This window comes from Magnolia sinica, chromosome 14, assembly GCF_029962835.1.
Source record: "Magnolia sinica isolate HGM2019 chromosome 14, MsV1, whole genome shotgun sequence".
Classification (NCBI taxonomy): Eukaryota; Viridiplantae; Streptophyta; class Magnoliopsida; order Magnoliales; family Magnoliaceae; genus Magnolia; species Magnolia sinica.
Genome location: NC_080586.1, coordinates 77,561,731 through 77,633,819, shown reverse-complemented (window position 1 = coordinate 77,633,819; position 72,089 = coordinate 77,561,731). Strand labels below are relative to the sequence as shown.

At 39.5% G+C, this 72,089-nt stretch overlaps 3 protein-coding genes, 1 long non-coding RNA gene and 1 pseudogene across 7 annotated transcripts in view; 2 read left to right on the top strand and 3 right to left on the bottom strand.

Moving 5' to 3' along the window:
* LOC131226306 (acyl-CoA-binding domain-containing protein 1-like) overlaps window positions 1-10,103 on the top strand; it is a 12,692-nt gene extending 2,589 nt beyond the window's left edge. Inside the window, exons 2-6 of one of the 4 annotated variants that reach the window (XM_058222114.1) lie at window positions 2,135-2,240; window positions 2,361-2,453; window positions 2,496-2,503; window positions 8,746-8,843; window positions 9,636-10,103. In XM_058222114.1, the coding sequence (XP_058078097.1) occupies window positions 2,135-2,240; window positions 2,361-2,453; window positions 2,496-2,503; window positions 8,746-8,818 (280 nt within the window). In that variant the 3' untranslated portion in view covers window positions 8,819-8,843; window positions 9,636-10,103. Of the gene's footprint in view, window positions 1-2,134; window positions 2,241-2,357; window positions 2,504-8,745; window positions 8,844-9,635 lie in introns of all 4 variants that reach the window. The other 3 variants (XM_058222113.1, XM_058222112.1, XM_058222111.1) reach the window with 3 other exon arrangements.
* A 5,725-nt stretch (window positions 10,104-15,828) lies between these two features.
* Window positions 15,829-16,660, top strand: LOC131225033 (G2/mitotic-specific cyclin S13-7-like; annotated as a pseudogene).
* A 6,333-nt stretch (window positions 16,661-22,993) lies between these two features.
* On the bottom strand, window positions 22,994-29,264 carry LOC131226304 (luminal-binding protein 5). Its single transcript, XM_058222110.1, has 8 exons — window positions 29,068-29,264; window positions 27,335-27,602; window positions 27,012-27,226; window positions 26,685-26,927; window positions 25,601-26,080; window positions 24,653-24,807; window positions 24,158-24,240; window positions 22,994-23,738 (listed from the first exon to the last, which is right to left on the bottom strand). Exons 1-8 carry the CDS (start codon window positions 29,123-29,125, stop codon window positions 23,237-23,239), a joined length of 2,004 nt encoding a protein of 667 aa, XP_058078093.1. The 5' UTR covers window positions 29,126-29,264; the 3' UTR covers window positions 22,994-23,236.
* A 12,782-nt stretch (window positions 29,265-42,046) lies between these two features.
* Window positions 42,047-42,577, bottom strand: LOC131226305 (uncharacterized). The gene is made up of 2 exons (XR_009161712.1): window positions 42,434-42,577; window positions 42,047-42,326 (listed from the first exon to the last, which is right to left on the bottom strand). It is a non-coding gene; the product is annotated as an uncharacterized LOC131226305 (long non-coding RNA).
* A 322-nt stretch (window positions 42,578-42,899) lies between these two features.
* On the bottom strand, window positions 42,900-48,355 carry LOC131226303 (luminal-binding protein 5-like). Its single transcript, XM_058222109.1, has 8 exons — window positions 48,197-48,355; window positions 46,628-46,895; window positions 46,305-46,519; window positions 45,952-46,194; window positions 45,008-45,487; window positions 44,611-44,765; window positions 44,114-44,196; window positions 42,900-43,708 (listed from the first exon to the last, which is right to left on the bottom strand). Exons 1-8 carry the CDS (start codon window positions 48,252-48,254, stop codon window positions 43,204-43,206), a joined length of 2,007 nt encoding a protein of 668 aa, XP_058078092.1. The 5' UTR covers window positions 48,255-48,355; the 3' UTR covers window positions 42,900-43,203.
* Between the last annotated feature and the right edge of the window lie 23,734 nt (window positions 48,356-72,089).

The window sequence follows — 72,089 nt, the reverse complement described above, 5'->3', positions numbered from 1 at the left end:
GCAGGGTCCTTGGTTTGGTGATCCTAATCATTGTGCCTTTTGTCTTACCTCTCCATTTGCATTCCACAATCAAAGGGGATGCAATCGTCCAGTTGGAGATATTCTCAGGCATGGCCTATCCTCATCTTGTATCACCAAAACATGGGCTCCGCTCATACAAAGAGAAGCCAAGGATGCTTTGCATATCATATCCTCTTGTCAAGGATGTGATTATCCAGTTTGAGAATTCTCGGGGCATGGTCCATCCTCATCTTGTATAACCAAACCATGGGCTCCACCCATAGTAGCTGAGAATCCAAGGATGCTGCATATCATACCCTCTGGTCAAGGATCCTATCATTCCTCCTCTATGGATGTATCAGCAATATTCGATACCTGGCTGCATCTTGGGCAGCCCCAACCTCATCTCAACTCAGATTGGGTCAGGACGATTTAGTTCAGGTTGGATGTCTGTGGCCCGATCTAAATTTGGTCTGATTTCAGCTTGGTCTTACTCATAAATCTGAGACCCTACCTGATATGCATACTCAACAAGATCCGACCTGACCCGTCTCCAATCCAGAGCAGTTTTCACTTTTCAGTGATCTGCTTTTGGGGTCTTCTTATCAATCATTTGGATGAATATTCATTATCCAAATCTGAAATTTGTGTCAGGTTGACTATGGATTGGGTAAGATGAAAATGCGTCAGGCTCAGTTTGATGAGATGGGTTGGTTTGGGTTTGGGTTCGGATCAACATCATGGTTTGAAGATTTTTCTGAGTAAACTTGGGCTCCATCAGACTTGAGTCCAGCCAATACCTTGCAGGGCGGAGTAGTATTGGTCTGACTGAAGTCGCTTGATACTTGGGCAAATGCAAATCAGCCCAAGTCAGTCCTGTGCAACTCGGCCTGATCAAACCTTTCTTTTTTTTTTTTTCCCCCGATTTTCACCCATTTTTGCCTCCCAAACCTTAAGATGATCTAGGGTGTTGAATGAAGTCTTTAGAGATGATTCAGAGTCTCCCATGATTTCATTAATTTCGTAAGAATGCTTTGTTAAACAATGTTATTTTCTGAAAAAAATCAATCGGACACTTATTCTTATTCTTCATTTCAGTATGATGAATTGACATTTATTGCATTTTTAGGTCACACAGTAACTAGATTTTACCTAAATATTATATGAGCCTAGGTTTCATTTTTTTATTTTATAAATTTTCTATATATAGAATTATTTTTTCACCATCTTTTTGGGAAAAGGGGGCGACTTGGCCCAACTCAGTTGAGTCTCCTGCGAATCGCCCAGTATGATTGGACTCATGACCAAATGAGTTGGTCTGAGTCTCCCAGTCTCAAGAACCATGGTCGGCATGTGACTTTTCAGACTGGGCTTGGGTTGAGCCTAGCTCGAGCCAACCCAGCCTGAGTTGTAGCCCTTATTTTCTTTTTGTATAAGGAATGCATTTTGTTGAATAAGAGATAGAATGGATGCTATCAACATTAAGATGATAGGTACGTGTAAAACATACCAGGATTCGTGCTCTACCCTTTCTTTAGCTAACACATCAGCCCAGGAGTCAGCCTCTCTTGGCAAAAAGGTTAAAGAATACTAAAGGAAAAAAAAGCTTAGACCTTTAATTTGACTTACAAGCAATGCTGCTTCCATGGAGTTGGCTGTGACCCAAATGTTCTTGAGATTGCACTTTTAGAATCTCATTGAACAATGTTCCTATGTAGAGAGCAGACCAACTCCACTTTAAGATACAATCTTGTGTTCATGTCCTATCATTCTGACCTGACTCCTGTGAAGGCAATCTTGGTCATACGTTGGTGCTCTGGAACAATATCCCCACATGGGACTGCCTTGGCTTATCCATCGTGCTCCCATCAACATTGAGCTTTATCCAGCCCCTAGTAGGAGGGGCCCAAGTTGCACCCCCATTGGATACTGTATTGGGAAAGAGTACTGGATGCTTGTACTTACCTTCAAATTTTCCTTTATTAGATCTTTGGTGCTCTTCATTAGTTATTTATAACACTGTTTATTCTTTGTTTAGTAGGATAAAGATAAGAAGACTATAATCACTATGTTAGTCATTGTTGCTGGCCTGGTTGAAGTGATAAAAATTTCATTTTTTGGTGACATGTGCAAGGAATGCATGGCAGAGATTGGGTGTTATGTCTCCTGAGGAAGCCATGCAGAAGTACATCATGATCGTGAGTGAGCTGTATCCTTCCTGGGCAAGTGGCTGTACTATTGTGAGTTTCATACCATATATTTTATGCTTGCAGTTCTTTTGTGATCCTTGTTTTATTGGTACTCCGAAATTTCATCATTGGCCACATGCTGATCACTCTAAACATGCTGGTCATCAGAAGAAAACAGATGGAGAAGCTGATGAACATAGTACTTCTGCTAAAGGAATGCCGGGACCAGTATTCAACACTTCTGTAAATGAGGAAGGATCTGACGGACCAGTATTGAATACTTCTGTAAATGAGGAAGGATCTGACAATGAAATGTAAGGTTCTCCACGAGGGGCATTATATAGGGCTGAGGCCAAGGGATTGTACAGACTGAGGTACCATTCAGTTATCAGTTTGCACAGGTAGGCCCTGTGGTTTGATGATCCGACCCCTCAATGATGCGGGATCCTCTATGGGTGGTCCATGCACCAAATGTCTCCTGGTTGGAAAAGCATAATCTCAAGAAAGTGGATCTTCCAACCTCAGGGCTTTTTTTTATTTTTATTTTTATTTTTATTTTTTATTAAAAGTTTCACAGGCTGTCCATGGTGATCCCATCACATCAATGTTTTGGTTCAGTGAATAATGGGCCCAACTTGTACAAACTGAAAGCTGAAATGACCATTCATTTCCTCAGCCTGAGCACTGTATAATACCTCTGCCACAAAACCTATGTTAATAATGGTTTTGCTTAATTGTCTTGGATTTTGATTTAATCATTGCACATCAAAGGTGATTGTAGTGCATCTTGTTGCAGCTTTATTGGTACATGTAAAAATGGATTTTGTGCATCCTTGTTGGTATCTTTTTGTGTTGGGCATGACTTCAATGAACACAGGGTTCACTGGGAATTGTGCAACCATTGTCTCTTACAATCTATCAACATTTTAATTTCAGAATTTCAGAATTCCATTTGAAATGCATGTTAAGATCCCCTTATGGATGGTTTAGGAGATATGAGTGCACGGACTCTTGTTGAACACTTGGTGCATTCAACCTCTTCCCTATTAGTTATTATTGTTACTAATGTTTTTCGTATCGTGGGATACAGAAACATATTGGTTATCGCATGGGATATTTCGTGTAATGTATTGCTGTTGTTTGGAAGCATTGTGAAATTGGTTGAATTTTCCAATGAAACTTCATGTATTGTTAAAAAAGACATCAATACACACTTAGAAATCAAAACATCATAAAAACAAGTGCACATAATAGGTTTATTTTGTATGGGGTCCTAATCTATGCGTTGCTTGACTGAACTTATGCAAGTATATTTGAAGTCTATTCATATAATTTATAAATGTAGGAAGACATGTATGCAAACACCGTCAATACATTCAAAAACAAAAGAAGTAGAAAGCTATAAATATACATGTGAATAATGTGTGGCTGTGGCTTAGGCCCACATAGAGTGGCGTGATGGATCAAAATCATCATCTTCATCTCGTTGGGGCTGGGCATAGTAGTGCTGCTCAACAAACCGACAATACTATGCCCAGGTTATAGTTATATGATACCAGTGAAGATACTTTCTAACATAACGTTGGTACTCATCGTCTTTAATTTAAGAAAATTTTCAAATTTATTTGCAAATTGGCCCATCTCGCCCACCCTGCCCCCCCCCCCCCCCCTCTCAAAAAAGAAGAAGAAGAAGTAGAAGGAACTGTGGTTTTTTGAGTAATTCGTGGTGGATATTTGGAGAGGGAACGTAATCTTTCCAAAGAAACATCTATATTGGAAAGTATGGCTTGTCTGAAGGACTCTGGTTCATGGGCACATGTGAAGGATTCAAGGGTTTTGCGGTATTGAGAGAGAGATTAAAGGTGGGTACATTTTGAAGGAAATAATGCTATAATGGAGATATCTCAATAGAAGTGGGAAAAGAATTTGACAAAGGAATTAGATTTTTGGTAGGCAAAGGTGAAAGAATTCGATCAGGGAGAGATGTTTGGTTGGTTGAGGTGGCTTTTGAACCATGCCATTGTGTTTTGTTCGAGCTTCTGATTGACAAGGAAGAGAAAATTGAACCTTGTTATGGGATAGTCACAGAGAGCATATTCTGGTCAATTAAATTGAGAAGGAATTTATCTGATTAGGAGGCCAATATGTTTGTTTGCCTTCTAGGTCATCTCAACAAGATGCATGTTGACAACTGAAGATAGGAAAGGTGTGGAAATGGGTGAGCAATGTCGAGATTTTGGCAAACTCTCTTTTCAACCTCCTTTCAGCAGCAGGAGGAAACTCTCCCCCTTGTGGTAAAGTGTGGAAAGCTCCTTTTCCCCCTAGAATGAAAGCTTTTGCCTAAGTATCATTGACCACGAAGATTCTTGCACTAGATAACTTGAAGAACTGGATGATGGCATTCCTTAATATGTGGGTCACATATAGGAAAGATGAAGAAAATGGTTGTCATCTCTTCCTGCATTGTTTGGTGGCAGCTGAGATGTGGACCTTCTTCCTTTCTCGCTTTGGGGTTGCATCGATTGTCAATAATTATTGACGTAGAGAGTTCATGCTTGAATGGCGGGGAGGCCCTTTACTGGTCACAAAGGGATTCTTTGGGAGACTCTTTTTTTTTTTTTTTTTTGGATTCTTTGAGGGTTGTGGAAAGAAAGGAACAGAAGAATGTTTGAAGGAAAATCATACTCTCTAAACGTCATCAGGAAAAAAATTAAAATCTGACGATTATCAGTTGTGCTCTAGCTTGTCAGGAGTTCAAAGGCACGACCATGGAAGATATTTTGGAAAACTGGGATTCTTTGTACTCAAAGCTGGGATGGATTTTGGGGGTTGTTGCTGTCTTCTTTCTAAGTTTTGTCAGTGGTAGAGCTACCTTCCTAATTTCATCAATTAAGGAAAACAAGTCTCCATGGTTCTGCATGGTCACTCCCAATAAAATCGATGCTTCCAACACTCACAATATGAGTATGATCATATTTACTGGGATCCAATTGGATTGGGCCACAAATCCAATATTAATGTCCTTAGTCTCCACTGGTTGCCTCACATGGAGGAAGTATAGCAAGTGTAGAACTTGGATAGGATATGGTTGGTGTACAAAGGTTCCCTAGATTATCAGGTGATGTATAAAGCAGTTTACTTGAAGCTGGGATTTTTGTAGTGGTATTAAATTACTTTGAATGCATGTCAATTGGATGGGAGTTCAGCTCTTGATATCAGCCGATTGCTGTGATTAACACTATTACACAACCGCACAGCACAAAATAAACCCATGCTGTTGTATACAAGAGGTTATAGATATGGTAGACAAGGACTTCTACTGAAAAATGAACTCTTTATACAAACTGCAAGTATTAAAAAGGATTTTTACCCAATCATGCAGCCACAATACCTTACGGTTGTCCATGAAGAGTCCATACGCAGGGTATTTTGAGAGTTCTGATCAATTTGAACCTTAGTTGCTTGTAGGTTCTACACTGTGCTCCTGCTTCTGCTTCCAAGATGTTTATACTTGCTAACATTTTGAAACAGATGCTTCCTGGCTCCTGCATCCAAATCTGTTACCGTTTCGCTTCTTGCTTTGTGCAACTATCGTTAGGACTCTTTGTTAGCTTTTCCTATAGAACCTTTAGGATAGGGGTCTCTTTTCTTGGACCATTTGGATTTTATTTTGGTTTTCTCATTAAGCATGCAACCATTAGGCTTTCATTCTAGGCCTTTTTGGTATTAACTATTAAATTTCAATTTACATAGTCACTTCTATATAAAAGCAGGTATGAATAATCACTTCTATATAAAAGCAGGTATGAACATTTGTGGATGGGTTATGGTGATGTTTGAATGAGTTTTGGAGTTCTCTAGCATGTGTTGCTTTATCCTTCAAGCATGTGTTGCTTCTTCATATGGTTCGCATATGATTACTAGTTTCAACTAGTAGGTTGACCGATTTACATCAGTGGTCCCTTATTTGCTGTTTATTTTGAGCTTTCACTGAGAGTAATTAGATCTCCAGATTGGTATGTATTTACAATATATGCAGATTTAAGTTCTAGTTTCTGTTCTGGTTTCCTCCAAAAAACATATTTTAAAACTTCCTTCTAAAATAATACACTTTCAGGCTAGCAACTTGCTTCGCCATTCTGCTTTGCTTTTGCAGTTTTTAGTTTTCTTAGATGATATTTGTGGAAAATAACTGATGAGATTAAGTTAAGCTGAATGTGAATATGCAGCTCACAGGGCTCTAAGCGCAATATTACTGCAATTGGACAAATCTGATCATCTAGCTGTTGTTGGTTGTCCCTCTTTGGATGTGCACCATTGCTTTATTTTTTTAGTTGTTCCTCTTTCAGTTCACAAATCGGATGGTTTCCATAATCCATAGTCCCATCCCATTGCTTTTGAGATACCACCTATCAACATTGTGGAAGATCAGATCAAAAGTCCAGATTACCACACATGTCAAACATTTACAGTTATCTGGACAGTTGATCAGATGGGTCAACTTGTGGATGGGCTACGTGAGCTGATGAAAAAGTCCCGCGCATCTCACAAGCTGCGGCTACATTTGACATTGCCCATATCTTTCCGAGCACGATAATAACTGTCTTTTTGGCCATAGATTGTGGGTGAAGCTCCCTTGTACGGAAGCTGGAACCCCAACCACCTTAGTGATAGCTATATGGCGCAAGCTGCATATTATCAAACCTCATAAAGTTTTACACTTTTAGCATATGTAGGTTGAATAAAGAGTCATACTGGAGCAGAAATTGACATAGGTGCACACATCATTATTCCTTATTCCTTGCTGAGAAGGCCTTGATATTTTTTCATCCATCCAATATAAATTAGATGTGGGGAAGTGTGTTCGTGTTTGATATAGATATGGATGTTGGGCATTGGCCTTTATAAGTCAGAATCGCTGACATAATCATCATCATGATAGCCTTGTCCCAGCTATTTACGGTCAGCTTTATGATCCTGTTTGGCCAATCAATCTATTACAAGCCTTTGTATCCTTTTTCACCACCCTAATCCAATTCCTTTTTCACCACCTCAATCCAACCCGTCATGGTTTGGGCGAACGTCTTCGGTCGTGGGTTTGCTCCCCACAGACATGAGTTTGAGTCCCCTCCCCGTGGATTACCCAATGCACGTGTTTGGAGGGTGATTTGGGGCGGGGACACCCTGTCGTCATTAAAAAAAAAAATCATTTCAGTCTCTCTCTCTCTTTATTTATTTATTTAAGGACACAGGGTGTCCCCACCTCATTTTTGAAGTGAGACTAATCCCTGCGGATACACGTAATCACCCACAACCACGTGTATCGGGTAAAGCCAAGGAGGGGAATCGAACCCTCACCTATAGGGAGCAAACCTACGGTGAAGACCATTCGCCCAAAGGAGGGGAATCGAACCCTCATTTCAGTCTCTTCAAACCTTATAAATGCTCCCTAGCTGTCTCTGGTGACCAGTGATCATTGCACATGACCATCCCATCTCAATTTGCTCTTAGGTTGCTATGAATGACCTCATTCTTGATTCTATCCTTCCTAGTTTTCCCATAGATCCATCTTAACATCCTCATCTCTAATTGTGCTGATTTCCAACTGCCCGATACTCTTCACTATGTAGCATAGCCAAATGAATAGCTGTCTTACAGAATTTTCCTCAAGTTACATAGGCACATGGCAATCACGCAATACCCCAGAGGCGCATTTGCATTTCATCTACCTAGCTCTAGTTCTGTTGGAAACATCTGTATGTAATAAACTAATGTAATTATCAGTATTTTTATCTACCTTGCACTTGTATTTTAATAAGCTAATGTAATTATCAATATTTAAGGCTGCATTTGGTTGCACCAAATTTCATGATATATCAGGGGACTTTTCAAAAAAAAAAAAAAAAAGATATATCAGGAGTAATAAGTCTAATTTGGTGCAAATTTTCATGACATATCATGAAACTGGGTCAACCAAATGCAGCCTAAAAGAAAATCCCCAATACACAAATAATATTAACAATAAACCTAAAAAAATGTATTATTTATATGTAAACAATAAACCTAAAAAATCTATTATTTATATATAAACAATAAACCTAAAAAATCTAGTATTTATATGTAACGGAATATCTATAGAATTAAAGAAATTAATAATTAAACTTAAAAAGTTTTTTAAATCTATGAATCCCTGTAACTCAATGGTAGACAGGCTGGGTTTCAACATTAAGGTCTTGGGCTTGAGCCCAGCTTACCTATCAAAAGAAAAGAAAAGCTTCTAGGAGTGTCAGATTTATATGAATTGTGTCTAGAGTGAATGGACATGGACAGGTGTGACATTGCACAATTTCAGTAAGGTGGTGTCTCCAGGTTACATGCTATCCATCAATACATGTTGTTAATCTGAAACTCCTGGGTTTGTTTAGATGAGCATGATCATGCACATTCCTGCATATGCAGTTGCATGTGATTACCTTGTCCACTAAATGGATTTAATTCTTTGCTAACAATCTGGACATCCTTCAGTTTCTAACACGGGCTGTCTATAAAAATGTAGATCACGAGGGAATGAAAACATTACATTGGCCTATAGATCATGGCCGCCTCAATGTTGTGGAGCTGCTCAATAGCCGGAAAGCAGATGTGAATGCTCAGGTAAATGTAAACTTCCCCCCTGCATAGCAATAATAGAGGGGAAACTGCAAACATGTTGCGAGATGGGCTGGAAACCACAAACAGTGTAATTGATGGCACTATCTCGTACCAGCAGTTGAAATATGAGAGACTTTGATACTCTGGCAGTGTGATGGATGATATGCTGGCACTTGGAAATTACTTAAAACTTGCATACGTGGCATACAACTAGTCAAGTTAAAACTGTCAAAGACTGGTACCAGATGAGCTGAAAATTAAGCTTATTCGATTATATGACCATTGGATTGGTGGACAATTATTGGATGGTTAAAAATGAAATGTACTACCAATTGTATTTCCACAACAAGTCTCCATGAAGCAGAAGTTATGATTCTTCAACAAATCTGATCTTGGGACTATGACTTGGCAACAGTGGTCTGCATAATCTAGTTGGTTTTATGTGAATTAATATATGCCACATGTACAATTTCTGAGTGCCTACATATCCAGCGTCACTGCCTGAGTATCATATAACTCTTGAAATATTTCTCTAGAACTGTACCCAAATATGGATTAGAGCTTTTCGAATCCTTACATGCATCTCAACTTGTGGTCACATATGCTAACCTGGCACACATTTATAGGACACCTTAGTTGTGCATCAGCTGGGTTCACCCGTGTGGATGACCTGGCCCAGATATTAGGCTGGTCAAATAGATCAGATGGCCCACACTTGTATGGGGACCATGGAAAGCTTAAAAGCAATTGTGAAGGATCCATATAATTCAGAATATGTTCCTGCTTGATTTTCAGGTGTCATCATTTCCATGATGGGCCTGTCAGCACCCTGAAATCAGGTCAAAGTGGGACAAACGTGAGAGAAGACGATGCTCAATTCACTGCGAATTGAAATGCTGACCTGAACATAAAGCATAACAATGGACCCATGTGATCTGTGCAGACGACCTGGGCGTGGATGTTTCCAGTAATTGATGATTGCCACCCTTTTATCTCTTATCTCTTGATGAATTTTTACTAGTTCCATTATATGTATATATCTTAATTTCTCACTGATACATAGATGTGGTCTCAAATTCATAGCTGTGTTTTTAATGGAGTCATTTTGGAATCCTAGGGTTGGTTATATGGAGGAATTCTATAATCCTGGTGCATATTTTGCCTGTTGGGTTATGAAACTGGTATCATGCTTGCTACTTGTATTGGATATCCAATCTTGGAAAACCATAGTAGTAAATCATCCACCAGAGGATTGTAAATACAGTTAACAGGTGTACAATGAGTTTTAACATTTTGATTTCTAAAGATGAGAGTTATTGAATTGAATTGACATGTAACATTGTACGGGTTGAACTGCATCAGGGTTGAAGCTGATGTTTCAAAACCTGGGCTGGATCCGAGTAGGTGTTGTTGACGTTTGGTCTTAACCATAGATCTAAAACTCTCTGAATGAGACTCAAAACGTGTCCAAGTAGACTCATCTCGGCAATTGAAGTAAGTCCTTTAGTTTTGAAAGTGACTTGGCCCTGATTTGGGAAGACTCTTTTAATAAAATTTAAAAAGAGCAGCAGAAGAAATCAGACTTGTAACCTCTATTTTCTTGCACATGAACTCCACCAGCAATATAAATTTTCTATTGCTTATGCAATATATGATATTTGAAATGAGGTCTCAAGTCCAACTGGTTGTACTACATGTTACGATCCACCCAGTGAATGATGCTCAACCTATTAAGTGCATGCAACATCCAACCCATTCAATAGCTTGGCCCAAACCACAAGGATCACATGGTGCAAAAATCATCCATATACATTCATTGAGTAAGCCACAGTTGTAAAAAAAAATTTATTTTTAAAAAATTTATGAATGGTTAGATTTTATTTTTTTTTCTATGGTGTGGCCCACTTCACGAGTTAATAGGGCTGATTTTTGCATAAGATGATCCTCATGGTGGGGCTAAGCTATTGGATTTGTTGGATTAAGCATGCATTTAATAGGTCGGACTTGACACCAGAACTGAGTCGAGCTGACGACCTGACCTGGATGAACATTGAGTCTTATTTACAGAATCTTGAACTATGGTCTAAACCAATCCAACTGCTGGGACAAATCTTTAGATCTATGATTTTTATGTATGGTCTAAAGGAATATAATGTTTGGGGTCCACAAAAGCTATTCATTGCCCCAAAGCTAATGAACCATACATCAAATTCTACCAGATGGGTCAGGAACTAGGACAGCTGATCATGACCCCGAAGCTAATAATCCGAATAGTTGATATCATAGTCCTACAGCTAATGATCCTAAGGGTGGCAATAGAGCAGGTAGCTTTCCTGACGCAACCATCTGATCCTAGCCCATGGGTGGGCTTGCTCATGGCCCAATCATTTGTCTAGCTGGGCTTGGGCTCAAGTCATTTTAGCTTTTCCCGACCCGACTCCAGCCAGACCCAACCAAACCCGGCTCTGCCAAACTATATAAATACAATGCATTATGTTCTACATATATGCCATTTTGATCCTCGGGCAACCATCTAACTTGTATGCGGATTGTAGGTTTCATTCCACTAAAATGTTTGTTTCTTTGAGAATGTGTGGCCCACTTAATAAATGGATAGATTAGGAAAATTCAAGGGGGGAAGTACAGATTTTATATATCCACTGTCGAACTGGGCCACATCATATCGGGTCATGATTGGGCCCAACTAAATCTTTCAGGGTTGGGCTTCAGCCTACTATGCTAGGCCAACACTGTCGTCGGGCCAAGCTTAAGCCTCGGATTTTCAGTATCTTGTTTGGGTCCAGCCCGGTTGTCGTCGGGCCAAGCTTAAGCCTTGGATTTTCAGTATCTTGTTTGGGTCCAGCCCGGCCCAAACCTTGCCCATGGCCACTCAATTATCGAAACAGCTGATATCATGGTCCCACGGCTAATATGTTTGTTCCATGTGTGTTGAAATATTGATGTGCACTTGATACGTTTGGATAGTGGGATTTAAGACTTGTAATGTAAAAGTGCCATGATTATAATTTTCTAGTGTTTATTTAAACACATAATTCAACACATTAATTCAGTAGTTAAATGCAGATGGAATAGGAGCCGGGTAAAAGAATTTTCATTCATTACAAATTTACAGTACATACATTGCAATGGAAATCTCATTTCTAAATACATGAATCATTATATTTAATTTTTGATATTTTGGTACTATCTAAGTATTATTATTATTATACTTTTACCATGTCTATCAAAATGTGAGAATTCTCAGTCAAATTAACAGTTAATCAAGAGGTAAATATTGAAATTTGTAATTATTATTCTTTTACACTTCACTACAGTGCAATACGTCTATCGAAGCACACACACTTAGGGTGATCAAGCCAAAATGCTTCACATATGGAATATCTAAGTTTGAATGGTTTAGGAGGTTCTGTCTCTAATAAGATTTCTATAGTTATTCGACCTAATCCATGGGAGATGAATCAAATGAATGTTAGGCTATGCCGATTTCAAGTAGGAAGGAGGGGTAAAACATGCAGGATTTAGAAGGTTTTAATAAAATTGGAGACTTCATATATGCAATACTCGGTAAAAGCCAAAGCCAGATGCATCGCTTAAACAAAAAAATAAAATTTGAAAATTAAGTAGTGATTTGTAGTCTTGAAACAATTTCAGAAATATTTTAGTCAAATGTAAAAAGAAATTTTAATGCACCAACAACTATAGCACTCAACTTTTAGTATTAAGTGAAGGGACTAAGCTAAAAAAAAAAAAAAAAGATTCTTATTTTCAGTGAAGCACTTAATAATTTAGATTGGCCAAATGATATGAATAGTACTAAATTAGCAAAAAATATCAAATTTCAATGATAAGTGATGAAAATAGGTTTTATCTAATGACCCCTACTTAGTATCCCTTTCGTAAAGGTTGCCCGAAGAGAAAGGTGGTCTATTCAGTAGGTGGGCCACGATATTAGATGTAACTATGTTACATTTTGTTCAATTAATTGTGGCTTACTTGACTAGTGCACGGACCCAATTCTTGGGAGGAATTGCGCCCAACGGATGAAGAGTTATAATCAAACTAAAACTTACTATGTATAGTAAAAACGGAATTAAAATAGGGAAATGATCGTCGATCTAATGATATTTCAAAAATCCGGCTTGCCCAACCCCGCTATGCTGGGTTGGGTGGCTAAAGTAGTTCGTCCTACTCCAAAATCATATATTTTATGTCCGATAGTTCATTCCAAATTGCGAGATACACCCGATTTAAGGTATGATGATCTGGATCACTTCTGTCATCGACCGGGCCTTTTCTGATCCATCTTGGCATGAAATTGTCATGACCCACTCTACATCAATCCTCCATCATGATGTCGAATAAACTATCTATAGAATCGTACGCCATGTGAAATGTAGATCATCGCAGTTCTTAACCAAGACTCATATATATGTGTGATATATATATATATATATATATATATATATATATATATATATATATGGAAAAGGTTCTATACAGTCAAGCTCATGGGAACTTCCCATGAGGTTGAGCTGTGTGGGCCCCACTGTGATGTATGTCGAACATCAATACCGTGCATTTGATGGGTCCCCTTTAAATTAGGTCCTAACCCATAGGATGCAGGGCCAGGGTTATGAGATAAAAGGATTGATTCATCATGGCCTATCAATTCGAGCTTTTAAAGCAAGCGGTTAATTATCCTGCATCAGGGACCCTCTGTGGGTGGTTCATGCACCAAACATCCCTTGGTTGGAAAAGCATAAAACTCTCAAACTGATCTTTTAGAGATCATTTTTTTAAAAGGTGCATGGGCTATCCATGGTGATCCCATGGTATCAAGGTAGCCCTACTTCTACAAACTGAAGGCCTGAATGATTGTTTATTCCCTCAGCCTAAGCATTGTGTAATACCTTTGCCACAAGCCTATATCAATAATGGTTTTGATTAATTGTTTGGATTTTGAGTTAATCATTGCATGTCAAAGGTGATTGTGGTGCATACATGTAAAAATGGATTTTGTGCATCCTTGCTGGTCTTTTTGTGATGGTTTCAAGGATGGTTACATAAATGTTTGAGATGTTTCTTACATCCCTAAAACATAATTATAGTTTAATTAGATATAATTCCTAAGATGCCACTACTATGAAATGGTGGGAATAAAAAAATCTAAAGGGATTTTTCAAGTAATTTTAAGCCATTTTGGGATTAATATGATTGGGCGATAGTAATTAAAGTGATGTAATTGTATGACAATTTTAAGGGAACTAAAAAATTGCTAAAGCTACCCAGTACAAAGGAAGTATTTAACATGGGATTAGGCGGGATGGAATTGAATTTGGTCTGATGCACATTCCATCCAACATTTGTAAATCACAGGAAGGATTGGATTAATTCAGTTCTCATATCATGCTTTTGGATTTCAAAATCCATTACATCTATAGGCCCCACATTGATGCATGTGTTTTATCCACACCATCCATCCATATGCACCCTTTACAAGTGACATTCGAGTTGCATGTGCATAGAGGGGATTGGCATTGCTTGCGAAGTCTGGTCCGTTGATTACAATTTCATAGTCCACCCAAGGTGGGTTTCACTTAATACAATGCTTTTCCCAGGGATAGAATTTGATATCAAACGTGGGATTGGACAGTCAAAATCCAGACATGCAATCATTGTGCAATAATAGTGTTAATTCCATCTAATACAATTCCATGCCATTTAATCCTGTGTCCCAAAGAGGCAAATGTGAAGCGTGTCTCATTAATGTGTACTTTAAAATCATTTTTGACTTTTGTGGGGTAGGATAGGACTCTCTCTTTAAAACAAAAAAACAAAACTGGTGGGAGCTTTTGGTGATCCAAGGACATGAATTGGGGAGCTTTAGTTTTATGTTCATCAACTTTATGTTAGTGGTTGGAGATCTTTGAATCCTCGAAAACCACATGATTTTTCACTCCGGAATCATCAAAGCATCATGAAGATGAATTCTTCACCCTGACTGTGGGTGAAAAACATCAAACTAACCATCTAATTTATGATTAGTGGTTCAACATATATACTTCTTTTGACCTTTTGAGTTGGCTAGTCCACATACAACTTCACATGCAGCACCCAACAAGCGTGCAGAACATCTAAGGAGTGCATAAGGTGGGCCCTGCTGTGAAGATGACCATACAGAAACATTTCAATACTTGCTAACATTTTGAAACAGACACTTCCTGGCTCCTGCTCCCAAATCTGTTACCTCTTCTCTTCATGCTTTGTGCCACTGTAGTTAGAACTCTTTGTTGGCTTTTCCTATAGAACATTTAGTAAAGGGGTCTTTTTTCTAGGACCAGTAGTTTTTTTTTTTTTTTCTTCGGGTTTTCTCATTAAGCATGCAACCCTTTCATTCTAGGCCTTTTTGGTATTAAATTTCAATTTACATAGTCACTTCTATTTAAAGCACATTTGAACCTTTGTGGATGGGTTATAATGATGTTTGAATGACTTTTGTACTTCTCTAGCATCAGTTGCTTATCATGTTTTGCTTTATCCTTTGGCTTTGAACATGTGTTGCTTCTTCATATCATTTGCATATGATTACTAGTTTCGACTAGTAGGTTAACTGATTCACACCGGTGGTTCCTTATTTGCCATTTTTTTGAGTTTTCAATGAGAGTAGTCAGATCTCCAGATTGATATGTATGTACAATCTTTGCAGATTTAAGTTCTAGTTTCTCTTTTGGGTCCTTACCCTTGCTCGGGTGGTATACTCTCAGGAGTTTCAATTCCCGGTCAAGGGTTCGAGTACCCGTCGGCGGTGAAATTCCACTAGCGTGAGTGTGTGGGCGTGTATGTGCGTGTGTAAATTTTATTTTATTTTTTTTTAATTTTTTTAAATTTTTTAAAGTTCTAGTTTCTCTTCCGGTTTTCCTCCAGAAAACATATTTTAGAACTTTTAAAATAATATACTTTCAGTTGCATGTTGGATGCGGAGAATGCTGGATGCGACTACATTGAAGACATTTACAAATTTTACAGGCTTGTTGAGACTAACAACTGGGTTCATGACTACATGGACTCACAGGTCCACATCAACAAAAAGAAGTGGTCGAATCTCATCGACTGGCTGATTGATGTTCACTGTGGATTTGAATTAATGCCAGAAACACTCTACCTTGCTATCCACATCGTCAATCGATACCTTTTGATAGAAACGGTGCTGCGGACGGAATTACAGTTGTTGGGTGTGACTGCAATGTTCATTGCCCACAAATATAAGGAGGATTGGTTCCTGGTGGAGGATTTCATTTTGATAACAAACAAGGGATACAACAGAGAAAATATTTTAAGTATGGAGAAAAGCATTCTGGACTAGCTGGACTGGAATTTAAGTTTCCCAACACAATATGTATTCCTCGTGTGGTTTCTCAAGGTTGCTGCAGCATTAGATAAAGAGATGGAGAATATGGTTTTCTTCTTTGCAGAATTGGGTTTGATGGAGTATTCCATGATAATGTATTACCCATCAATGGTTGCGGCTTCCGCGATCTATGGGCCCACTGCACGCTGAAAAAGAGTCCTACTTGGAGCAAAAGGCTTGAGCATCACACAGGGTTCTCTGAGAACTCATGGATTGTGGGAAGATGTTGGTGAAGTTCCATTCGTTGGTGGGAGAGGGTAAACTGAAGGTGGTTTACAGGAAGTATTCGTGCCCTCGACGAGGGGCTGTTGCTTTGCATCCTCCTGCAGAAAAGCTCCTCTTAGAGGAATCGAAGGTGGGCCATTGCACTGATCAATATAAAATGCCATAGTGAGCTTGATCCTTTGATTTATTGGTTGAGTAGTTTTATGTAGTGGAGTTGTGTGAAGATTGTTGATGAAAAAACTGTTGAATTAATGCACTTTAAGTGCATACATGTTTGTGATCCAATACAAGTACATCTACTTTATGAGATACATGTGTTTGTTGACATAATGGAATATAAGTATTTATTCCAATACATGGATGATAAGAATGCTAAGGGTTTTGAACATGCATGTATTCATGCTTAGAAATCTGCAAAAAGGTGCATGTCTCTTAGTTGAAAAGGCATATGATTCTTAGTTTCTTGATGTCCCTATTAAGTAGCTTTTATTTATTGAATGCACGTAAAAGTCTATAAATATATGTATGTAATTCATTTTCAAGCATGAAGAAGCAATACAACAATTCTCCTATTCTCTTCAAAGATCTTCTTTCTAAATAGAACGTTATATTAGCCTACAAAGTGGTATCAGAGCAAAGTTTCCAGTTTTCACTAGAGGATAATTTTGATTGTTGGAGAGCATTAAAATGAAGACTTTATTCCAATCCCAAGGGCTATGGGAGATTGTCAAAAATGGTTATCCAACTACAACCGATCTCACATCTCTCTCGACCACACAATAAGAACAATTGAAGGAGAATAAAAAGAAAGATGCGAAGACCCTCTTCTTCATCCAGAAAAGTGTCTTCGGTTCTATCTTCTCTAGAATCATTCCATCTCAAACTGCAAAGCAAGCTTGAGACACTTTACAGCAGGAGTTCAAAGGTGCATTTAAAGTGATTGCCATTAAGTTACAAACTCTATGGAGGGAGTATGAAAATCTGGAAATGAAAGACTCAGAAAAGATGAAAGATTATCTTTCTTGAGTTATTCAAGTGTTAATAACTTGAAAAGGTGATTCAGAAGCTTTTAATAAGCTTTCTTGCAAAATATAATGTTGTCGTTGCTGCAATAGAAGAATCTAAGGACCTTTCAACCTTATCCTTAGTCGAGTTGATGGGCTGTTTAGAATCTTATGAGCAAAGATTGTTGACGCACGCGTGAAGAAAAATCAGTTGAAAGTGCATTTCAAACAAAAACTCAAAAAAAATCAAGGCAATCAGAAAAAAGGCAAAAAATCGATTCAAAGGAAATGGCAAAATCAAAACAAAGGTAAAAATTCAAATGTTATCTGCGATTTTTGCAAAAAAGTCTAGCCATATTGAAAGTGAGCATTGGAATCGAGGCAAACCTCAGTGTTTTAACTGTAAAAAGTTTGGACACGTGAAGAAGGATTGTCGATTCAAAGACAATCAACATGCTACAAATTTCTCTGAAGAAAAAGTTAAAGAAAATATGTGTTTTTTGCGTGTCAGTACTCACTCACTCAAAATGAAGACACATAGTACTTGGATAGTAGATGCAACAATCATATGATAGGTGATGATTAGATATTCACAAATTAATATCGACTCATCCATAAAATCGCAAGTCTATATGGGAAATGGTGTCATTGTAGAAGCCAATGGAAAGGGGACAATTGCTTTTGAAACAATGAAAGGGGTCAAGTATATAAAAGATGTCTTACCTGTTCCTGATTTGAATCAAAATTTCCTAAGTGTTGGACAACTTTTTCAAAATGGGCACTTGATTTATGTTCTTTCAAAATGATTCTTGCATTATCTATGACAAGAATGGCACAAATCAAGGGGTCACTAAGGTGAATATGGAGAAAAAACACAATTTTCTTATTAAATTGTGATATTCGATTGATTGTGCATGAAAAGCCGAGACACTTGATGAATCTTGGCTTTGGCATAAAAAATTGGGCCATTTGAGCTTTCATGGCTTGAAGTTGATGAATTAAAAGAATTTGGTAGATGGTTTACTGTCTATCAAAATTAAAACTAACATTTGCTCAAGTTGTGCGTTGGGAAAGTATTGCCATGCACCTTTCTCAAGAAGCACGTGGAGAGAAAAGACGCCGTTGGAGTTGATCCACATTGAAATTTGTAGAAAAATGCAAATTCCATCACTTAGTGTAATTTTGTATTTTATCATCTCTATTGATGATTATACAAGAAGGATCTGGGTGTACTTCATGAAGCAAAAGTCAGAAGTTCTTTCGATCTTCAAGGGATTCAAATAAAAAATTAAGAGACAAAGTGGTCTCAAAATCAAGATTCTAAGAAGTGATCGAGGCGGTGAGTATGTCTCCAAGGAATTTGAAACATATTGTGAAGAAGCAGGAATTGAGAGGCAACTGATTGTTGCTTACACACCTCATCAAAATGATATTGCAGAATGGAAGAATAGAACGATTGTAAAAATGGCTCATTCTATGTTGAAGGAGAACAACATCCCAAATATTTTTTGGGCTGAAGCTATGTCTACAGTTGTTTACTTGCTTAATAAGAGTCCTACATAAGCGGTGGATTAAAAAATGCCTATTGAAGCATGGTTAGGTCACAAGCCTTCTTTAAAACATCTACAAGATTTTAGTTGCATTTGTTATGTTCATATTCCATCTTAAAAGCGTAAAAAACTTGATGAAAAATTCGAAATTTGTATTTTCAATGGTTATAATACTTTGTCAAAAAGTTATCGAGTATATAACCTTGAGACAAGAAAACTAATAATTAATCGAGATGTTTTGTTCAGTGAGAATACAGGTTGAGATTGGAAAATGAAAAATATATAAGAACAAGAGATTCTTACACCAGAAGATGAGCCCAAAAGCACTCAAGATGTGGGAAGAAGAAACGGAAGTAGAAAATGATGATGAAGACTATGGACCTACAATTCCATTTTCTTTACTAGAAGCTACTCCATCCACATCATCAAGTTTTCCATCAACAACCCCAAGTATTTTATTAGAATAGCCTTTGAGAAAAATGAAGAGTTAGATAGACATGTATGAACATTGCAATTTTTTGGTTGTAGAATTAAAAAGCTTTGAAGGTGCAATTTAAAAAGATAATTGGTTGAAAGTTATGAAAGAATAAATCTACATGATCGAGAAGAACTTCACTTGGGAGTTAATTGATTATCTATGCGACAAAGATGTTATTGGAGTAAAATGGATTTACGAGTCTAAACTCAACCTAGATGGTTCAATTCAAATATATAAGGCATGACTCCTTACAAAAGGTTTTACAGAACAAGCAAGTGTTAATTACAATGAAACATTCGTACTAGTTGCTCAATTGGAGACTATGAGGACTTTTCTCTTGGACAATTGAATCAAGACATGTAATAAATTGGTAAGTTAGACATTGCCACCTTGATTAAGGTTAGCCTCTCTCAAAGACAAGTGCTTTCTCTTCCAACTTGATACTTGCATTGAGGTATTTAGTGGGAAAAGAACCCTCCTTACCAAAAAAGCCTAACAAAGATCTGTGGCCTGCCATGGACATGTGTCTTATCCACGCCGTCCATCCATTTTTTCAGCTAATTTTAGGATATGAGCCCAAAATTGAATCATATTCAAAAGCCCAAGTGGACCACACCATATGAAACAATGGGGATAATGATGTCCACTGTTGAAACCTTCTTACGGCCCATAGTGATGTTTATTTATCATCCAACCTGTTCATAAGGTCACACTGTTTTTATATAATCTGTAGTTCATTTGGAGCAATATATATTCTATCATAAGAGAGAGCTACCATTGTATTGGGAGCTACTTCTTCACGTTTTTTTTTTTTTTTGGGCCTGTAAGCATAGTGGATTAGTATGAATCCGTAGACGTACCGAAAGTTAATCACATAAATCTATGTTGTGATTCACATCTTTTCTCAGTTTTCTTTTGATTTCGATATTGTTGTGTTTGGTCGATAAGGGAACTCTTCTCCCAACATAACTACGTTAGGATCTTGCAGATGTTGTTGAGTTGGGTCCCGATGCTCCATGAAGGTTGCACCTACCCATTACTTTTGATGATCACCTTAGACGAAGAGACAGAGCTTCAACCTGAGGAACAATGCATTTATTGAGTTTTGCGGAGAAAACCACAGTGCATTAATCCTTACTCATTTCTAATGAGTCCACTTGCACTCCAATGATTGATGGTCCTCGTTACCGATCCGTCAAAATCAAGATTAACTAACCCATGGGTCGATGGTTCCCACCAGACTACAGTAACAAATCGTCTTGCGATGCTAATATGGGATTGATTCAATGGTTGGAGGATTATGTTTTGGATGCACTTGTATTCAAGGGTTTATATAGAAGTCAGTAAAGATTCAAGAGTTACACTCTTTCCAAATCATTCAAATTGTGTAATCAGATATTGATTTTTATAAAGTCTAATCCATTGATCGATATAGGTTGAATATGATTTATATGGTATTAGAGATCCATTAATTTATTTTCAAGTCTACCAAAGTAAATTTCATTCCAATTTAAATCAGCTCTTACCTTCTTTAGTTTTTGTAATCCTTGAATATGTTTGTTCCATGTGTTTTGAGTCATTGATATGAACTTTAGGTTGATCAAATCTGGAGGATCTAAGTTTGAATGGTTTAGCAGGTTCTGTAGCTGATAACATTGGAAAATGATCTGATGCTTGGTAGATGAATCAAATGAACATTAGGCTATAAAGTGATTTGGAAGCTTTCAATAGTCTATCTCGCCTAGCATCCATTGGTGTCACAGCTTCCCTTCCGGTTACCAATTTAGGAAGCAGAGATAAGAGGAAGATGGAAGGAGTGGAACCATGTACCTCTGATAGTAGGAAAAGGGTAACAGAGGCTATTGATGAAAGTGGTTTAGATAGTGCATTCTTTGCAAAGGTTCCTTTGACATTAGCTATACCATAATACTAACGGTGTGAGCATTTTCACAGAGGTTGGCCAAAGAAAAATGTGGGTCTATTCAGTAGGTGGGCCACCATACTTAGATGTTACTGCATTAAATTTATTTTGGTTAATTGGGGTGATTTGACTAGTGCACTAACATAATTATTGAATTGTGGGGTGACGCAGCCGCCACAGACATTAATGGTGACCCCACATGGCGGGATTTGATCGGCCTGACCTGCTGCTGTCAGCTTCAACAGGCTGGAAAGTTCAATAGCTTCAAATTTTTTAGAGTTGCAGTTCGCACATCTATGGTCTTTGGTGTGGACCACATGCTTTTGACTAGAAAATCTATTTCACGTCAAAATCATCAAAGATATAATGTAGTGTCAAATATCTACTTGAGTCAGTTGACTGGGTTGAAGGTGACTAAGGGTCCGTTTGGACGCAGCTCCAGCAAAATGGGGTTTTCCTGCTATATTTTATCAGGATTGGTTTTTGATTTTTTTTAGCGGTTCTTTTGTACAGTACGGTGGGGAATTGCCATATCCAAACACGCAAACAAATGCCCTTTTCCGAGGGTGTGCCCAAAAAGGCCTTCAGACTGCTATCATTTACTTGGAAATTCAACACTCTTTAACCACTCAATAAATTATAGATAGTAGTTAAATCTCTACTTTCTATGATTTCTCAAGGACAGAGCCAACGGACGCTGACAAACAGGTCCAGCTCCATCCCATGTTTTAAAATGTCCGACTCCAAAATCCATGCCATCCTAAGGGCCCGTTTGGCCGGGCAGATTGGAAGGGATTGGATGGTATTGGAAGGGATTGGAAGTTAAATCCCTGGATTGGCCGGGCGTGCCAAACAGACTGGGTGACCTGATCCCGGGATATAGCAATCCCATGGATCTTAAGACAATCCACTGACAACACCATCATTACCTTTAAATCCCATCCAATCCACCCTAATCCGTTCAAATTTGCCTGAGATCATGTTTGGTTTGAGGGATTGGAAGGGATGGGAAGGTTTGATCCCAGGATTGGCCGGGCATGCCAAACAGACTCAATATAGCAATCCCATGGATCTTAAGACAATCCACTGACAACACCATCATCACCTTGAAATCCATGCCATCCACCCTAATACCATTCAATCCCTTCCAATCCACCCGGCCAAACGGGCCCTAATTGGATGGCAAGTGAGTGCTTCAGAAGAGGCAATGGATCCTTTATATTACATACAAGGTGAATGTAGGAGCATTGAACATTGGGAAAGGGCCTATCAGAGCAACGGTCTGAATGGCCATACCCATTGGCTCTACTTTCAAAACCCAAGGAAGAAAAATTCCAGTAGCAAATGATGAAATGAATGGATATGATCAAGCGGCTGATATTTGGCCATCACTACAAATCGCAGCCATCCTGGCAGACACTCCACAATCACATCCCCAACAGAAAAAAAGAGTTACCCAAAAAAAAAAACAAAAAAAGAAGCTTTTATGTGTTAATCAGTTCATATTAAAAACATATCCCTCTAAAATAGCAGTAAGAAACCCAAAAAAGAAAAAAACAAAAACATTAAAATTTGCTGTCGGATGGCCAGAATATCATGCTTGATACTCTAGCTCACCTGGGCAACATAAAATCTACCTCTACATCTGTACCTTCCAAAATTCAGTTATAGGGGAAGCAAAAAACATCTAAATACAAAGCGGTGCCGTTCCTCCTCCCGGTAAGGAAATACAAGAAACCTGGACTCTCATTTCTCCTCTCTAGTAGTAAGAAGCCAAAGAAGGGGGTGCCTACAGCTCTTCATGGGAATCATCATCATCACCTCCGTCTGATCCACCACCAGGGGCCCCACCAGACCTCTGATAAACAGCGCTGATGATTGGGTTACAGACAGCCTCCACCTCCTTAAGCTTCTCATCATAGTCTTCCTTCTCTGCGCTCTGGTTGTCATCCAGCCACTCGAGGGTCTCCTTGACAGCAGTTTCAATCTTCTCCTTCTCCTCGGACTCGAGCTTGTCGGCGAGCTTGTCCTTGTCGTTGATCTGGTTCTTCATGTTGTAGACGTACGTCTCCAAGCTGTTCCGGGCATCAATCTTCTCCTTCACCTTCTTGTCCTCTTCAGCAAACTCCTCAGCCTCACGGACCATGCGGTCAATCTCCTCCTGGCTCAACCGGCCCTTGTCGTTGGTGATGGTGATCTTCTCCGACTTGCCCGTGCCTTTGTCTTCGGCCTTCACATTTAGGATGCCGTTGGCGTCAACCTCAAACGTCACTTCAATCTGAGGTGTTCCCCTGTCAGACATCACAGATACGTCATATTCTGTCCGTCCATAAATACAAGTGATTCATATTCTCAAGTCCCCTAAATGTGGTGCCAGGTTTTGACAGGACCTGCATCATATGATGCTCAACAGAATGGAACTACTTCGTTTCCGGCCCAGTAACTATACAGGTAAACCATCCAGACCATTAACCTGTACACCCGATAATAGATGGTCCATGCCCCAAAAAATGCCATCAGGCAATTTGAACCATAACATATGTACTGTTCATCTGTTAAACATGAAATACAAGCCCGTTAAATACATGAGATTTTTGAGGCATGATCCATTCAGGCTCACAGGAAAGTGGACCCACCTGGACAGTTTTCTAGCCAATGGTTATTTCAGTGAGGGTCAGTGGACAATGTGTAATTATGTATAAGAAGATACCTTGGAGCTGGAGGTATCCCAGAGAGATCAAATTTCCCGAGATTCCTGCAGTCCTTAGTGAGACTCCGCTCACCCTCAAAAACCTGCAACAAACATCGAATTCCACTTCGACATGAGATTACTTAGACAATGCTTGGATGAGCTAGTGGATCAAACTGCAAACATTCAGTTACGACATGAGGATAAGAGAAAAGTCAAATCACACTATTTCTTCGAGCCCCACTTGAAAGGGAAATGATTGCAATTTGGAGCACATCCCTTCAATATGAATGCGAAGGAAATTATAATTCAGTTGTTCCAACGTTAATATTGGAAAACTGCAGATCAATTCAATATTTGATGCAAACACAATGTTAGATGTGCTGAAATTACATAATTAAGAGTTGATTTCTAAGCTACCGTCTAATAATGACTGCCCAACGGATTTCATTTGTATCCAAAAGACCGATTTGGAGTCCCAACACGTCGAAAAGCTAGAAATACTATGACCATTACCTGGATGGAGACAGTTGTCTGCTGATCCTGGTAAGTAGTGAATACTTGTGATTTCTTAGTGGGGATGACAGTGTTCCTTGGAATCAACTTCGTCATCACTCCACCAACCGTCTCAATACCAAGAGTGAGAGGGGCAACGTCCAAGAGAAGAATATCTGCATCCAAAATAATCAATTAGATCACACATAGTAAGTTGATAGCAAGTTGATGAAATTCAAGACCCCTCGAATAGAAAATGACCGCAAAAGACCATCAAAGGGTTTTGATCGACTGGGACAACAACCTTGGATTGATATCAAGAAGCAATAAATGAAGAGCTAAAACACAAACGCAAAGACACGTGCACGCTTTTACAAGGTTCATCACAATGTGAGACAGCATCCACAGAGAAGACAATTGAGAGTTTCTCACCATTTGAAGTACATGAGTAAATAGAAAATAACCCATTAAAGATGTTTAATCTTCTCTTAGGATGTTTTTGGTTGCACCATTTATCATGATATTTCATAATATTTTGGTGCTACCAAACGTGCCCTTAACCTAATCCCAATTGAAGAGGGAAACTTATGATATTTTCTATAGTGAGAAATACGAGGTCACAGCAATAAGGGTTGAATGGACAGTCGGTGCAAGGATAAGCAAAAACTGAGTACAGCAAACCGAGAAACAGCAATGAACAGTAGTGATAGAGTCATAACTCATTACCAGATCTCTGATGGTGATGACTCATCCATCAGTCACCTGACATACATTTACCTTAATCAGGACTGTCCATATTGTGCAGCCCATGGTGGATGGAGAATAGCTCACATATCAAACTGATCAAACAATCCTAAAAATCAGGACTGTTTACATGGTCAGCAAGCTTCTTATTACTTGGCTGATTCAAATATCAAAAACATAAGGGCAACATCTAAGTTTTGAGCGTAAGAACTTTCAAAATATTACCTTTTGTTTCTTCGCCACCTTCCCCGCTCAAGATGCTTCCTTGTACTGCTGCACCATAAGCGACGGCCTCATCTGGGTTCACTCCCTTGTTTGGTTCCTTCCCATCAAAGTAATCCTTAAGAAGTTGTTGAACCTTTGGAATCCTAGTGCTTCCACCCACAAGAACAATCTCATCAATCTGGTTCTTCTGCAATCCAGCATCATCCATAGCCTTCTTCACAGGCCCCATAGTCTTCCTGAACAGATCGTTATTCAGTTCTTCAAACCGGGCACGGGTCAGAGGTTCGGAGAAATCCAAGCCATCGTATAGAGACTCAATTTCCACACGGACTTGGTGCTGATTGCTCAATGCTCTCTTGGCACGCTCACACTCCCTCCTCAACTTCCCAAGTGCCCTGTTGTCTTTGCTGATGTCCTTTCCGTGTTTCTTCTTGATCAGCTTGATGAAGTACTCCATGATCCTCTGGTCGAAGTCCTCACCTGCAGGAGAGGAGACGTTTTTGCGTTATAGTCAGAAATCTTAAACAAGCTAATTAGCTCTCTTGCATTATTGCATCTTTTTGGAATTTTCATGCAAAACTAAAAGTTGAATTAGAACTTTAGCTCAAAAGTTTAGGTACTGCCATTATCTCTAAGTTCAAATTCTTTTTTTTGGAAGATAACTGAAGATTCATTGAAGAAAAAAGAGAAACAGAAAAGCGAGGGAGCTGGTCCGCTGAGATAGCGAAACAGCTACACTCGAATGAAAAGCCAAAAAAAAAACTACCCTAAAACTATATTCGGAGGCTGCCCACACAACAAACTGCCACCTGACGACCCCAAAAAAAGAAGATTGCATCCCCTCAGGGAGTCAACGTTGGTAACCCATTCTGACATTATCTGTAAGTTCAATTAGAACTTTTAACTTACCCTAAGTTTAGATAATGCCATTATCTGTAAGGATTTCAAGTACCACATCAAGTTTTCAACAAGTTTAGATAATGCCATTATCTGTAAGGATTTCAAGTACCACATCAAGTTTTCAAACACAGCTATAAGTAGGAAAGAACACTAGGAAGTCAGTGGTAAATATTAAGGATCATACCTCCCAAATGGGTGTCTCCATTTGTGGCCAGAACTTCAAAAACACCGTTATCAATAGTCAAGATACTGACATCGAACGTCCCACCCCCAAGGTCAAACACAAGGATGTTTTTCTCCCCTCCCTTCTTATCCAAACCATAGGCAATGGCTGCAGCTGTCGGTTCGTTGATTATCCTTGCTACATTCAATCCAGCAATTACACCAGCATCCTTGGTAGCCTGTCTTTGAGCGTCGTTGAAATATGCTGCAGAGTACAAAGACGATCACATGAGTAATCACAGAGGAAATTTGCATAAACACATAACAACAACTGAAGAGCTTTCTTTACCAGGGACTGTAACAACAGCATCCTTAATCTTCTTTCCAAGGAATGCTTCAGCTGTATCTTTCATTTTGGTTAGAATCATAGCACTGATCTCCTCAGGGCTGAAAACCTTGGTCTCGCCATCCTTAATCTGGACTTGTATGTATGGCTTTCCATCTTTGTTTACAATCTTGTATGGAACAAGTTTCATATCCTTTTGCACCTCTTTGTCATCAAACCTGCCAAGCAAACGCATTGATGCTTTAATAAGGCACATTTCTTCCTACATCGCAAAGAAAAGGGAGAGAAGTTCAGGGTGGTAACAATGTAATGGACTGAAATCTTACTTTCTTCCAATCAGTCTTTTGACATCAAAGATGGTTCTTTCAGGATTGACAGCCGCCTGATTCTTTGCGGCCTCTCCAATCAGTCTCTCATTATCCGTGAATCCCACCCAGGATGGGGTAATGCGGTTTCCTTGGTCATTGGCTATGATTTCCACATGACCATTCTTGTAAACACCAACACACGAATAGGTTGTGCCAAGATCTATCCCAATAACTGTTCCCAACTTGGTCGCTTCCTCTTTCGCAGTGGCGAATGCAAATAGAGATCCTGAGACAAAATTTACAGAAGGTCAATCCATTTTATCCAGACGAATCGCCAGAACTCCAAGATGAGCCAAGCAGGTAAGATTAATACGACCATGATTTGCTAACATACAATCAAAACAAAACACTCACATGTACATGCAATTACATTATATAAGATTGAAACATATTTTTGTTTGGAAAAAAAAAACATTAAAACTAAACTAGTTTATAAACCTAACAGCAGTTGTCCAAAAAGCATGTCCAAGACAATGATGCAGTATTAGTGATGCCTGGTCAAGCATGCATTCACCACCATTAAGTAAACGGCTTCAACCAAATACTAGTAAGCTCAGTGAGATTGTTGACCAATATGAACCAACTGATGGAGATTGTTGATCAATCTGAACCAACCAACTGATTGACCACAGTATGGCTGGGGTACCCGAAAAAGAAATATAACAATTGGGAATTTCTAACCATGTGTTCTTTGAACGTCTTAGTTTCTACAGACCATGTGCCAAAAACTTCTGGCCCATCAAAAAATTAGCAGTAAATTGGATATGTGAACATCAAATCGAAAATTGGACTCTAGGGCCAACACATCCAAAAGGACTGCACTATTACTGGTTCGACTAACCTGTGGGGGCCACAGATCCAACCGGTCCATTCGCTAACCATGGCGCACACCAGTCCCCTTCGATGACACTCTTTTGTACTATCAGTCCTAATGACCAGATCAGCCTGATTTTCAAGGCAAGTAATCTTCATAATGTGAGTATGTAAACCCAACTTTTGAACAGGCCATTGTCTGACAAGTCATACCTTGGTAAGAAGGACAGGGCAGTATGTAAAAGTTCACATACAGCAGTTGTTCATGAACATGTCTCTTTAGAATTGTAAGTGCTGATGTGCATCAGCTCCACCCAGTAAGTCAACCAACAGTTTAGATTTACATCAATTCTCTGGCCCACCAGAAGAATAGATGGGTCTGATCGTTTTAGCAAGGGTTTGGTCATGTGATGGCCCACCTAATGGATTTTTCGAATCATGAACGCGTTGACGGTAAAAGAGATGAGAGCTATTATCCCAACAGAAATCATCCCTTTAATTCAAGGGCGTCATCCGAACATTCCCTAAAGAGGAATGCAATTCAAACTCACACAACAATAACAGCCGTTATAGTTCAACCGAACGCAAGACTTCGAAGCTGTTGCCGTTATAACGCGAACTCGAAGCCGCTTTCACAAAATTAGAGCAAAAAACCAGGAAAAAACAACCAGATCTACAATCAGCAATCAAAACCCTAACTTTCGACCAGATCAGGGCTACGATAGCAGAAGAAAACGAGAATCGAACCAGATCTACTTCATTTCGCAGAGAATTTAAATAATAATTATTATTATTAAAAAAAAAAAAAAAACAGCAGAAGCGCCGATCAAAAACCAGGAAAACGGAACGAATAAGAGAAAAACCGCATCAGAAAGTACCTGATAATAAAATCCCTAGCAAGATCAATGAACAACGATCACTCCACGATCGATCCATGGAATTAGGGTTTCTCGTTCTCTCTAGATCAGTTCAAAGGTTTTGTAACTCTTTTCTTATATTTTCTGTGAGGGAGAGAGAGAAAGCTCTGGCAATAATTTATAGAGCGTTTCCGGTCCGATTTCGACGCAGAAGAAACTAGAAAGATGGAGAGAGATGGAGTGAGAGGAAGGAGGAAAGACATGTCATTGAGATGACGTGGACCAATAGAATTTAAACATGACAGGCGTTTTAGCCAATAGGAAGCGGTTTTGCGCTGGTCCGATCTGGGTCGTTCACGTGTCTATAAGGTCTCAAACGGCAGAGGAAGAGGCGTATGTTAGTTTATCACTACATCCAAACGTAAAACTACGGGAATCCACACCGTCCAAACTACAGAACGAATTACGGATGGACTATTGACCTAAAAATAAATTGATAGGAACTTGAAATTATCTGGTTTTCCATTGGAATATAGATTACTCACTGTTTACTTCTAACCATCCATATGACGGCCATCAGTTGCATGGTTAGGATTTCTTTTTCAGTGAGGTTTTGTATAGATGATCTATCCACAATATATCTCGCGATTTGGACGGTCCGGATGTCCGTACATCTGTGTCCCATGTGAGATCGTATGGCTACGAGTAGGAGATGAGCCCAGCCCGATACGCGCTTCAGCCCCTTGTTGTCGGGCACCAAATGGCACCCGGCGGGGAAACGGATTGGCTACTCCCCCTGCCACAGCCCCGTGGCAGGTGGTCGGTGCTCTGTGGGCCCCACCATTATGTATGTATTTCATCCATTCCGTTCATCAAATTTTAAATATCATTTTAGTGATTTATCCCAAAAATTATAGGGATACAAATATCAGGTGGACCACACCACAGGAAAACAATAGTGATTGGATATCCGCCATTTAAATCCTCCTAAGGCCCACTGTACTTTTTATTTGACATCCAATCTGTTGATTAGATCATACAGACCCAGATGAAGGAAAAAAAACAAATATCAGCTTGATCCAAAACTTTTATGGCCCCCAAAAAGTTTTTAATGGTCGACGTTCAACACTGTTTCCTGTAATGTGATCCATTGGACGTTGCTATATATGTAATTTTTGGTCTCATAACATAAAATGATTTATTAAAATAGATGGACGGCATGGATGAAACAAACGTCATGTAGGGCCATGGAGCACCGACCACCAGCCATTGGCCGGTCTCAGGGGCAATAACCAATGCATTTTCCCTGGCGGGACGGCAGGCGCAGGCGCAGGGGACGCGGATTTCCGGCGAAAGCCTTTCGCAGGAAGTTCCTGCACTGGAAACTTGGGTGGGGCCCAACGTGATGTTTTTTAAAAAATCACCCCGGCCAACTATTTTAAAAGATATTTTTAGTATGATAGGCCAAAAATGAACCGTATCCAATACTCAAGTAGGCCTAAAATGTGAGTATTGAATGTATATAGTTGAAATATCCGTGGGGCCATAGAAGTGTTTAATCAGACTAATATTTGTGTTTTCAGTTCGTCCCAGTCGGAACGGCGTTATTAATGGTATGGATGTTATGTAAACATCGCTTTCTATACCAGAGAGTTTTCAACTGTAGGAATTTTCCTACCTACCTTTTACCCTAGCGCGGCCCACTTGAATCTTGGATCCTTCTCAATTTTAGCCTCAGGTCCTAAAATGATCTCAGAAAACGGATGTACGGAGTGAATTTCTCGAAAACATCACGTTGGGCCCCAGCGAGGTTTCCAGTGCAGGAAATTCCTAAGAAAGGCTTTCACAGGAAATCCGCGTCCCAGTCCCAGGGCGCAATCCGCGGACGCGGCGTCGATGGATCTTTGAGGGTGGGGCACACATACATGTATGTTTCTTAAATCTACGCCGTACATCCACTTTTATAGCTTATTTTATGGCATGATCCAGACCATTAAAGGCCTGTTTGGCGCAGGGAATTAGAGTGTACTAGATGTTATGAAATTTGAAAAAAAAAAAAATTAGTATATGTCGCGTTGGATTGTATGATAACAACCTGGTTTTTATTAAATTATACCCACGTTTGGACTATAAGAAGATCATGTGATAGGTGATACACGACGTATAGTGTTTGGAAGGACTGTAGCAAGGAATTATCGTTCTATCCAACACTGTCAGTAAGTTGTGGGCCCTACTATGATGTATGTGTTATATCAACCCTGTCTATCCACTTTGTGGGAGCATTTTAGGGCTTGGGCCCAAAATGAGGCAGATACCAAGCTCAAGTGGACCACACCATAGAAAGCAGTGGAGATTGAATGCCTACCATTGAAAACTTCTAGAGGGCCATAGAAGTTTTGGATACAATTGATATTTGTGATATCTGTGTGACTTTATGAACAGGTTGGATGGCAAATAAACATCATGGCGGGCCCTAGGAAGGCTTCAATGACGAGCATTATTGTCACCACTTCTATATATGGTGTGGTCCACTTGAGTTTTGTATTTGCCTCATTTTTGTACCCATGCCATAAAATAATGTTGAAAAAATGGATGGACAGTGTGGATATAACACATACATCATGGTGGGGCCCACAGAACCTAGTGATGTGAGTTAGGTTGGTGGTGTGCACCCCACCACTGGATTTAGCTGGATACGAAGAGGAACTGTTGAAATCCCTCTTAGTACCGGCACATTTTCCAATGAAAAATTAAAGCAAGTGGTAGAGAAAGCTAAACACACACCTGACTTCAAAATATGGTATTTGAAATACAATGCCATTTAATATTGCCTAATCCCCTGTGCCAAACAGGCCCTAAGTAGATCCAAGGTGCAACCTAATGCAATATATGTGCCCAACGCAAAGAGTCCTGTCATCGGTAGGGCAAACACTAGAGAGTTGGGTTGTCCTCATCTCATCATGTATAGCTGCAAACAGTCTTGTCATCAGTAGGGCAAACACTAGAGAGTTGAACTGTCCTCATCTAATCATGCATAGCCAATGGCATTGTTGGACAGATTACGTTGAGTGAGGAGCATCACTCACATGTGGCCTGGACGTGAATCAAACAAGCACGAAGAAAGAAAATTCAAATGTGCACAGATAACATAGCAATTTGTGTGAAAAAATCCTTACGGAAAAAGCCATTGCATAAAGCGACAAACAATCTAATATGAAAACGAAATTACAAGAGATAAATAACTTACAAATCCAAAACCCTTGTTTCTATGAGTGAATTTCCCCTCTCTCAAAACCCTAGCTCTCTCTAAAACAACTGTGTGTTAACCTTAATCCCGCAATAACCTAGTTTATATAATACAATTTTGGAATTAAAAACAAAACTGCACACTTACGCAGAAGTTGCGCGCACCGTTCATCAAACCTTCGATTGATCGACTTCGATCAACGCCACATGTTCGATACGATTGAACAAGCTCAAAAGCATCCAAAGAGCTAACTTGATATTTCGAATTTATCTCGATCAATTGAACCTGTCTAAAACTGTCCAAAGACCAAATTAGCAAAGTTGAAATTTTTTCGATCCAATCGAAGCTGGTATCGATTGATCACAATTTCTTATTTTAACATATATTGAAAGCACCAATTTCACAAGACTACACTTACATACACCAAGACTAACATGAGTTCATCTCCAGCACAATCAGAGATACAAACACTTTATAGATGATGGGCCATGGATTAGGCTAATTATTGTATTTTATACCATGTAACAGGATAGTTCATTATGGTTTTATCTTTTAATTGAGGATTTTTCTCAATGACTGCCTATACGAAAAGCTTGTAAGATATTTTGTTCCCAAATGTCAATGAAAGAAACTTAACACGGCATACTTTTGGGTGCATATTGTGCTATCATGCACATATCCTTACAATTAGAGTTATAATCACCTCAATAAGAGCTAATTGTTTTATGCTTCACAAAAGACCTATAGACATTGGTTATCTTATGTCTTGCTGATTACACAATTATCTGACATATAAGAATATGACGCCTTTTTGGGAGGGATGCGCAGAAGCAACCCTGATTTAGAATTAAATAATAAGAGATCAAACAAACCAAGCATATAGAGAACACATGGTTTTATGTGAAAAAACCCTCGCAGAAAAAACACGACACAAAGTGACATTAAATCCACTATGATAAACAATGTTACAAGAGATGGAAAAGCTATTGATCCAAGAATATACTCCGAATACCACAAAATCTTAGCTTCAAACTCTCTTTGCCCACCAAAAGCCCTAAATATGTTTTTAATTTCCTAATCTTCAATTACAAACCCTTAAAGAGGATTAAAAATTAATTAGGAAACAAAACCCGCAATTTCATAAAACTACGCAAGTAGGTTGATCGGAGCTTCGATCATATAGAGTGTCATTGACGATCTATCGATGGGATCAAAGCCACATTCAATTAAATTGATTTGGACCAAAAAACTGTCTAATGAGCAAAAGTTACAAAAAAAAAAAAATTTCTTTTCTCAATGGGATCGAGTGAGCTATTGATGAGATCGACAGTTGCTCGATGGGATCGAGGAGCCTGTTAATGTCATCGATAGACCCAATTATATTAAAATTCAAGACATTTGATAACAATCTCTACCATGTCTTCGATTATCATGAACCGTAGCTCAAAGATCCGTCTCTAATTGCCTCAATTGTAGCTCCATCATCATCAATTCTAGTGCACACTCCGCCTTTATCAAGCCTTTGTCAAGCCCAAAGAAGTTGCATAAAACTTAAACTCTTTGTATGAACCATCTTCATAAGCATGTCCACTAGATTCACGCTTGTGTGGATCTTTCGAGAGTCACTTGGCCTTCATCAAGCACTTGTCGGATAAAATGATGATGGACATCAATATGTTTAGTACAAGAATGGTAAACCGAGTTCTTCGTCAAATTGATCGCACTTTCATGGTCACAATTTACTAACACAACTTCCTACTGAAGCCAAGCGATTTTTCATCCCTCTCAACTAAACACTTTTTTTGAATGCTTTCGCTACTACCATATACTTTACTTCAGTTATGAAATAAGCCACTATAAACTGAAGCTTTGATATCTAATTGATCACTCCACCCTCTAGCATAAACATGTAACACCCTGAAAATCGGGGGTCGTGCATACGCTCGACTCCCGGGTTCCCGGGGTTACTTATATCCAGTTTTTATTAATATGCGATTAATCCAGTCTAAATGCGCATTCTGGAACTTCCTGAAACATGAAACACAAATGCACCTGCCGACTGAAATGAAAGAGAACTAGCATACATATATATATATACACACACATATACATGACCAAGAAAAATATAAAGAGTCACACATGGTGTCACCCAACAAAATCACAAAGAATAATATGTCAAAAGGAATAAAGCTGAGCCCTCTGCGCAGCGATCCAACGACCCATCTACTGATCCGACGGGGCCCTGCTCATCAACTGGAAGTAAGGGAACTCGTCCTCCTCCTCGAGGTTCGCATCGCCAGGCTCCATGAAGTTTGTATCACCTGTATCTATGAATGGGTCTGGTTGGTGTTTTAAAACACCGTCCCAGAGTGGGAGTGAACGATCAACTCAGTGGGTACTATTAGCCTTAAGTTGCAACAAGCATCAATTATAATAAGAATTCAATGAAAAGCAATCAATCATAAACACTTATCTAGTCTTGTTAATGTGCATGCATGCAGGATGATATGATATATGCCCTCACACAACGCTCCCTCGTGCGACAACATCTAACGATCGCTAATGCTAACACTCCCTCAATGCGACCTCGACTGCCGAGTCGCCAACCTAGCTAATGTCATGCAATGATAATGTTAACCGGGTTCTTAGTTAAGTCCATTCATCCAGCAAATTTGCGAATCTGATACACCCCACGTATCAAATGCCCCGAACTAGTTGCAAGGCCAAGATCCCCTAATGTGTGAGGCCGAGACCCCGCGATCCTTGACCCCGTCGGGTTTCCCCCATCCCCGACTTCAAGCACATGGGGGTGTTGAATGTGGGGTCGCTCGCGGTCACTACGGGGAGGACCCTAGCGTAGGCTGACAGCTCGGACACAGTGTCCCATTCCACCATGCCCGGCTCATGAGACTGTGGATCAATATTCCATCCGGTATCGATTGGGCTACAACGGTGGTAGGGTGTTTTAGTTTCCATACATATGTGAGCAAACATGGTTAACAAACTAGGTGGGTCAGCCAGTGGACTAAACCGCACAAGCCCAGGCAAGTATGTGGCGGAACGACATCGGGTACAAGCGACCCATGTAGTCTAACTACTACCGCCCACCCGTACTCGCCCAAACCCATGGGTTTAGCCTCAAGATGGTCCTACCAACGGAACCACCTTCGCTCTCCTCATATTCCTGACCAACCCAAGGGTAGGAATAGTGACTCATATCATGCCAACTACTAATGTAACATCAAACATATTCATCATCATGTTCTCATGTTACTCAACATACAATCCAAACTTCTCTAGCAAGTAAACTATTAATATCATGAATAAAGTGTAGGTGTGTGGTGTGGGTTGGTGAGGAAGTTAAGCACTTCCTACACCTCAAGGAATCAATTACACAAGAGCAATAAATCAACATACTAAGAAGCAACACATATAAGAGAAATCAACCAAACATGAGCATGTAATCATCCATACACTAATCATGAGAGAGGCAAGATTAACATCAAAGAGGAATAAACATGTCATTCATACAATTCCAACAATATGTCATCCCTGCATTCCTCTAGATTCTTCCATACAACATACCAAGCAAACAAATCATTAAACTCCAACTATAATTGATGTTAGGCCACCTAAGGATAATAGTCCGCACCTTAAGAGGAGATTTCCATTCTTTGAGATCTTAGGGTTTGGAGATTTGGGTAAAACCACCATTTCCTAAATCAAAATCAAGAAGACAACATTAATGCCTATAAATCTACACTAAGTTGCTCTATTGAAGGGAAATATACCATTCTTACCTCCTCTTCTTGGCATGGGTGGGTTTGGTGGAGGTTTCCTTGGAGAATGGGTAGAGAGTTTGCAAGTTTGAGCTTCCTTGGGCCCCACCTCCTACCACCTACTCTTTTCCTTTCTTCTTCCTCTCTCTTTCTCCTCCTTTCTCCTCTTCCTCTTCTCCCTTTCTCTCTTTTCTCTCTTCTCTCTTTCCTTTCTCTAGGGTAAATTCGTATGGGGAGAGGGGTGCCCCAAATGAGGCCTTTATATAGTCTCAGGTTTGGTGTAATTGGCACTAAGGGATGGGTTTTCACTATACTAGACCTATGAGAGGGTCTTTCTAGCCTCTAGGGCCCACTATGGGGTGTACAAGTCAATATACACCATAGGATAGCTAGCCATAATGATGATCTACGTATGAATATGATCGGCCCGCCATTTGGATGCGCCGATCGACAGATATGATAAGAAGTTTGTTCAACGGTCACCGATAGTCGATCAGGGCCGCGGCTATATGGATATGAGAAGGGAAATATCCTTACTCCATGGGTAAATTTTGGTCGCAAACCGACGGTCCGAAATCCTCAACTTTGCATAAGAATGGACGACTCAATTCACTTAAGTTCCAACTCCTTCCTTTAGGGTATTTGCACTTCTCATGCACTCGTCCTTTGGCTCAAGTTGACCGGTTCTGAGTAGTACCTAGGTTCGATTCCCGCGATGGACGTCAAGCCCAATGAGACGGACATTATTCTATAGTTTTGGAACTAGTGGTCCACCAACGAGCGGTCTAGAGCTTGTTTAGATAGCTAAGGCAGTTTTGGTGGTCCTCTGGCCATGAAACTTATAGGATAGGTGCTTCATGGCCCGATGAAGGGCCATGCAAAATTTAGGGATGATCGGATATGGAGTTTGGTCGCACGGGTCTGATTTATGATCAACGGTCACCGTGCCACGATCAGAACCCAAATTTTGTGGGCGGGTGTAGAAAAATACATTAGACCCTCATCGTAAATTATGAAGAAATCTGATGGCCGAAATGTCTTACATTTCAGTTTTTATTTACACGTGCTAGATTCTAATTTTGGCATTGATGGGGCGCATCTGGCAAGTGCCAGATTACACTTCTGGGTGTCCACTGGGTCCGTGGTCCGCGATTGTCCCCAAGCCCAGTGAGATCTATGCTCCCCTCAATTTTTATAATTTTCTGACCTTCCCATGTCGCGGTATAGCCCGCACGGGCTGCCGCCAAGTGTAAATGGTCATTTGGCTTCACGGCGCGCACTTGGCCCGATCACAACCCTACTGGTCTACTCTAATGGGCCAATCCTAACTTAATTTAGTTATGGCACCAAACCATGAGTAGTTTAAACGAACGGTCCTGCGGCAAATCTTACGAGGACGCCACAGTACACTGTTCTGGTTGGACGGGACGTTACATGATTAACCGGACTTGTGCGGTTCTTCACTGGTACACCCTGTATAAACTGACATTGAGTGTTAATGGTCATTAAGTAATATTTAGGTTAATTAAATAAAATAAAAATAAAAAAATAAAAATTGATGGATTTTTGGAAATCCAAAACAGTGAAAATCAAGGATGTTACAAAACAAGTATTCGAAAGTTGATCTCATGTTATCCACATTAGCTGCATAATTGACATCCACATAGCATACCAACTTGTCCTTAGACTTTTCAAACATCAAGACGTAGTCTACTGTACCTCGAATATACTGAAATAACCATTTCACTGCTTCCTAGTATTACTTGTCAAGGTTAGCCATGTATCTGTTCATAACATCCACTGTATGTGAAATATCAGGTTTTGTAAAGACTATAGCATATATCAAACTACCAACAACGCCCGAATAGGGTGCACGAGACATCGCTTGCTTTTATTCATTTGTAGTAGGATATTGTTCAAAAGAAAGCGTAAAGTGAGCAACATGAGGTATGCTAACCGGTTTTGCTTTGTCCATATCGAACTTAACCAATATCTTCTCAAGGTATTTTGCCTTAGTCTGCTCCTCTATCAATCTCTGTGAATATCTATGCCAAAAATATTCTTTGTAGCCCTCAGATTTTTCATTTCGAATGACCCTGACAACTGATGTTCAACATATCAATCTCAAACATACTATGACTGGCAATAAGCATCTCATCTACGTACAATACTAGTACAATGAACTGTCTATCATTTAATGTATCGTAGTAGACATAATGATAATATTCACTTCTTGTAAATTATTGACCCATCATGGAAGTATCAAACCTTTTGTACGACTGCTTAAGCGATTGTTTCATATCGTAAAATGACTTCTTTAACCTGCAAACTTTATTCTTTGCCCCTTTCACTTTGAGTTCTTTTAGTTGCTTCATATAAATCTACTCCTCCAATTTCTCATGAAGGAAAGCAATCTTCACATATATTTGTTCCAATTTCATATTATATTGGGCAATCAACACCAATACAAATATGATCGACACCTGCTTAATTACATGCGTGAAAATCTCATTGAAGTTAATATCCTCCTTCACATATCCTTTCGTGACCAATCTTGCATTGTATCTATCATGTTTGCTCTTGTAAATCTACTTACAGTCGATCACTTTATGCCCCACTAGAAGCTCCATCAGCTCTCATATTTCATTCTTATGCATGAAATCCATCTCATTATCCATGATCTCTATCCACTTCTCAACATCATAATAATGTAATGCTTCCTATAAGGTAGACAGATCTCTCACATCTGTAATGGGGGTAAATGCAACATTCGAGTCATCCATATATCTAACTAGCAATTTACGATCTCTTGACAGATTTCTTCTAAGAGGTGGCTTTTCTACCTAATCATGTACCTCTGCCTGCGGCTCAAGCTTTGCCTGTATATCTTCGTTTTTAATCTTGACATCAATGGTTATTGATTTCTCTAATTCCTCGTGAAATAAGGAATCTTCATCAAACCTAACATATTAGTAATTATGATCTTCTGTGTAACTCACTCGTACAGCCTGTACCATTTCACACCATCATCATAACCCATAAAAATACACTCCTTAGAAGATATGTTTTTAAATTCAAAAAACTCAAAATCTCAACGTTATCTCTGATACCACTTGTTGGGGTGATGTGTGGAAGCAACCTCGAATTAAAATCAAACAATAAGATATCAAACAAACTAAGCACACAAATAATACATAGTATCAACCCAAAACTGAGGTAGATCAAAATCTCAAGTGGGCCACAGTGTCGATTGAACTCTGCGTGAAAAATCTATCGTGGGAAAGAAAAAAAAAAAAAAAATAACACGACACAAAGCAACAACGAATTCACTATGATAATCAATGTTACAAGAGATGGAAGAGCTTATCGATTCGAGAATACACTACAAATACCACAAATACCTAGCTTTGAACTCACTTTGTTCACCAAAAGCCCTAAGCACATTTTTAATTCCCTAATCCCCTATTACAAACCCTTAAAAATGATTAAAAATGAATTACGAAACAAAACCTATAATTCTACAAAACTGTGCAAGTCGGTCGACGGAGCTTCAATCATATCAAGTGCCACCAATGACCCATCGATGGGATCGAAGCCACCTTCGATCTGATTGATTTAGATCCAAAAATTATCCAGCAAAAAAAAAAAAAAAAAAGATTTTCTCTATGGAATTAAGTGGGCTATTGATGGGATTGACAACTGCTTGATGGGATCCAGTAGTCTATTAATGCCATCGACATACCCAATTACAGACAAATTCTAGACATCTAATAACAACCCTCCAGCTATATAAGATGTTTAACGCCCAACAGCTATACAAGATGTCATAACATGTATAGCTAACTACAACACGCAAAACACTTTTCTTATAACGATGTCCCTATACCCTCTAATTCTCTGCGCTATAGGGACACAAGAATGGATGAAGAAGCTAGGCCATCAATCTGATGGGTTAAGAGAATGAAAGGAGGAGAGGAGGAGAAAATTCTCTCTCTCTCTCTCTCTCCACTATAATACTCTAAATTTGACATCTAAAGATTTGATGGTTAAATCCACTGCTAAGCTTTATAAAAACAAATTTATGATGAAAGCAAGCGCTCTAGCAGTTGAAATTCACGTAAAAACCATTTGAAAATATGTGGTGGTGCTGGACAATTGTTTAAAGCTTGGTGGAGCATCCAAGAGACAAGATCTAACCACCTTACCAAGTCCCAGGCAACAAGTGAGTTACTTGCTGAATTAGGGCCACAACCGAATCCTGACATAGAAGCCCAATAACACATATGTACTGATGTATCATAAAAAACTACATCAATGCCCAACATCAAAATCATTAAGGTCCATTTACAATGCCAAGTTAAAGGATAGGTCCAAGCTAGTGTGTCATCAAGTCTATCCAATCCAAGCATAATGAGCACTCTTAGCTATGAGACTTGATATGATCCATCCAAGAAAAGCATTCAATGGCCCTAGAACTAGATCCTAGTGAATAGATAAATATTCATACTCCCATATTTGAAAGGCAACAACAACTTAATGCCTAATGGTGGAGATTAATCCATTCCAATTCGTTATCAATTCATATCTCACAAGCTATCTATAATTAAATCAGAAATTACTTACATATGTTAATAGAGTCATGAAAACTTTTTTGTACTCGAGAATATAAAATATCAACTCTTCGATTACCCATATGGGTCATTGTCTATGTATATAGAAAAAAGGTGGGACACTAATGACACTTTTCCATTCGTTAAAAGGAGGTCACTCACGATCAAGTTTCAGTTAACGTAATTGTCAAATTGTCTTTAAAAGGCACCTATAATACCAATACTTTGTATCCCTATAAAGTTGAGGAGAGAAGGGGAGAGGCAGTGGCGGGCTGGCAGCCACCCTTTATACTGCCAGTGTGGTGGGCCCATACAGTTTCGTGACACTAGTTCTAGAGATAAGAAATTAGCATCTAAAGTGAAAAAAGATAGACACGAGAAGAACACGTGACCATTGCACAAGTGACACATGTGACCAAACTGTGTACACAACAAGCTAGAAAAAGCCTTGTCGATACCAAACTTCTTGCTAGTAAAACCGTCTCACACAAAGCATGCCGGAAAAAAAATCAGAAATAATTGTTGCTTTTACAAAGACTCAGGAAGATTAAGAAACTGGTTCTTCTGAAATTAGAAAGAGATCGGGACATGAATGACAAAAAGCTTGAGGCTCTTGCTAACACATTTCTCTATATAACACAATGTTGTCTATCTCTAGCCTCCACACAGTAAGTTTGGAGTTTAGAATAACTTAGATCCACTACTGTGCAGCACCATCGTTGCAGTACGACTGTATACTACGATTGCTCTATACACAGGCAATCCTAAGTAATTTTCTTTATTTTCTTTGTTCATTTTAGTTTTCTCACTGATTATACTAATCTTACTTACAAATCAATAAAATCGGCGATTTAACATTACTTTTAATTTTATCTGTCCATCATTGCATTATTAAGAAACCAGGGAACCACTATTACCATTAAAAAAAAAAAAATTCCTTAACACAAGGCAAAAATATCCTATTAAAGGACTAACCCTCCCTTTCCACCAACATTAGTGGCTGGACAGATGGATTAATCTCCATAGGTCTAATCCTATGCCGATATTGATTTAGCACTTGGGGTCACAAGTGTTCGATCAATTTAAGTTGAATATGACTCCGGCATGCAATACTATTCTTAATTGCATGACCTCCTACCTAATTGAACAGCAACCAGAGATACTCCAATAATAAATTATGCTTGAGAGCAGGTAAATGGAAATGTTACGTGTAGCATAAATTAAACCAACTAAGATGTCAACCAACGAGAAAAGAACATAGGCTATCTTTGTTTTTGCCGTCAATAAATGACCATTAATCTGATTTTCATATGATCAAACAAGCGTAATATTTGATTCATGATAATATCTATAGTAGCACACAATTTGAGTGATTCAAATTGAATTATAATCAACGTGTATCATCATCACACTGCTAAAATATGAAGGTTGCACATCCATTGCTGGTAGAGAGCTTGTGTGAGTGATCTAAGATTCATTCCCGTATAGCGTTACCTTTCAAAAAAACAAAAAAAAACAAGGTTGCACATAATAGCATAAGATGTGGAGGCAATGCACTGAACCCATTCTAATTGGAAAGGGTTGGTAGACGTGGAGGTATGAAAATATCGTCCTCAATGGACTCACCGAATCCTTTCTCATTTACTACGTGCTTGTGTATCATCCATCACCCTCTTCTAACGTCTTGAAGTTTTTCTCTTCTCTGCTTAACTCAGCTTAAGCTTTCTCAACAGATGCATGTCGGCTTACACACCTACCTGAGTCAGGTAGGCGTCGTCGAGCCACTTCAACTGGGCCCCATATTGAAGATTGGAAGGCAGACATCATCATATCAACGGTCTGGATCAAAGAGTAATGGCACGCTCCCCATAATTCAATGGGATTTTGGATGGTTAATTCAAGGAATGACTCTACTTTTTTACATTCCTTCAATCATGGCGGAAGAGTGACATGCACTCTGAAAACGTACAGTCATCCCAAACCTTCGTGCAATCGAAGGGTAGAAATATTCAATCTGATGAATTTTTCAGGCATCCCCCATCCAAGGGGAAACCTACCATATAAACATTCTGTGTCATTCAAATAGAGAAAAGGAAGATTTTATAGAGAGGAGGTCATCGGGAGGTAGTTTTGAAGAGAAAAGGTGAGGGAAAAGAGAATTGGAAAGATGTAACTTTTCATTTTTTAAATAAAAAATTAGGGGGGGAAAAAACACTGTTGAATGAAAATCACTTTCATTAGTGTTTTTGATAACATGTACCTCTATAACAGCACTACGAAAGTAGGTACCCCAAAAAACCATACCTGCCTCTTCTTAGATGGCCGGAATATCATGCTTGATACTCATGCGGCCCACCCAGGCAAGATCATAAAATTCATCTCTTCGTCTGTACCTTTAAAAATCCAGTGTTGGGAGAAGCAAAAAAACATTCAAATACAACGCACGCCCTTCCTTCTCCCAGTAAGAAACCTACCATCTCATGTCTCATTTCTCTGCTAGTGGTAAGGCCGAAAAAGGTTCCTACAGCTCGTCATGCGAGTCATCGTCGTCATCACTTCCCTCTGACCCACCACCAGGGGCCCCACCAGACCTCTGATAAACAGCAGTGATGATCGGGTTACAGACGGCCTCCACCTCCTTCAGCTTCTCCTCGTAGTCTTCCTTCTCCCCACTCTGGTTGTCATCCAGCCATTCAAGTGCCTCCTTGACAGCAGCCTCGATCTTCTCCTTCTCCTCAGACTCGAGCTTGTCAGCAAGCTTATCCTTGTCACTGACCTGGTTCTTCATGTTGTAGATGTATGTCTCCAAGCTGTTACGGGCATCGATCTTCTCCTTCACCTTCTTGTCCTCCTCGGCAAACTCCTCTGCCTCGCGGACCATGCGGTCGATCTCCTCCTGGCTCAACCGCCCCTTGTCGTTGGTGATGGTGATCTTCTCTGACTTGCCCGTGCCTTTGTCTTCGGCCTTCACATTAAGGATGCCATTGGCGTCAACTTCAAATGTGACTTCAATCTGAGGCGTGCCCCTGTCAGATAAACACAAAACCATCATATTTCTCAGGTCCTTCCTCTACTGCTCAACCGAACAGAACAATTCAGATTTTCTTATTTCTATCAATCGGTCCAGTAAACAGGCACGGCCAACTTTCAACAATCCAGACCATTCATCTGTGAGACTGACAATGGATGGTCCATGTCCCAGAAAATGCCATCTGGCAATTTTAACCATATGGACTGTTTAGACAATCAGCATAAAAAAACCAGCCACATGACCCACTGAGGTTCACAAGATAGTGGGACCTGGGATAACCAAAATGTGGACCCGCCTGGACAGTTTCTAGCTGACATTTATTTCAGTGTAGCATTATACATTTCCATCCTCACGAGGGTCAGTAGACAATGTACAATGACATATTTCTATATGAAGATACCTTGGAGCTGGAGGTATCCCAGAGAGATCAAATTTCCCGAGACTCCTGCAGTCCTTGGTGAGACTCCGCTCACCCTCAAAAACCTGCAACAAACATCGAATTCCACTTCGACATGAGATTGCTTAGACTATGCTTGGATGAGTTAGCGGATCAAACTGCAAACATTCAATTATCACGAGAGGAAACGAGAAAAGTCAAAGCACACTATTTCTTCAAACCCCCCACTTGAAAGGGAAACAATTGCAATTTGGAGCACATCCCTTCAATATGAATGCGAAGGAAATTATAATTCAGTTGTTCCAACTTTATTATTGGAAAACTGCAGATCAATTCAATATTTGATGCAAACACAATGTCAGATGTGCTGAAATTACATATTTGCAAATTGATTTCTACACGACCGTCTAAAAATGACGGCCCCGACGGATTTCATATGTGCCCAAAAGACTAATTTGGAGTCCCAACACATCGAAAGGCTAGAATACTGTGATCATTACCTGGATGGAGACAGTCGTCTGCTGATCCTGGTAAGTAGTGAATACTTGGGATTTCTTTGTGGGGATGACAGTGTTTCTGGGAATCAGCTTTGTCATCACTCCACCAACTGTCTCGATACCAAGAGTGAGAGGGGCAACGTCCAAGAGAAGAATATCTGCATCCAAAATAATCAATTAGATCCCCTATACAACGTTGATGAAATTCAAGACCACTTGAAAAGATAAAAACTACAGTGGGACTTGCATTCACAGAGCCTGGCATACAGTTATCACAATAAGGACTGTCCAAATCGTGGGCCCCATGGTTGTTAGAGCATAACCTACAGACCAAATGAGTTGGTACTCGGTGCAAGATCATGTGAGCCATTCAATGCCACAATGAGAAACAAAAGGTTACCTTTAGTTTCTTCACCACCTTCCCCGCTTAAGATGCTTCCTTGTACTGCTGCACCATAAGCAACGGCCTCATCTGGGTTCACACCTTTGTTTGGTTCCTTCCCATCAAAGTAATCCTTAAGAAGTTGTTGAACCTTCGGAATCCTAGTGCTTCCGCCTACAAGAACAATCTCATCAATCTGGGTCTTCTGCAGTCCGGCGTCATCCATGGCCTTCTTGACAGGTCCCATAGTCTTCCTGAACAGATCGTTGTTTAGTTCTTCAAACCGGGCACGGGTCAGTGGTTCAGAGAAATCCAAGCCATCGTAAATAGACTCGATTTCCACACGGACTTGGTGCTGATTGCTCAATGCTCTCTTCGCACGCTCACACTCCCTCCTCAGCTTCCCAAGTGCCCTGTTGTCTTTGCTGATGTCCTTTCCATGTTTCTTCTTGATCAGCTTGATGAAATACTCCATGATTCTCTGATCAAAGTCCTCACCTGTATGAGAGCAAAGGTTTTTTTTGTTATGTATAGTCAGAAATAACACCAAACAACCAATCATATCAAAAGTCGTAAACAATGTGAATGATCAATCCTCCTTCCTCTAAAGTTTTCCCCAAATGTTTCTAAAATCCTAACTCAACTCCAAGGAGACAAATTGACTCAGAACTAAGTTGACTACTCTTTTCGAACTTCTCGTGCTCAAAAACCTTAAGTTAAATTAGAACTCAAGCGTGGCATAAGTTTAGACTAGAAATATCTGTAAGGTTTCTAGTGCCCAAAGTTTTTAAACACAGGAAGAAAAAGCAATGATTAGCCTCCCTGACTGGTACAACTTTATCTCTGTGATTTATATCAAGTTGCATTCACTAATGAGAAATAGAGGTTGCTGAACTGTTTTTGTTCAATGATCCTCAATCCACAAACACTGGAAAACCAATGGCATATAGTGATGGTCATACCTCCAAGATGGGTGTCTCCATTTGTGGCCAGAACCTCAAAAACCCCACCATCAATTGTCAAGATACTGACATCGAATGTCCCACCACCAAGGTCGAACACAAGGATGTTTTTCTCCCCACCCTTCTTATCCAAACCATAGGCAATGGCTGCGGCTGTTGGTTCATTGATTATCCTGGCTACATTCAGTCCAGCAATAACACCAGCATCCTTGGTAGCCTGTCTTTGAGCATCATTAAAATACGCTGGAGAGCACAAAAGGAAAATCAAATGAGTGGAAGTTCAAAATCATAAGAGTAAATCACATAGATAATTTGCATAAACACACAACAACAATATAGAGAGTTTCCTTTACCAGGGACTGTAACAACAGCATCCTTAATTTTCTTTCCAAGGAATGCTTCGGCTGTCTCTTTCATTTTAGTTAGAATCATAGCACTGACCTCCTCAGGGCTGAAAACCTTGGTCTCACCATCCTTAATCTGGACTTGTATGTATGGCTTTCCATCTTTGTTTACAATCTTGTATGGAACAAGCTTCATATCCTTTTGCACCTCTTTGTCCTCAAACCTGCCAACCAAACACATTGATGCTTTAATAAGCACATTTCTTCCCATATCACACATACAGGGGAGAAAAAGTTCATGGTGGTGACAATGCAATGGACTGAAATCTTACTTTCTTCCAATTAATCTTTTGACATCAAAGATGGTTCTTTCAGGATTGACAGCCGCCTGATTCTTTGCGGCCTCTCCAATCAGTCTCTCAGTATCCGAGAATGCCACCCATGATGGGGTAATGCGGTTTCCTTGGTCATTGGCTATGATTTCCACATGACCATTCTTGTAAACACCGACACACGAATAGGTCGTGCCGAGATCTATCCCAATAACTGTTCCCAACTTAGTTGCTTCCTCTTTTGCAGTGGCGAATGCAAATAGACATCCTGAGAAAACAGAAAATCAATCCATTTATCCAGAAGACTCACAAATACTCCATGATGAGCCAAGCAGGCAAAAGTAATAATATATGACTGTGACTTACATGGGAAAATCCAATACTCACATGTGCAAACTATTACATGATATGATTGAAAGATATCTAGATTTAGAAGAACATATCAAAACTACAAAATGAATCTATAGAATGATATTACCAAATTCGCTTTGCTGAAGGATGAACTAAGGATTGGTTCAAAGCTAGCAAGCTCACATTTAGTTTCCTTTAATTTGACAAAAATCAAGCCACAAAAAAGGGGGAAAAAAAGTCTGGAGTCCTTTTCAATAATTAGTTAGATTTCACAACAAACAAACACTCCTGAATCCTAAATTATCTTGCCAACAAAACAGTTGCAAATTACCATTACCAACAATACCCACCTAGACAGGAATATCTCTTTAGAAATGTATGGGCCCATATGAATCAACACCTGCGTTCCTAAATCCATCTAGAGTCTTTTCAATCACTAGTTAGATTTCACAACAAACAAAAACTCCTGTATTCATACATTTATCTTACCAACAGATCAGTTCAAATTACTGTTACCAACGATGCCTACCTAGACCCCAATATCTCTTTAGAAATGGATGAGCCCATATGAATCAACACCTCAGACCTGAGACCTCAATGTTGAAACGCAGGACATCTACAACTGAGCTACGGGCACAACCAACGGTTCAGATTTACATCACTACCATGGCCCACCTGAAAAATGGATGGGCCTGGTGTGTGTTAGCAAGGGTATGGCCGTGTGACAGCACACCTAGGACTGTCTCATCCGGCAGACATGCACAAAAGGATGGTGGAAAACCCCCTCCCAAAATGGTTGTTGGGCAAAATAGATATTTTAGTGAAAATTTAGGGGCGTCATCCAAACAGGCCTGAGAATGCAATTCAAACTCCGATGAGAATTAACTGCTGTTAGAGTGCAGCCTAACGCAACAGTTCGAAGCTGAGGTCGTTATCACAACGGCTATAATGGATGATCCAAGCCGCTTTCGCGAATTACAGGAAAAAACCAACGATACGCAACCAGATCTACGGTCAACAATCAAAACCCTAACATTTCAACCAGATCTACAGTCAACAATCAAAACCCTAACATTTCAACAAGATCAGAGCTACAAAAGCATAAAGGCAGGATAATCGACCCAGATCTACTGCATTTGAAAGGAAAAAACAGCAGAAGCGCGGATCAAGCCCTAGAAAAACCGATCGAATTGAAGAATAATCGCAATCGGGAAGAACCTGACAACAAGATCCCTAACAAGATCAAAGAGCCTCGATCTCTCCACGATCGATCCATGGAATTAGGGTTTCACTGTCTCTAGATCTGTTCGAAGACTTTGAGATGCTTCTACCCTTTCGAGCGAGTAAGAGAGAGAAAGCTGTTAACTGTATTTTATAGAGGAAGAGAGAGGAGAGAGAAGACATGTCATTAAGATGACGTGGACCAATGAGATTTAAATGCAGAAGGTGTTGTAGCCAATAGGAATCGATTTTCTGCTGGTCCAATCTGGGCCGTTTAAAAATCCAAAGGCAGTCAGACCTGAGAGGAAGTGTTTTTGACTTTTCTATGATAGTTTACCTCCACTTTAAAACATAGTTTACGGCAATCCATACCGTTCAAATTACTGAAGGAGTTATTGATGGGCCACACAAAAAAATTGCATTGATAAGTTGTAATAATCATCTAGTTTTCACCTGGAATGTGGGCCATAGGCTATTTTACTTTTAACCATCCATTCGATCGCCATCAGTTGCATGTTTAGGATTTTTTTAATCAGTAGGGTTTTTAATAGATTTCCATCCACAACGTGTCTGGAAAGTTGGATGCTATGGATGGTGGTACACGTGTGCTCCATGTGAGAATGTGAGAGAGGATGAGTCACCACCACTTTAAAAAAGTTGGGTAACTATGCTAGGAGCCTATCACGGAATGGGAACGCGGGATTCCGCAACACCTGAGATCCTGGAACGCAAATCTCTATATGGGCCCACCGAGATGTAGGTATAAAATTCACTCCGTCCATCAGTTTTACCAGCTCATGTTACAATTACATGCCAAAAATGAAACCGATCCAAGACTTAAGTGAGCCACACCACTAGAAGCAATGGGGACTAAACGTCCACCATTGAAACCTTATTCGGGCTCGAAGAATTTCGGGAGGAGGATGATACTTGTTTTTTCCTCCTTCCTAAGAGGTATCGTCTTATGAACGGTTTGGATGGCTGATAAACATTTCAGTGAGCCGCAAAAAGATTTCAATGGTAGTCGTTTCCATCCCACTGTTTACAGTGGTGTGGACCACTTGAGTGTTTGATCTATCTCATTGTTTTTCATTCATCGTAACATGATCTGGAGAAATAGATGAACGGATTGGATTTTACACGGATATCACGTTGGGCCCCTCGTATCCCCGCGTTGCAGGAACTCCTCTACAACATGTGTACAGGAAAGTCGTGTCCGTGTTTCCCGGATAAGCGGATTGCGTCCTGCACCGTGTGAGGCCTACTGCGATGTATGGGTTTTATCCACGCCGTCCATTTTTTTTCAGAACATTTTAAGGGCTGATGCCAAAAACGAGACAGATCTAGATCTCAAGTGGACCACACTGTAGATATTGAATGCTGACCGTTAAAACTTCTTGGGATCCGCAGAAGTTTTGATCAAGGTGATATGTGTGTTTTCTTTTCGGTGGCTTCATTGGCATTATCACCACTCCTTGTTGTGTTCCATTTGAGACTTGGATCTACATCTTTTATGGCTCATCCCCTGAAAAGGATGGACGGTGCCGATAAAACCCATGCATCACGAACGCCTCACATAGGGAAGCTGATTGCCTATGAGAGGTGGCTATGATAGTATTTTTGGGACTTATCATGATGTCTTATCCATGCCAACCATATATATTTTTATACTATTTTATAGCATGGGCCAAAAAATGAAGGAGACCAAAATCTCATATGGACCACACCATAGGAAAGAATGGTGATTGAACACTTACCGTTAAAAACTTTCTAAGGGCCACTAAAGTTTTAGATTAAACTGATATTTTAGTTTTCTCTTCGTACAGTTGTGGGTGACCTATTCAACAGGTTGGATGACAAATAAACATTACATTAAGCCCTATGAAGTTTTTAATGTTGGGCATTCAATTGCCACTGTTTTTTTGTGGTGTGGTCCACTAGAGATTTGAGATTGGATCTCTCTCATTTTTAGGCTCATGCTTTTTAATGATCTTCAAAAATATATGAACGGCTTGGATAAAACAAATATACCATGCATGGCCCACAATGCATTAGCCACCTCGCTACTGACGCTACCAGTACGCAATCCGCAGGTGAGGAGCTCTTTGGGGCGAACTATGATGTATTTCTTCTATCCACACCGTCTATCCATTTTAAAATATCATTTTAACAGATGAGCCCAAAATTGAAGAAAATCCAACACTCAAGTGGACCACACAATAGGAAACAGTGGGTGATAACCTGCTGTTGAAACCTTCCTGAAGCCAATGTGGTATTTATTTAACATCCAACGTGATAATAATTCATGCACTCCAAAGAAGTTTTTAATGGCAGGGATTCAATTCCTGTTGTGTGGTCCACTTTAATCTCCGATATGTCTCATTTTTGGCCTCATACCTAAAAATGACATGGAAAAATAAGTTGACAGCATGGATAAAACACAAACATTACAATGGGCCTACAAAGCCCTTGATCGAGTTGATCGACCTGAAACCAAAAGTTGCAGAGACTTCCCAACACAAAGCCCAGTGCGGCCCACCACGTTCTCAGTGTGAAATCTACTCGTCCACCAGTGTGACCAGCTCATGTTAAGAGGAGAGCCCCAAAATGAGACAGATGAAAGACCCATGTGATCCACACCACAGGAAACAACAGGAACGGAAACGATCACCATTGAAATCTTCGTAGGGCGCACTTTGATGATTATATCCCATCCAACCGTTCATAAGACAACTTCCATGAGGATAAAGGGAAAATAAAAAATTTAAGACTGATCCAAAACTTAGGTGGACCCTAAGAATGTTTCGATGGTGGGAATCTTATTTCTCTTTTCTTTAATATGGCCCACTCAAGTTTTAAATCTACTTAATTTTTAGGTTCACACTCCCATGCAACCTTTCACAACTGATAGATGGAATGATGTCACAGGATATTTAAAAGGCCCCCACATAGCCTCTTTATTGCACAACCCTCTTACTGGGCGTTGCAGGAAAGTCGGGTGGAATAGCAATACGGTGTACTCGTCTCACCACAGCATACGTGGAAGGATGAAAAATTAATCAGATTCACTCATCTATTTCCAATGCTGTAAGATAGAAAATGTTTCAAAATACTCGGACATCAGATGATACATTTGATCAGTGACCTTCAAAATGATGGACACGAGAAGAAATGTTTAATGTCTGAAATTCACTGCACCCATTTTGAAGAAAAGTGATGTGCATGACTTCCTAGGATATTCTGAAATAGAGCTGGGTAGAAACCAGACCAATCCGACCCGATCCAATCCGATCCGTTCCGAACCGATGGCTATGATGAGGTCGGATTGAGTTTGCCTAGTCAGATTCGACTGTACATCGGATCAAGTTCGGATCAATAGTTAATCCGGACCGATCATATTGGATCCAATCTGATTCGGTCGAGTCTATATAAGTAGCTTTTTAGATTTTTTTTTTTTTACTTTTAGTTTTTACCTACTCGGCAGCAGGTACCCTCACCTGAACATGAATCCCTAAATCTTCTTTCTCTTTCTCTACCCGAACGAGCAGCGTCGCACCCACCCATCTCGATCCGGCCACTCAGCAATCCGACACTTATTTTCACCGTTCATCATCCTCCATTGATCAGGTAGGTTCCATTTTATTTTATTTTATTTATTTATGTATTTTCGAGCGGTGGCCTGCCCTGGCTCGTTGGTGGACCGTACGAGGTGCTGGCTCGGTTACAACATCCCGCCCTGGCTCTCCTCATCTCTCTCTCTCTCTCTCTCTCTCTCTCTCTCTCTCTCTCTCTCTCTCTCAATTTCCCCTAGCGCGCTAGGCTTAATTCAGCCTAATCCGAATCGACTAGACAAACTCAGCTCGAACCGACTCGGTTCGGTTTCCCTGATCGAGTCGGACTCAGTTCGAGTCAGGTCAGTAAGGATTCGGGTCGAATCGAGGCAGGCTTGCTGGACTCGGTCCCGAATCGAATCGAGTTTAGGTCAGGTTCTTGAAAAAATCGAATCAAGTCAAGTTGGACCCAATCGACTTAATGCCCACCTCTATTCTAAAACATGAAGAAAAAGCAATTGGTATCAACTCACTTATCCTCGTTTGAGCCCTGAGAGGTTTATTAGGTATTTTTAAAATAAGAAATTACATTTACGTACACATATCTAATCCAACCATTAGATGTGTAATGCCATGTTAGACTAAGGGTGAAAGATCAGGCTTAGTTGTGATTTAGGTGGTCCACATTTTTAAAAATAAATAAAAATAAAAAAATAAAAATGGTGGTAAGAAAGGCAAACACTCTTGATTATAAAATCGATGCCATACCAATATTTAAGTATGACTTCCAAAAATTAGGCCCATTTGTAATTCAATTATACCACACCAAGAAAAATAGTTTGGTGTATGAGTCTCATCTTGTATATTATTTTCAATCATATGACCCACTTGAATATGGTATGACATGGCTGATGTATAGTGTAGCTACAAACCCTAGTTTCCAAAAGACTTGAAATAATCCTTTTTACGCTCCGTTTGTTAAATCTGAAGATTGAATTTGAAATCTGAAGGCTGAATTTGAATTCTGAATATGAAGTCGAAAAACTTGTTTGGTAACGGTTGCCGAAGTCTGAAAATTAAGTATTGAATTTGAAATAACATCTTTATTAACAAATGTCTGAAATCTATTAATCTGACACACTTGCCCCTATCTCCTGATTGGAGATATTTTACATTAAGAAGAATTTATTTTTTATTAAATGAAAATAAAATCATTAAGTTAACATCCATTTAATTCAAATAAACTAAAGTATTTATTATTATCCATAAAAAAATAGAGCAAAAAAAATCAATAATTTGTATGTATAAGTGTGGCGGCAATTTTTTCTCGCATAGTGGACATAATAGTTTGTTCAAAGCCTCTAAATACTCATTCCACTTCAGACATATCATTCTCTCATTCAATATTCATCTCTAAAAGAACATTTTTAACCATATGCATGTAATAGACTTTAAATTTTATATTAATTCTATCTAATAGATTTTATAATTAACTTTTTTATTTAGAAAATTAAGGCATAGTGCAATGTTATTAAGAGCATAAAAAATCTAAAATATGTCAATTTGAATATTAAAAATGGAGAGGTATAGTTATTTGGGGTATGGCACGCAAAAATGGAGGGTGGTATAGGAAAATTTTAAATTTTTGAGTATGCAACTAACTCCTGTTAAATAGAGATTAATGATTCAGTTTACCTATATGTATGTAATAGTGTGACACCCAGGCCAAACGATATGGCATCCTAGGGCGTCCACTAGCGGATCTGCCACAAGACCATGCTAGACAGTCACCTGGTGCACACATACGAGGCCCCGAATGTCTAAGGATAAGCGACGCCGAAAACCACTGTCAATAAATTAGGACAAATCAGGTCACGAACACATGGGGTTGAGCATGTTCAGGTTGGAGATAAACCGCAATGCAGGTCCCTCCAACGATGCACTATGACAAACCAAAATAACCATATGACGCCCGTGGGGAGTCCAATAAGTCCGAAACTATGGGAAACCATGAGCCTCACTGGGCTCGAGGTCCATTGCGGACAGTAGACCCTGATTGCGCCCCGAACCATGCAATTTAGACCGTCAAGGAGGCATTTGAAGAATGCAACTCTCTAAAATCTAAGACCTAAAACCAGAAAATTTAAACAATTAGCCCCGCCGCTAGAATGGTAAGTTACGATCTTCCGACCGTTGAATTACATCTGAACTCAAATCAAAGGCCAGAAACACTCCCCTACCCTTATCCGTGAAGCTAGACCCCTGATCGACTAATAATGACCATTGATTGCAAATCAGGCCCCTGCGGTTAAACGGGTCATCCGTTTGCCACCAAACTCAGAACAACCCTTTATCTGACAATGAGACACATGCCCCATGACACAAATGGGCCAAGGGACCACTGGGATGCCCCAGAAATTTTTAAAAAAAATTCACTCACTAGGGGTATATACATTGGGAAAAGACTCCCTAAGGCCAATTGGGCTAATTTCCAAACTATATAAGCTCTAAAATCTCTCTCCCACACTTGCATACGAATTTTTTCAGCATGTGGGGAGAGAGAAGAGAGAATAGAGAGGGAAAGAACTCCAAGGAGCTGGGAATTGGAAAATTTTCCTCTCCTACCACAACCCTGCGCCGGAACTCGCGACTCCACCACCATAGAAGCGGCTTGTCGACGATCAAAAGGTATCCACTGAATCTTTTTCCAGATTTTAGTGCATAAGGACACTTGCATGTATTCTAACATGCAAATCCAATTGGCATAGAACTCTGACTCACAAATTCGCGGGACCGGCACCCTAAGAGCGGCTTCGCAAGCCATCAACCATTTTTAGGTGCGGACCATTATCCTTAGGTGGCCGTTTATCAAACTTAGCCTAAGTTTAGTGATTGTGGTTGCAGATTTTGCATTGCATGTCATTTGCAAGGGGTATAATAGTAGATATGAAGTATTATCATGGATAAATTCTGATTAGGGAAGGAGTGTTTAACTTCCAACCATCTTAATTCTTGCATTGTTTGATTTCCTGTCCACCATGAGTATTTAAGTATGACACATACCTAATTATGAAGTAAATGGAGAAAATCCTGCTGCATGCATCCTATGCACATGAATTGAGAAGGTAAATTGTCAAATTCCTTCCATGCATGTTCAATTTTTATGTAATTAGGAATTGTACATAATTCTCCCATCATTTAAGGTAATTTAGGACTTATTTACATGCTTATATAGATTTTCCTTGCAACAAAAAAATTCATGATCTTTTCTGATGACAAGTGACTGTATCCTATTGCTATGTATATCTAAATTCCTCACAACTAGAAGTAGATCGTAATCTTCTTTAATATGTTTCAAAAATACACTGCCCCTTTGCCAGGTTGGCTAGCAACTTCAGAACCCGTATGGACAGCCTCTTTGGTAGGGTCGTCCAAGGACCAATCTGACACAGTTGTAGAAATACGGATAGTCAGCAATAATTGAAGTACGCGGGATACTTGCTCCCAACGTCGTACGTTTCGTAATTCATGTAGAGGGGACGAATTAGCTCATCAGCTGGCCGACCATTTTTGTTAACCATGTATGCACATGCCTTCTTGAACCTGAGTCACCCTATATTCATTTACGCCCATTGATAACTAGCTCATTGCGACCCATAAGTCTCGGGAGCAAAGCATGGTGGAATGTGACACTATGCTCGAGCCGTCGACCTTCGCTGGGGCGACGAGCCTCCCTATAGTGACCGCGAGCAAGATTTTTATCTTACAAAATTCCCTTCATATGTATTAATTGGGAGTGACGAACCCAACCGTGTTAAGGATCATGAGCACAAGACCACCACAGCCACTTGAGTCACCTGATCAGGATAGGGCATTGATCTATTAAGGTATCCCAGTCTCAAGACTGTTAGATGAATGAATGTAATTAATTCACACGGTTAACATGCTTACCATTACATCGCATTAGTTAGGATGACGACTCGGCAGTCGAGGTCGCATTGAGGGAGTGTTGGGCATTGCGAACATAAGATGGTATCGCTCCAGGGAGTATTGGATGGCGATGACATGAATTATATCATAATATCATGCATATGCATTAATAAGAGTAATTAGGAACTTTGTGCTTGGTTGCTTTTCACTAATTTCGTCTATGGAATTGATAATATGTGTAACTTGTTACTAATGGAATCCACTGCGTTAATCACTCACTCCCACTCCGGGATGATGTTTTAAAACACCATCTAAAACATGTCTTAGATGTAGGAGTTACAAAGCTCGATGCGCTTGATGGGACGAGGGTGATCGAGAAGGAGGAGTTGTCCTATTTCTAGATCTTTGGCGGATCCCCTTAGACCGCCTTAGGATTAGCGATGGGACCTAGGACAGAGATTTTGTATATTTTGGATTATATTTATATTTAGCTGGGACATAGTCTTGTATGTTTACGGATATTACCTCATTTTGCTAGACATATTCCATGTTGTTAGTTGTCGTTTAAGGTTAGTAATTGGTTGTGGTTTATGTTGCATGGTCCACTTAAATTTCTGTATTGCTTATGAAACAATGAAGTTATGCATACCTTAATAATCCATAAAGCATAAGTGGCATTCGAGAATTCGAGAGCCGAGTACTTACTCAGTCCCCAAAATCCAGGGCATTACAAATAGAGTTTAAATTTTATATTAATTTTATTTAATAGATTTTATAATTAGCTTCTTTATTTAGAAAATTAAGGCACAGTGCAATGTTATTGAGAACATAAATAAATTTAAACTATAATCTTACTGGTCTTCATTGACTTACACACAAGTGCAATTTACGAAGTCATGCAACTTCCAATAAGAAAAAGAAAACACACATTATTAAAAATCTCTTTAATTACATATTACAAAATGCAATTAAAAAAAAAACTCTACATTTTCTCATGTGAGAGCTTCATTTCAAAGTGCATTAGGAACTGCAAACATATAAGCACAATGCAAAATTTCGCTTCTCCAAAAGTTTTGCTCCTACTAATGTTACTTTAAAACTCTCAATCAATAACACTGCCAAAATAAAATCAAAGAATTAAATACATTTAATTTTGAGCGATAACTCGAATCCATCAGCACATTATGCAACTGACACAATGTATCATGCCCACTGGAACCCATCTAATTTTGCATCGAGCACCACATGAAAATGGCCCCCTAAATGTTTTTTCAATAATATGCGAACACCGTTCGAGACCTTGTTTAAGAAATTTCACTCAACTCTGATAAAGGGCAACAGGCCGCAAGTAATGATTGAGTTGTGTTGTATCATCGTCTGCTTGGAAGTCCAATTCCACCGTGGATAATTAAAGGACCTATTACGCGTAAAGCAACAAGACAGAATCGTCTGTTGGCTCCGTTTCCACTTTATCCAGTACAATTTGAAAATATTTCCTTCACTCTATAGGAATTTTCGGTCCTCCGATTGTGGTTTCGATAGACTCATAATGTAACAGCCTCACCCACACTATACGATATTGTCCGCTTTGGGCACGTATGCACGCCCACAAGGTTTTGTTCTCAGGGTTTCCCCTAAAAGGCCTCATATCGGGAAGGTGAGAGCCCACATATAGCCCAGAGTCAAGGTGTCCATCCATCCAACGTGGGACTAACCTTACCCAGTGCCTTACCAAGTGGAGCGTTATTTTTGAAGCCTGATCGATCCTAACGGGACCCAAATGACAACCCACGCTCAGACCACAGCCAGGCTGCACTGGGGTGTTAGACATAAAGAAATAGTATCAATATCGAACTACAATGTGAGAATCAACAATCTGATTCACAAAAATTATAAAAAATAAAAAAATAAAAATTATATTCCTATTGAAGACTTTATTAAACATATCCACCACGCGCTGCCACTTACACTGATATTAAATCTGTAATGTCTCTGCCCCAATAACAACATAAAATTTAATTTTCAAAACAACAGAGCTGGTTATAAGTAGTTAGAACCAACACAATGCAGTTGGAACATAAAACACTGTTCAGGATTGGAAATTAGAAAACAAGTCAATTAAATGTACACACATCAAACAAGTATGCAAATGCAAAACCTTTTATTTAACTCCCCAATAGCATGCTTAGATATATGATTAAATTTGGATTCATAATATTATAATATTGTAGAAAATATAATTTCGAAAATGGGATTACTGTTTTGGTAGTAAGTGAAATCTTCAAATTAATTAGATAACTACCAACTTCTTTGTAGTGACAGAATTCTAAAAATGGATAAGACTGATGATTAATGTGTTGAATCTATGTATTCAAACAGCTCGGTTCTCTTGTTATAATTTTATTATTTTTTTTAAATTACATTTTTACATGATTGTTTACCTCCAAACATGCCCAAAAGGACTTAACCGATTAATTTCAGCAAGTAGAAAAGATAATCAAATTTCAAATTGAATATCTATGACAACAACAATAGATTCAAATTCCTTGAATGAGTAAATAATACTGACAACATCAAGAACGACTTAAACTATGATAACGAAAACTTAGAATCAGAACAAGTGACTAATCAAAATATAAACATTTATGACAATTAAAATATAAAATAAAAATAAAATAAAATAAAATAAAAAACCCTAAAATCAAACAACCAAATAAGCTCAATTTAAATAGCTATACCCAAAAGGATAACAACAACTAAAAAATAACCAATAAAACATAACCCAATTCCCCAAGTTCAATTTTTCTAAAATTCAAAGACCCAAAACAAAAATATTAATTATTCAATCATCCGCATTAATCTGTTACCTGATGCAACTGAATACAATTAATCTACCTACACCACTCCATCATGTCAGGAATCAATTCGTATTATTATTCAGTAACTCTAATTTTTAGAAAAATATAATTATTTGTAAAGATTAAAGATATACCTTCATTCTTTTTCTTATGCCACCCAATCCTATAAATTTCGCTGACAGGCCAGCCCCATCCACCATATCTGACTCCTAACAAATGCAGGATTATGAAAATATTTACATTAACATAAAAATATTATTTAAAGCTAAGGAAAGTAAGAGTTAAAATCATTTTTGGATATTTAATTAAAGACTTGCTGATAAATCTGATAAATAACAAATGCATATGTAACATAGAACATATATTTATAATCAACTGAAAAAATAAACTAACATAAATAATCAAAACCTTACTAATCAAAAGATCTTCTATGTACCTTTAAAAAAAAAAAAAATTTCTAACTTACAATGGTCGCAATGGTCAGTTACAATGTCGATCCAGACCATTTATTACAAGTTTCTTTGAATGAATGATTTATGGAACCCTTGTGGTGTGCAAAAAAGTTAAAATTGAAAGGCCAAAACTTCACATTCCATTAACAAAAGTCCACCAGCTAAATAGCCCAAATGAGACTTTTAGATGATGGGCCACCCATATTAGGCCCATTAAGTGGATGGTTCTGATCAACAAGGTTGAACATTGGCACCCTTAGAGGTTAAAATTTAATACAATCTTAATAGTGTAGAATTTAATGCATAGCAATCCTATCTGATGGACGGATTGGATCTCAAACACATATGCCATTTTGGCACATGTGTGGCGTCCACAAGAGCGGGCTTAAACGCACGTGTGGGCTTAGGAAAGCTCTATTGAGAAAATGCAAGGAGAAACGGAAGGCTACCTGTAGAGGTGTACGTGAGTCGAGCCGAGTCGAGCTTTGCCTAGCTCGTGCTCGACTCGGATTACTTGAGTCCTAGCTCGTGCTCGGCTCGACTCGGCTCGGCTTGGCCTTCAAGCTCGGAACAACAGCTCGTGCTCGGCTCGGCCGAGTTCAAGCCTAGTTTTCGAGTCGAGTTCGAGTTCGAGTCGGTTGATGCGAGCTTCTCCTTCACCTAATTCGCCAACACTAAATCATCCATGGCTTTTCTGCTCTGCTCTTCTGCTTCGGTGGCTAACTTCAGCTCATTTCTAAGCCGGCTCATCTCCTTGGCTAAACTACGGGTATTTGACAATGCGAGTTCCTCTCCCCCACGAGCATAAACCAAATCCTCTTTTGCTGTTTGAAGTTCGGACTCAAGGGTCTTGATGGTTTCTTCATCAGAATTCATATCAGGCTTTGTTGTCACATGGCACCTGCTCAATACATGGGGATCCAGACTGCTTAGATTGAATGAGACTTCCATGCTTTCAATGTTCTCATGAAGAGAAGCAATCTTGAGCTTGGATTCTTGTAGTGATATCTTTGTCTCCTCTAACTGTCTGGTTAGGGCGAGGAATGAGTTGAATGATTTAGTTTCTGATTCGTTTGATTTCTCCAGTTCGAGTGCAAGCATCTCCAATTCGCTTCTTACTTTCAGACAACAAATCCAATGCCCGAGAGGGAGGAAGAGAGGGTTTGAAAAGGTTTTAGGGTTTTTTTGAAAAGTGATCGTGCAGGCGCCGGGCGGAATGTATTTTGAAAAGGGGATAGGGTTTTTTTTTTAAGGGTATATATACCATATACCGAATCAAGCCGAGTCGAATCGAGTTGAGTTGAGTTCGAGTAGTATTCAAGTCGAGTTGAATCAAGCTGGGGCAAGATTGAACTCGGCTAGAACTCATTTCGAGCTCCAAAAATCAGCTCGACTCACTTGGAACTCAGCTTCAATCCGAGTTGAGCCGAGTATTTTCAAGTCGAGTCGAGCAAGCTTCCGAGCTAACTCTGCTCGTGTACAGCTCTAGCTACCTGTAACACCAAAGGCAGGAAAGGAGTGAAGCGAATAAAAGAGAGCAGAGCCTTTTATTGCACTAACGTCTTGCGTGCAAGTAGTTGTACAGTGAGCCTACGGTCCAACTAATTATAGATACCAGATGCGATGATTGTAGGAAATCTGGACCGTTCAAAAGTTTGGCCCACTATTAAGGGTAGTTATCATAAACACATTTCAAATGCACCAATCATATGGCTCGAACTTACACTTTAAAATAAGTTGGCTGGTTTCCATTGTTTTCAATGATATGGCCCACCTGATGAGTGGATTCGCTTCATTTTTTGGAAAGATATTCATGACAGTGATCTCTAACGGTTAAGATTGTCCAATCAATATGGTATGACCCTTATGAGGGTCAATGATTTATATGCCGTCGATTGATGTATCTAAGACAAATTTACGTAGGAGATTTTAACACGCATATGGCATGCTTTGCTCGTCTGGACGTAGATTTGGGGAGGCAGGGTAACAGCTCAGTGGGTGGCCCTGACTGTGGGGCCCATCTTGATCTATATATTCCCTATCCACGCCGTCCATCCGTTTTTTCAGATATTTTAGGATGTCCTAGAATGAGAGGTAGATCCAAATATCTGGTGGACCATACAGTAGGTATTGAATTCCCACCATTAAAAACTTCTTGGGCCACAAAACTTTTGGATCTAGCTGATATCTGTATTTTCCCTTGTCTTTGTAACCTTATCAACGGGTTTGATGGAAAATAAACATTACAGTGGGCCCTAGGAAGTGTTTACTAGTGGACATTCAATCACCCCTTGTTTCCAGTGGTGTGGTCCACCTGAGATTTGGATCTGCTTCATTTTTTGTAAAAATACACAAAATGTTCTGAAAAAACATATTGACGGCGTGGATATACAATATTTACATCTATGTGGGCCTCACCAACTAAGCTGTTGCCCCTGCCTCATCCTCATCCAAGCAGCGTTCTGTTGGCCCGTAAACACAGCATTTTCGAACTGGCAACGCATTTCCTTCGAGCCCTGAAAGCATAAGCGGAGCCACGTGATTCGCGCGGGAGCTCAATAGTTCTCTACCTAGAATATTTGTACCTAGGGTTGTACATCGAGTTGAACCGAGCCAAACTGGCCTCAGTTCAACTCAGCTCGGCCACTAGCTGACCTCAGCTTGAACTCGGCTCGGCTTGGTCGTCGAGCCTAACTTGCTAGCTTGGCTCAGTTTAGTTAGCAGATTGGGCTAGTTCAAGCTGAGTTCGAGTCAATATCGAGCCAAGTTTACCTGTGCAACATTTTCATAAACACCTTGACTGCACTTTCAAAATGCCACTGTATGTAAAACAACAACAATAGTTTTAAAGGTATTTTATCAAACACTTTCTACGCAACATAAAAATTTAAAAAAAAAGGTATTTGTTTCATATATATATACTTCGTTGAGTCATTTCGTCAAACACTTGGTGAGCAACATCAATATCAATATAACCAGGTCACTGAACGAGTTTGATCCGAGTTCGATTCAAGCTCAAGTCGGGTAACATTCTAAATTTTCACTGTTTTGGATTTCTAAAATTTCATTAATTTTTTTTTTATTTTTTTATTATTTAATTAACTTATAATATTACTTATTAACCTTTAACACTCAATGTTAGTGTATACAAGGGTGGTACCAGTAAAGAACCACACCAGTCCGATTAATCAGCCGTAGGAAGCCAATGAATCCGCCCGATCACTTGAACATCAGGTGTAGTGTAACGTCCCACCCAACCAAAACAGTGTCCTGGGGCGTTCCACGTAGGATTTGCCACAAGACCGTTCGTTTAAGCTACTCGTAGTGAGGTATCACAAATAAATTAGACCAAGATTTGCCCAATTGATTAGGCCAGATAGGTCCTGATAGAACCTAGTGTAGGCCTCCAAGCCAGATGGCCGTTTACACCTAGCGACATCCCGTGCGGGCTGTACCGCGACGCGGGAAGGTTAGAAAAATCTAAAAATTTAAGGAACCATAGAGCTCACTGGGCTTGTGGACCATCGTGGACCATGGACCCAGCGGACACCCAGAAGTAGGATCTGGCACTGACTGAATGCACCTCACCAATGCTAGGACCGAAATCTGGCGCTTAAAATGAAACCGAGATACCAAGCTATCTAACCGTCGGATCTCTTCCACATTCACGGTGGAGGTCTAATGAATTTTTCTACACTTGTCCACCAACTCTGGGACCTGATCGTGGAACGGTGACCGTCGATCGTAAATTGGACCCGTACGACCAAACCCCAGATCCGACTGTCTCCAAATTTTGCATGGCCCTTCATCGGGCCATGAAGCATCTATCATGGGAATTTCATAGCCAGAGGGCCACCAGAACCACTCCAATCACCAAAATGGACCCCACAGGGCCATTTGAAGATCGGAACCGTTTACTCAAATCCCATAACCGTTCATCCGTTTGTTTCCAAATTTTATATGGCCCCTCATTGAGTCATAAGGCACCTACACACCAAATTTGGTGGCCAAAGGGGTGTTGGGTCCGCCCCAAAACCAATGAGGAATCCTAAAGGGCCATTGTGGGAATTCATTGAAATTAAAGGCCAGAGGGTCCAAATCCAACCGACCTTTCGCTAAGTAATCAAGGCTAGCATGACTAAATTAAAGATCTAACGGGGGCAGAGTTAGATAAGGCCCGGATATTAAATAATAGACCAAATCAACCCCATTACCCTTTTAATCTAAAACCGACGGTTTAGAGTGATCATGACCAAATATCCACTTCCACTAGTTATAAATAGGTTACCCTATAAATATAGTTAATCCAAACCTTGATCATTGTCCACGAGAAATCTCAAAACCTAATTCATTCTAGAAACGCTCCGATTTTCCGAACAAGCCCTAGACCGCTAGTTGGTGGGCCATTAGTTCCAAAATTATAGAATAATGTTCCTCTTACTAGGCTCGACGTTCATCGCGGGAGTCAGACCTAAGTAGTGACCAGAACCGCTCAACTTGAGCCGAAGGACTAGTGCATGAGAAGCGCAAATACCCTAAAGAAAGGAATTGGAACTTAAGTGAATTGAGTCATCCACTCTTATGCAAAGTTGAGGATTTCGGACTGTCGGTTTGCGACCAAACTTCACACGTGGAGTAAGGATATTTCTCTGCTCATATCCGTATAGTCATGGCCCCGATCGACCATCGGTGACCATTGAACAGATTTCTAATCAAATCTGTCGATCGACGCATCCAAATGGCGGGCCGATCATGTTCATACGTAGATCCTCATTAAGGCTAACTATCATACGGTGTATATCAATATGTATAGCCTATAGTGGGCCCTAGATCTTGAAAAGATCCTTCCATATGTCTAGTATAGTAAAAACCCAACACTTGGGGCCATTTCCACCAAATCGGGCATTATAAAAGGGCCTTATTTGGGCTCTCTCTCTCCCCATACGATTTTGCCCTAGAGAAGGAAAGAGAGAAGAGAGAAAAAGGAGAAGAGAAAGAGGAGAAAGGAGGAGAAAGAGAGAGGAAGAAGAGAGTGAAGGAGGGTGTTGTTGATGGTGGGGCCCAAGGAAGCTCAACCTTGCAACTCTCTACCCTTTCTCCAAGGAAATCCCTCCACTACAACCACACATTCGCTCTGTTGATCGTCTAGGTAAAATCCCTCACCCCTTTTTCTTGAAATCCATGTATTGAGGAGAGATTAGCATGGATTCTAACATACAAATGCTTGCTTTAGGGATTTCGGCCGTTCAACCCCAAAAATCCCCGCTCCTACGTCGTTCCCAAGCCTCCAACGAATTCGAAGGTGCAGACTATTGTTCTTAGGTGGCCTAGCACCAATTTTAATATGAGATTAATGATTTTGATTGCTTGGATGTTATATTTGAAAGCCTAGGAAAATCTTAGGAATTGTATATTGGTTGGAATGGTATGGATTTATAAGTTCGGCTCTCTCTCATGATGTCGTTTATGTTTCTCACATGATTTGATGTATGGATGATCATATGCTCATGCCGTGTTGATTTTTATACGTTGTTTGCTTCATATTACGTATGATTTCATTACTCTTGTGTACATGATTTCTCAACATAGAGGAAGTGTTAACTTCCTCACCAACCCACACCACACACATACACTTTATTCATAATGTTAATAGTTTGCTTGTTAGAGAAATTTGAATTGTATGTTGAGCAACATGAGAACATGGTGTTGAATATGCTTGATGTTACTTTGGTAGTTGGCATGCTATGAGTCCCTATTCCTATCATTGGGTTGGTCAGGAATTTGAGAAGTGACGGTAGTCCCATCGGTTGGACTATGCTATGGCTAGACCCATGCGTTTGGGCGGGTGTGTGCGGGTTGCTGTAGTTTGACTACATGGGTCCTTTGTGCCCGATGTCACTCGCCTCATGCTCGCCCGACTCAGGTGGTCTAGCTTACTATCTGACCAACCTTGTTTGTTAACCCTGTTTGCTCACACATGTATGAAACCTGGAACACCCTACAACCGTTGTCGCTCATCAATAACCCACTTGAAATTTGGTCCACAGCCTCGTGAGCCGGGCATGGTGGAATGGGACACTATGTCCGAGCTGTCGGCCTATGCTGGGGTACCGCGCCTCCCCGTAGTGACCGCGAGTGATCCCTTTCTCATGGCACTCCTCATGTGCTTGAAGTCGGGGATGAGGAACCCGACGAGATCACGGACCGCGGGGTCTCGGCCTCACGCATTGGGGGCTCTTGGCCTCGCAACCCGTTTAAGGCATTGATACGTAGGGTGTACCAGATTCTCAAATCTGCTGGATGAATGGATATAATTAATCACACGGCTAACACGATCGCATGCATCGCACTAGTTAGGGTGGCGACTCGGCAGTCGAGGTCGCACTGAGGGAGTGTTGGCATTGGCGATCGTTAGATGGTGTCGCACGAGGGAGCGTTGTGGTGAGGGCATGCATCATGTCATGCTGCATACATGGGCATTAATAAGATTATTTATATGTATGTGATTGCATGCTTTTCATTAAGACCATATTATAATTGATGCCTGTGATAACTTGAGGTTAATAGCACCCACTGAGTTGATCACTCACTCCCACTCTGGGACGGTGTTTTAAAACACCAACCAGACCCATTCATAGATGCAGGAGACTCGGGACTGGAGGAGCCTGGCGAGACGAGCCTGGACGAGGAGGACGAGCTATCATACTTCCAGCTGATGGATGGTTCTCCGTCAGCTTGAGAGGCGGGATTGGATCGCTGAGCGGGGGCTCAGTTTTATTCTTTTTTGGAGTTACTATTCTTTTGTGATTTTGTTGGGTTGTATCTTATGCGACCTATGTATTCTTTTGGCATGTATATATATATATATATATATATATATATATTTGTATTCAGTCTCTTTCATTTCAGTGGACTTGTGTGGATGTACTTCATGTTCCAGGAGATTCCAGGCTGCGCATTTAGACTGGATCGCATATTAATGAAAATTGGCTATAAGTGACTCTAGGAACTCGAGAGTCGAGTATATGCACGACCCCCGATTTCCAGGGTCTTACAAGTCGAGTCAAGCTGGGGACAGCTCGAACTCATTTTCGAGTCGAGTCAAGCGAGCTAACCGAGCCGGCTCGGTTCTTGTATACCTCTATTTGTACCTCAATTTTAAACCGTCTAAATGATGGGCCCACTTTAGATTGGTTATAAATCAATAACAACACTAAAACTGTGTCCTAACCCGATCATATCTAACGGACGGTTGTGATGGAAACGAGTAAACAGTCCTAATTCAACAAACGCACGGTTGGAATCATCAAGTAAATTTGATTTTAGGATATGAATTATCTGTAATGGCCCGCACACATACCCCCACACACTCACACAGTAGTGGAATTTCACCACCTATCGGTACTCGAACCCTTGACCAGGTGTTGAAACTCCTAAGGGCCTGTTTGGCCGAGCGGATTAAGAGGAATTAGGAGGGATGGGATGGTAAAATCCCGGGATATCCCAAACAAGCCAAACAGACCCGATGATCTTGTCCCGGGATATAGCAAACCCATGGATCTTAATTAAACCAATCCACTGCCATCACCATCATTACCTTAAAATTGATCCCATCCCTCCTAATCCTGTTCAATCGTGCTTGGGGCATGGTTGGTTGGACGGATTGGAAGGTAATATCCCGAGATATGCCAGGCGTGCCAAACAGACTCAGTGAACTTGTCCCAGGATATAGCAATCCCATGGATTTAAACCAATCCATTGACACCACCATCATTACCTTAAAATCCATCCCATCCCTCCTAATCCTATGGGATCCGTCTGGCCAAACAGGCCCTTAGTCTACCACCTGAGCAAGAGTTAGGACCCAAAGAGAAAGAAGAAGAAGAAGAATCGAGTTCTTATTCTCATTATGCAGAAAGAGAAGAGGCCTAAGTGTTGGGTGAACCATCTTGATCTTTGGTCAAGAGCTTGCTCGTAATGGACTTATTCACGCTTCCTGTATCACCGACCACAAGATACTCCTTTGGCATGATGTGTCCCAAGATATGTGGGGCCCACCGTAATATATGTGTTTTATCTATTGTCCATTCACTTTGTAAGCTAATTTTAAGTGTAATAGATTTATTCAAAAATTAAATGGACCACTTCATAAAAAATAATTAGTATTGAACACCAACAATTGAAAACTTCTTGAGTGTGGTATGAAGTCTTAATTAAGCTTATATTGATTACTGGATTTGTATCATTTTTAGGCTCATGCCTTGGGCAAAATAGATTAAACAACATGGATAAAACGCATATATCATAGTGGACCCCACATAACTTAGGCCACATGGTGCTAGATGGATGTAGCAGTGCCGGTTTCACTTGGAAATTAAAGCTGATTAGTTGCTACCTTGTAACTAGCAAGGTGGGTAAGACTCTAAATGTAGGGTCACCTCTATGTGTGTGTCGTATATATCCATGTTATCTATATTCACGCCATTTTTATTTTAGAGCAAGACTCTAAAAATAATGTAGATACAATCTAAGGTAGACTACTCAAAAGCTGGTCCATTGACTATTAAATCACATAAATTTTGGATCAAGTTGATATTTATGTTTTCTCTGTCAAGGTTTGCATGATCATGCCAATCGTTTGGATGGCAAATAAAAATTACCTTAAGAAGTTTTTAATGGATGCCATTTAATGAACATTGTTTCTTATGATGTGGTTCACTTGAGATTTATGTTGTTTAATTTTTGGAAACACGTCTTGCGATAAAATAAGCTAGAAAAATAGATAGATAACATGGATATACAATGAATACATTAAGGTGAGCCCTGAACTCAAGGTCTCTCTTACATCACTGCTGTGGGTTGCATGTAATTTGAGTTATTCTCTTCCCAATTAGGTCTCTCAATGGGATTTATGTTGTGGTCCACTTGAGTCAATGACCATTGTTTCTTATGATGTGGTCCAGTTGAGATTTATGTTGTTTAATTTTTGGAACCACATCCTGCAATAAAATAAGCTAGCAAAATAGATAGATAACATGGATATATAATGCATACATTAAGGTGAGCCCTACACTCAAGGTCTCTCTTACATCACTGCTGTGGGTTGCATGTAATCTGAGTTATTCTCTTCCCAATTAGGTCTCTCAATGGGCCTGGTTAGACCAGCTTCCATATCCCTAACTATGGGTCCCATTGCGATATATTTTTATATATTTATATCATTCATTTGTTTCATATGCTTATATTATGGCATGAGCCAAAAAATATAGTATATCGTAATTACAAAATGGTCCTTTCCCAGCGGTCAAAACCGCCGGTAAAGGTCCAAAAACCGCCGGTAAATGGTTTGTTGTCAGTTAAGCAACAACCAGTAAAAGCTCGGTTGGGAAAGATTTTGCCAGGGGCCAGCATCTTTTACCGGCGGTTTTTTGAGCCGCCCCTAAATTGTCAGTTATTTATTGTGTTGGCCGAAAACCAGAAAAAGCTACGGATAAAATTCTTAGCCGTAGAACCTATGGTTACCGACAATTCATAGCCATTGCAATTTTTGCTGTTTCCGTTTTTCCTGCCCACTTTCACCACTGGAAAAAGAAAAAAAGAAAAAACGATTACAGGTAAATCAGTAATGTGTACAAATATAAATGTATAAAGCACAGAAGAACTTAATTCAAATTCTTTTTTTGTGTAGAATAATTGTAAGCAATCCTTAGTTTTCATGAGATGAACTGCTAGAACCTAGTGTGTTAAAGCAAAAGAAAAAGTGTAGAAAGATCTCTCTACACCACCTGATTTACAATGTTGTTGTAGGTGAAAGAACCACTCTAATAATACAACCCAGGCCCACTTAATCCTGTCTCAAAGCATACGGAAAAAAAAGAAGGAGAAGGATTAACAACAATAAACATGAGCTTTCAATCAACCTATCTTCAACTAGCTTCGAAGCTTCCTTGGTTTCCTTCTTCATAGCCCCCTTTCCCTTTGCTGCCTTCATTTTAAGGAAAATTTTTCCTATAAGAATGAAAATATAAATTAGCAGTAGTCAATAAAATAGTAGAGCCCAAACAAGAACTCCAATTTAATGACTAGCTGATCAACTAGGACAAGTTCAATGAATTTGCCGCAGGGTTCGAACATCGTACTATACAAGCTAGATTCAGTTGGGACCTGAATGAGTTGCCAGATTGAAATCAAATGAGTCAAGCGAGTAGTAACAATTTCAGTCTTTAGGTGAGAGATACTCTGAACTGCTATTTAAAACCATGATTTGGTGGGACCCCAAGCAGGCAAACATAGAATCCAGATTCCAATTCAATAAATTTAGCTGAGTTTCTCATTGACATAGCAATGCTGAATTGAAGAGATGGGTTTGGGAGTTGTGTCTAAGATTTTGAACATTGATTCACAATGAAATACATTGGCATAAAACCAAGCATTTTCACAGCACAATTAAAAGTAAATGTGGACCTAACTTTCCCGCGGTCCAAATTTCTCTAATGGCAGCTGAATAGTGGGTGGTGAATATCACAAAAAGCTTCCTATGGGATGAACCAAAACATTCAATTGCCCCCCTGATGATTGTGGAACAGTAGTCATCATTGTCAATTTCATTGGATGACTAGGATTATCTGATAGGAGACCTCCATCACAAAATGGACCCATTCGATAAAACTGGTAATCTTATTGAAATGTAATTTCATTTATCAGAAGCTAACGTTTCACAATCAAATTCAAAACATGAAAAGAAAAATGCATAAGAAGATATACATGCTTGATCACCTAAACCTACAAACCCTGTCAACCCAAAAACAGTATCAGTAGACAGAGAAAGACCCATTAGCAAGAATCCATAAAACCCACGAATTCATCTACAATGTTCCACCCATGCGTGAGATACGGGCTCTTAGTCAGGGGATGTCCAAAGTAGGCCCTACCTTCTGAATGGCCCCTGCCTTTCAATCAAGGGAAATTTCTCCATGGTTTAAGGATGGAAGCTATGCAGATGAGGGTTGCTAAAAAAGATTGGGCAACGATTTATCTAGTCATCTAAAGTACCTACAAAATGAGACATCTTGATACTATGTTTGTCAAGGAGATAGCATGCTTCAAGACCTCAATAATTGTATCAGTCAACATTTAGGCCTTCTTCAGGTCTTGGCTTTTCAGTATCGTATATGTTTTCATTTAGTTAGGTGTGGCATGGCCCCTTTTTTGTACTGCCCACTTATTTGGTTGTACAATCCATTTTTCAATCTATACAGATTCAGGTAGTGTGCTCCCACCTTTTTGAAATAAAAAAATAAAAAAATTCCTTCCCATGAAATTCTTAGGTACTCTTTCTACTGAACAACACCCAATACCCAATTTCCATTACTGATATTACCAATTTTGCAAAACTTAAAAATTAATATTATTTTCAATTCTTACCAAAATCTCCAATACAATGATTACCATTAACTAATATGAAAAACACTTGAAATCATCACTCTCCATAAAATTGTACTTTCCAGAAGAATTTAGCCGGATGATGTGGCTCAATGAAATAGACAGGAAGACTTGTTAACAATTCTAATCAACATGAATCATAACATCATTTGCAAATGGAAGCTAAGAATTAATGAGGAACTATCGTTGACCTTCGACTGTTCCAACCCAAATTTTATTTCGGAATAGCTTATCAGCTGTTGGAAATGAATCTGTTTCTAGATGACGTAGACAGGGAAGAACATGGAATAAAAAAGCTAATGGTGTGCCAATTTGGTCCCTTGCAAAGGCATACTGATGAAATTCTAAAGACAAGATGGCAATATATTCTATATGAAAAGTAAAGCAGGCCTACATAAGCAAATGCTAATACTAAACAATGTTGTATATTGGAGGCATTTCATTGTACCATTATTGTGAAAACCCAACATCATTACAAGAGGACCTTTTTTTACAAGTATGTTCAAAGATGGTAGATCAATTGACACTTGATGTAAGCTTGACTGATAATCACTTTACAAAAACATTATCATGAAAATTGCACAAAGCGGATGGGAAGAACACTTAGTATCTGGACTTCTTGAATGTAATGGAGCACATCAAAATGCAATGAAGTTCAAATTCAAAATGCAATGGAGCACATCATGATCATTTAAATGAATTCTTGATACACAGAAATTTTTTAGAGGAAATGCTGCAAACCTGAAATAAATTTGAGTCCTTTATATCTGGCCACAACTCCTTCAAGAAAATAATCATCATGCATACTGGGTCTTGATACCTGTCCAAAGATAAAATAAGTAGGAAAAGAAGAAGAAGTGAGTGATTTGAGTCCTAGCTCATCTATTTTAGAGTGAAGCATTCCTTTATAAATGAATAGGAAAGCTGAACAAGGAAAATCATGGAGCATGCAAGAGGTAAAGACAAAGGCTGCAAAAGGCTCATGGATATTTCCTAAGCCGACATTCAAGTTAAAGTATTAAGAGAAGAAATTCAAAGGTTTTATAACAATGTTTTGACAAAATAACAAAACTATGAGGCTACAAGTTGAGCCCATAGACAATTACATGAGCAGAGAAATCATTTTACCCCATATTTGCATAGTTCCAGGTTATTTCATCCTTGTGATAGACAGTTCTTTGGAAATCTTATTTCTTTAATATTCAAATTGGGTTCAAAGGTGACTACTACATGATTTGATTGATGCATCATGGTTCACGCTGTTTCCAGTTCCAGCACGCTACTGGAGAACATTTTTTTTTAGTGCACATAGGCAGGAGGATCTTCAAGTGCTTGGGTTTCATCTCTTTCATTGTTTCATTGTTTACCATAGTAATGCATGCCAAAAATATTTTACTACATCTATAGAAACAACAACAAGCATTTGCAGTCTATGACTTAATTAGCAAATGTAAGAACTTTATCAATTCAGCATTTCAACTACTAAAAAATTCACCAAATATCCAATACCATTCTAAAAGAACCTCCAAAATCAACCAATATACACCCAACGATCAAGCAACCAACTGCAGTTAAGAACTGCCAAACCATGAATTGGCAGGTGAATTGTAACAGAAGGGAGAACAAATGAAGAACAAACTTTATCAATTCAATTGGC

Coding starts and splice junctions, on each gene's coding strand:
- LOC131226304 (XM_058222110.1), bottom strand. CDS start 29,125: ATGGATCGATCGTGGAGTGATCGTTGTTCATTGATCTTGCTAGGGATT. Junction 26,081..26,684: donor TGGAGACACCCATTTGGGAG/GTATGATCCTTA, acceptor CCTCTCCTGCAG/GTGAGGACTTCGACCAGAGG. Junction 23,739..24,157: donor GGGATACCTCCAGCTCCAAG/GTATCTTCTTAT, acceptor GATGTCTGACAG/GGGAACACCTCAGATTGAAG.
- LOC131226303 (XM_058222109.1), bottom strand. CDS start 48,254: ATGGATCGATCGTGGAGAGATCGAGGCTCTTTGATCTTGTTAGGGATC. Junction 46,896..48,196: donor GTTAGGGATCTTGTTGTCAG/GTTCTTCCCGAT, acceptor CTGTTTTCTCAG/GATGTCTATTTGCATTCGCC. Junction 44,766..45,007: donor AGGTGGTGAAGAAACTAAAG/GTAACCTTTTGT, acceptor TTTTGGATGCAG/ATATTCTTCTCTTGGACGTT.